The sequence below is a fragment of the Erythrolamprus reginae genome, chromosome 10 (genome assembly GCF_031021105.1).
Source record: "Erythrolamprus reginae isolate rEryReg1 chromosome 10, rEryReg1.hap1, whole genome shotgun sequence".
Classification (NCBI taxonomy): domain Eukaryota; kingdom Metazoa; phylum Chordata; class Lepidosauria; order Squamata; family Dipsadidae; genus Erythrolamprus; species Erythrolamprus reginae.
Window position 1 is genome coordinate 42505644 of NC_091959.1, and position 72089 is coordinate 42577732.

Here is a 72089-nt window from a genome sequence, read left to right on the forward strand (position 1 = left end):
ATTTTTTTTCCATTATTCTAAAAGAGGCGGATGAGAAGGAAGAATGGGAATATAGGGAAACATAGTTATGATCTTAACTAATTCTAACCCCATAAAACCATGGGAATTTTTTCCCCCCAAAACACCCAATGTTTAAGACCAACGAAATGAACAAAGGAGAGTCCAGTTGTAGGCAGTTTGAGAGGGACTGAAGATGCTGAAAGATACAGAATGGGAGAAAATATTGACCGAATGGGAGAAATGATTGGAGGTTTTAAAGAGTCTCTTATTTTGCTCATATTTCTACTGATCCCAGGAGTTGCATTAAATCGCCTATATTGCCACTCATTTTGTTACAACAAATCCCAACTGTTTTTCTGTAGGATGCAGAAAGAGCAGGGGGAAGATTAAGGACAACCTGGATTGAAAGATCTGAAAGGGAGCAAAGAGAAAATTTCAGTCAAAGTGGTGTCAATCCAAAGGGGAGAGAAACATTAGATATGAAAGAGAAGAGTGGAGGACACCAAGGAAGCTTCTCCGATCAGAATTTATCAATAAGAACCAAAAAGGGAGCGTTCCAGATCAGAAGGGTTGATCTTAGAAAATCAAAACTTTTCCATCACTATTGAGATAAACAGAGAAGGAAAGGATGTGGCTATGTTGTAGTTGTAATGTGGGATAAACATCCACAATATGTCTGTTGTCTCCAAACAACTATTATCAGAAATGATCTGGGTGAATCTTTGTATTAAACTATTCATATCCATAATTCAATTGATCCCTTTCATTCCATCCACCATGAAATCCCAGACCGATTCTAACACCCTTCTGGAATTGAGATATCATCACATCCCTAAGAGTATAAGTAGGTGTGAGAACTGGAAGGAAGCACCTGAGATTTTTACAAGGCTAAGAGGAACCAAGAACAAGATGTCACACATTGGCTAGTCATCCTTGTCGGTAAGTCAGATGCTACAAGGTTTTTGTTCAGCTCTTTAGTGGGATTGTACCATTGTGCACTTGCCACCACCTACATAATACAGGCAATGATAATCAGCTTCATCGTCTGCCTGAAGATTGGAGATGGTTAACACAGCAGATGTTTTTGAGTTTTCAATAGAACCGGAGAATCTTTCTGGGATTTCAGAGGGTCTGCTTCTATCCCCATATATCAGGAGTTTGGGGGCATTTCCAGGCTTCTGTTGATACCAGGAGGAATCCCCTGTGTCAAGTGTCCCACTGTTTTTAGAACAAGTGATTCGGATTGATCCTCCAAGAGACCCATTCACAGATTCTGGTTGAGTCAAGACAACTTGTGAAAAAGTCCCTGTAAGACAAGGAAGATGAAAGACTGTATCAGCACAATCCACATTTCAATCCAAAAAATTGTGGTAGGAACAGAAATTAGGAAATTGATTTCTTAATTATCAGTAGAGAGAGGAAGGCTATAATCACAGCAATTTTTAGTAGAAATCCCAAGACATAAATTACCCATAAAAGAGGAAGAGATGAGAAGAAGTGGCAGCCAAGCCATGTTGAGATAAGGTCAGAAGTGAATTGTCTGCAGATCCTGTTGTCCTCTCTGTCTTAAGCCTTTTATCAAGGGAGAGTTCAAATTCATGCAAATGATCTTCCTGCTCATTGAATCTTCCTCACATATCGCAGCCTGTTGCAGCTACAAGGAAGGGCCTTCCCTTGGAAGTCCCTGCATGTCTGAACAGGGGGTTGGACCAGAAGACCTCCAAGGTAGAAAGCGTGCCTGAGAATTGTCCTCCCTTGATCTTCTTCATCCTTCCTTGTTCAGGCGGAGAAAGATCCCTCTCCGCTTTCAGGGAAATTTTGACTTATTCCATGGATTCTAGGAATGACAGTTGTCTATGTTGTGTTACAATATGAGTCCAAGACTAGACAAAAATTCAGTTCAGAGCCCATATGAACTACTAAGATTGAAGCTAGTGTCCCGCCATAATATAATGCTTTTTTCCTCAAACCTAACGTAACCATTTCCCTTAACGTCTCCTTATCCTGGTTTTATCATCACTCTCTTCTCTTTTTCAGTTATCTTAGTCTCTGACATTCATCAGGCATTGCTAGGCTCATCCCCATTATCTCCAAATGACCAAACGTAACAAGAACACAAAGATTATTGTTTTCCTGGGTTCCCAATTTCACTAAGTAACTGTGGAGTATGGGGAGAGATAGGGAGGGAGGGAGAAAGAAAGAGAGAGAGAGAAGGAGGGAGTGAGAGAGACAAGGACGGAGGGAGAGAGAGTGATTGGGGGAGAGGGGGAAGTATAGAGAGGGAGAGAGAGAGCGAGTAAGGAGGGAGGGAGGGAGGGAGAAACTTTCACCCTCACTCTCTGCTTTCCTCCCTTTCCCCCCTTCCTTCTCTCTGAGAGACAGAGAGGGAGGGATACAGGGAGGGAGGGAGAGGGAGGGAAAGAGATGGAAGGAGGGAGAGAGAGAGAGAGAGAAGGAGAGGGAAAGAGAGAGAAGGAGGGAGAGGGAGAGATGAAGGGAGGGAGAGAGGGAGAGTAAAGAACATTTTGGACCAAGGAGGTACAATTTCAAAGTTAGATCTGAAAGGGAAGAGTGAGGGAGACTCAGAAGAAGATAACCCGAACAGAAATGTTCAATAAGAACACAAAAGTGCAGATGAGATGTTTGATAATACGAAGAGGAGAGAGGACCCCTAGCTGGAATACAGGATAAAGATGGACAATATGTCTATAAATGGTCCATTACATGAACTACTCCCAGTGACTCTGTAGGCTAAATGAGATGCAGTCACAGGTCAACTGATCCCTCACCATCCACCAACACCCCATAAAGTCCCAGTCCAATTGCAGCATTTTTCTAAAACTCAGATGTCGTCATATCCCCCAAAGTCTAAAGTAGAGTGACAGAAGTGAGGAAACACCTGACAGTTTGAGAAGACTAGGAGGAACCAAGAACAATGTGTCACATATTTGCAAGTCAGGGATATTGGAGGTTTTTGTTCAGCTCTTCAGTGAGATTGTACCATTGTGCGCTTGCCACTACTTAAATAACTCAGGCAATAATAATCAGCTTCATCCTCTGCCTGAAGATTGGAGATGGTTAACACGGCAGTTTTTCTAGAGTTTTCAACAGCTCCAGAGAATTGTGCTGGGATTTCAGAGAATCTGCCGGTATCAGCATATATCAGGAGTTTGGGGGAAGTGCCAGGGGTCTGTTGGTACCAGGAAGAATACCCTGTTCCAATTGTTCCCCCACTCATAGTACTAGTGAGTCGGATTGACCCTCCAAGAGATCCAGACAAAGAAGCCGGTTGAGTCAAGACAACTTGGGAGAAAGTCCCTGAAAGACAACAAAGATGATAGGAAGGACTCTGTCAGCATAATGGTCATTTCAATGAGAAGAAATGTGTGGTAGGATCAGAAATTAGAAAATGGGTCACTGAATTATCAGTAGGCAGAGGGAGGCTTTAGTCACAATAGTTTTAGAGTAGAAATCCAAGGACATAAATTACCCATCCAGGAAGATGAGAGGACAACTAAGATAACAGGCAGCCGGACCATGGTGGATGATGGGGTCAGGAGTGGATTGTCTGCAGATCCAGCTGTGCTCTTGTCTCTTAAGCCTGTTGTCAGTGGGGGATTCAAATACATGCAAATGGTCTGGCTGCTCCTTGAATCTTGCTCAGATATCAAAGCCTTATTCAGCCACAGGGAAAGGCCTTCCCTTGAAAGTTCCTCCCTGCCTGAGTAAGGGTTGGACTAGAAGACCTCCAAGGTCCCTTCCAACTCTGTTATTCTCTTATACTCCTTGAGGATTGTGATTTGGTGATGCAGCTTTTGGAAGGGATCATCCTGCTTGGCTGAGAGAGAACGTTTTGGAAAGACATCAGTTCACCTGTGGTGTAAAAATCATGCATGAGAATTGTCCTCACTTTATGTCCTCCATCCTCCCTTGTTCAGGCTGAGACGGATCCTTCAAGGCTCTCTGGAAAATTGTGACTTATTTCAGGGATGTTTGGAATGAAAACCACCAATGTTGACTCACAGGTTCCTGATTTCCTGAAATATCATTGTGCTCATCCCAAGGGAACTCCAAGAGTAGACACAAATTCAGTCCAGAGGCCAAATGGACTACTAAGATGGGAGCTGTTGTCCCACCACAATATAAAAAGGAAGCTCAATCCATTTATTTGTTTCTTTTGATTGATTAATATTCATAATCTATCCCATTCATTCCATTAGAATTTGATTTTTATCTGTTTCCTGCCCATTGTGCCCATTGAGAAGGGAAATAACTGACAGCCTGAACAACAAAACTCTTTAAACTAGAACTGGGCAGATTAAAGTTTCAAAAAAAGTTTTGAAAACATGCCAATCCTGACCTCTACTGGTTATGTCACCGAAGCCTCAAGATACTTTTTTGGGACTGGACAATGTAGATGCCAAAGTTCAATTTGTCAGAATAAAGAAGAAGCATAGTGACTTACATCCTATGTAAACAGCATGTTGCATTTCATTTCTTCATTAACCCAAAGGAGGTGGTTGAGAAGGAACAATAGGAATATAGGGGAACATAGTTATGACTTTAACCCTAATTCTAACTCAATAAAAACATGAGATATTTTCAAAAAACACCTAATGTTTAAGACCAATGAAATCAGCGAAGGAGAGTCTAGTCTAGTACGGAATTTTAGAGAGACTGAAGATGCTCAAGGAAACAGAATTGGAGAAACTATTGACAGAGCCAGGAAAATGAGTGGAGGTTTTAAAGAGTCTCTTATTTTGTTCAAGTTCCTGTTGAGTGCACTGCTGATTCCAGGAGTTTCATTCAATCTCCAATATTGCCACTCATTTTGTTACAATAAATCCCAACTGTTTTTCCGTAGGATGCTAAAAGAGCAGGGGGAAGATTAAGGACAACAAGGATCGAAAGATCTGAAAGGAAGCAAAGAGAAAATTTCAGTCAAAGTGGTGTCATTCCAAAGGGGAGAGAAACATTAGATATGAAAGAGGAGAGTGGAGGACTCCAAAGAAGCTTCTCCGATGAGAATTGATCAATAAGAACCAAAACAGGATCGTTCCAGATCAGAAGGGTTGATCTTAGAAAATCAAAACTTTTCCATCACTATTGAGATAAACAGAGAAGAAAAGGAAGTGGTTACGTTGTAGTTGGAATGTGCAATAAACATCCACAATATGTCTGTTGTCTCCAAACAACTATTATCAGAAATGATCTGGGTGAATCTTTATATTAAACTATTCATAATCCATAATTCAACTGATCCCTTTCATTCCATCCACCATGAAATCCCCGCCCGATTCTAACACCCTTCTGGAATTGAGATATCATCACATCATTAAGAGTATAAGTGGGTGTGAGAACTGGAAGGAAGCACCTGAGAATGTTACAAGGCTAAGAGGAACCAAGAACAAGATGTCACACATTGCCTAGTCATCCTTGTCGGTAGGTCAGATGCTACAAGGTTTTTGTTCAGCTCTTCAGTTAGATTATACCATTGTGCACTCATCAGCACTTACAACATATAGGCAATAATAGTCAGCTTCATCCTCTGCCTGAAGATTGGAGATGGTTAAGACAGCAGATGTTTCAGAGTTTTCAATAGAACCGGAGAATCGTTCTTGGATTCCAGAGGCTAAGCTGCTATCAGAATATATCAGGAGTTTGGGGGCATTTCCAGGCTTCTGTTGATACCAGGAGGAATCCCCTGTGTCAAGTGTCCCACTGTTTTTAGAACAAGTGATTCGGATTGATCCTCCAAGAGACCCATTCACAGATTCTGGTTGATTCAAGACAACTTGGGAGAAAGTCCCTGTAAGACAAGGAAGATGAAAGACTGTATCAGCACAATCCACATTTCAATCCAAAAAATTGTGGTAGGAACAGAAATTAAGAAATTGATTTCTGAATTATCAGTAGAGAGAGGAAGGCTATAATCACAGCATTTGTTAGCAGAAATCCCAAGACATAAATTACCCATAAAAGAGGAGGAAAAGATGAAAAGAAGTGGCAGCCAAGCCATGTTGAGATAAGGTCAGAAGTGAATTGTCTGCAGATCCTGTTGTCCTCTCTGCCTTAAGCCTTTTATCAGTGGAGAGATCAAATTCATGCAAATGATCTTCCTGCTCATTGAATCTTCCTCAGATATCACAGCCTGCTTCAGCTACATGGAAGGGCCTTCCCTTGAAAGTCCCTGCATGTATGAGCAGGGGGTTGGGCCAGAAGACCTCCAAGGTAGAAAGCGTGCAAGAGAATTGTCCTCACTTGATCTTCTTCATCCTTCCTTGTTCAGGCTGAGACAGATCCCTCTCAGCTTTCAGGGAAATTTCAACTTATTCCATGGATTCTAGGAATGACAGTTGTCTATGTTGAGTCACAAGTTGAGTCCAAGAGTAGACAAAAAATCAGTTCAGAGCCCATGTGAACTACTAAGATTGGAGATGGTGTCCCGCCATAATATAAGGCTTTTTTCCTCAAACCTAATGAACCCATTTCCCTTAACGTCTCCTTATGCTGGTTTTATCATCACTCTCTTCTCTTTTTCAGTTATCTTAGTCTCTGACATTCATCAGGCATTGCTAGGCTCATCTCCACTATCTCCAAATGACCAAACGTAACAAGAACAGAAAGATTATTTTTTTCCTGGGTTCCCAATTTCACTAAGTAACTGTGGAGTATGGGGAGAGATAGGGAGGGAGGGAGAAAGAAAGAGAGAGAGAGAAAGAGGGAGTGAGAGAGACAAGGACGGAGGGAGAGAGAGTGATTGGGGGAGAGGGGGAAATATAGAGAGGGAGAGAGAGAGAGAGCAAGGGAGGGAGAGGGGGAAGTAGAGAGGGAGGGAGAGAGAGGGAGGGAGGGAGAGGGGGAGGGAGGGAGAGAAGGGGAGGGAGATGGATGGAGGGAGACAGACAGAGGGAGGGAGGGAGAGAGAGGAAATGAGAGAGAGAAAAGGAGGGAGACGTAGAGAGAAAGGTAGGGAGAGACTGAGGGAGAGAGAGAGTCAAGGATTTTTTTCACCAAGGAGGGTGAAATTTTTTTTCAAAGGGGATAGAATGTTTGATATGAAAGGAAAGAGTGATGTACTCAGAAGAAGCTTCCCCGAATAGAAATGACCAATAAGAACCAAAATGTGTTCATGCAGATGAGATGTTTGATAAGATGAGGGGGAGAGAAGGCCCATAGTTGGAATACAGGATGAAGATGGACAATATGTCTACAAAAGGGCCATTACATGAAGTCCTCCCAGTGACTCTGTCTGCTAAATGAGATGCAAAAATTGATCAACTGATCCCCTGCCATCCACCACCACTCCATTAAGTCCCAGTCCAATGGCAGCATCCTTCTAGAACTCAGACGTCATCATATCCCCAAGAGTCTAAAAAAGGGTGACAGAAGTGAGGAAACACCTGACAGTTTGAGGAGGTTAAGAGGAACCAAGAACAATGTGTCACACATTCACAAGTCAGGCATATCGGAGATCACCTACTACAAGGTTTTTGTTCAGCTCTTCAATGGAATTGTAGCACTGTGCACTTGGCACTTGCATAGTTCATGCAATAATAATCAGCTTCATCTTCTGCCTGGAGATTGGAGATGGTTAACACAGCAGTTTTCCTAGAGTTTTCAACAGAACCGGAGAATCGTTCTGAGATTCCAGAGGCTCTGCTGCTATCAGCATATATCAGGAGTTTGGGGGCAGTGCCAGGATTCTGTTGATACCAGGAAGACTCCGATGACCCAATTGTTCCACTATTTACAGTACAAATGATATGGATTGACCCTCCAGGAGGTCCAGACACAGAAGCCGGTTGAGTCATGACAACTTGGGAGAAAGTCCCTGAAAGACAACAAAGATGATAGGAAGGACTCTGTCAGCATAATGGTCATTTCAATGAGAAGAAATGTGTGGTAGGATCAGAAATTAGGAAATGGATCACTGAATTATCAGTAGGCAGAGGAAGGCTTTAGTCACAACAGTTTTAGAGTAGAAATCCCAAGATATAAATTACCCATCAGCGAAGATGAGAGGAGAACGAAGATAAGAGGCAGCTGAGCCATGGTGGATGATGGGGTCAGGAGTGAATTGTCTGCAACTCCAGCTGTGCTCTTGGCTCTTAAGCCTTTTGTCAGTGGGGGATTCAAATACATGCAAATGGTCTGGATGCTCCTTGAATCTTCCTCAGATATCAAAGCCTGATTCAGCCACAGGGAAAGGCCTTCCCTTGAAAGTCCATCCCTCTCTGAGTAGGGGTTGGACTAGAAGACCTCCAAGGTCCCTTCCAACTCTGTTATTCTCTTATACTCTTTGAGGATTGTGATTTGGTGCTGCAGCTTTTGTAAGGGATCATCCTGCTTGGCTGAGAGAGAACATTTTGGAAAGACGTCAGTTCACCTGTGGTGTAAAAACCATGCATGAGAATTGTCCTCACTTTATAAAATTGAACGGGTCCAAAGACGTGATACAAAAATGGTGGAAGGTCTTAAGCATAAAACTTACCAGGAAAGACTTCATGAACTCCATCTGTATAGTCTGGAGGACAGAAAGGAAAAGGGAGGAATGATCGAAACATTTAAATATGTTAAAGGGTTCAATAAGGTTCAGGAGGGAAGTGTTTTTAATAGGAAAGTGAACACAAGAACAAGGGGGCACAATCTGAGGTTAGCTGGGGCAAAGATTAGAACGTGAGAAAATATTATTTTACTGAAAGAATAGTAGATGCTTGGAACAAACTTCCAGCAGACGTGATTGGTAAATCCACATTAACTGAATTTAAAAAGGAAGGATGAAGACATAAAAATAGAAACATAGAAGATTGACAGAAGAAAAAGACCTCCTGGTCCATCTAGTATGCCCTTATACTATTTCTTGTATTTTATCTTAGGATGAATATATGTTTATCCCAGACATGTTTAAGGCTGAGACAGATCCTGCGAGGCTTTCAGGGAAATTGTGACTTATTTCAGGGATATTAAGAATGAAAACCACTAATGTTGGCTCACAGGTTCATGTTTTCCTGAAAAAATATTGTGGTCATCCCAAGGGAACTACAAGAGTAGACAAAAATTCAGTCCAGAGTCCAAATGGACTACGAAGATGGGAATTGGTATCCCACCACAATATAAAAAGGAAGCTCAATCCATTTATTTATTTATTTAGATTGATTTATATTCATATTTCCCATGTATTCCATTATAATTTGATTTTTATCTGTTTCCTGCCCATTGTGCCCATTGAGAAAGGAAATAACTGACAAACCTCTTTAAACTAGAACTGTGCAGATTAAAGTTTCAGAGAAAGTTTTGAAAACATGGCAATCCTGACCTCTACTGGTTATGTTACCCAAGCCTCAAGATAATTTTTGGTTGTTGGGCAAAGTAGACGCCAAAGTTCTCTTTGTCAAATTAAAGATGAAGCATCATATGTAAATAGCATGTTGAATTTTATTTTTTTTCATTATTCTAAAAGAGGTGGATGAGAAAGAAGAATGGGAATATAGGGAAACATAGTTATGATCTTAACTAATTCTAACCCCATAAAACCATAGGAATTTTTCCCCCAAAAAACACCCAATGTTTAAGACCAACGAAATCAACAAAGGAGAGTCCAGTTGTAGGCAGTTTGAGAGGGACTGAAGATGCTGAAAGAGACAGAATGGGAGAAAATATTGACCGAATGGGAGAAATGATTGGAGGTTTTAAAGAGTCTCTTATTTTGCTCATATTTCTACTGATCCCAGGAGTTGCATTAAATCTCCAATATTGCTACTCATTTTGTTACAACCAATCCCGATTGTTTATCTGTAGGATGCTGAAAGAGAAGGGGGAGGATTAAGGACAACCTGGATCAAAAGATCTGAAAGGGAGCAAAGAGAAAATTTCAGTCAAAGTGGTGTCATTCCAAACGGGAGAGAAACATTAGATATGAAAGAGAAGAGTGGAGGACTTCAAAGAAGCTTCTCCAATCAAAATTGATCAATAAGAACCAAAAGGGGAGCGTTCCAGATCAGAAGGGTTGATCTTAGAAAATCAAAACTTTTCCATCACTATTGAGATAGACGGAGGAGAAAAGGACGTGGCTATGTTGTAGCTGGAATGTGGGATAAACATCCACAATATGTCTGTTCTCTCCAAACAACTATTATCAGAAATGATCTGGGTGAATCTTTGTATTAAACTCTTCATATCCATAATTCAATTGATCCCTTTCATTCCATCCACCATGAAATCCCAGACCGATTCTAACACCCTTCTGGAATTGAGATATCATCACATCATTAAGAGTATAAGTGGGTGTGAGAACTGGAAGGAAGCACCTGAGAATGTTACAAGGCTAAGAGGAACCAAGAACAAGATGTCACACGTTGGCTAGTCATCCTTATCGGTAGGTCAGATGCTACAAGATTTTTGTTCAGCTCTTCAGTGGGATTGTACCATTGTGTACCCATCACTACCTATATAATACAGGCAATAATAATCAGCTTCATCCTCTGCCTGAAGATTGGAGATGGTTAACACAGCAGATGTTTCAGAGTTTTCAATAGAACCGGAGAATCGTTCTTGGATTCCAGAGGCTAAGCTGCTATCTTCATATATCAGGAGTTTGGGGGCATTTCCAGGCTTCTGTTGGTACCAGGAGGAATCCGCTGTGTCAAGTGTCCCACTGTTTATAGAACAAGCGATTCGGATTGATCCTCCAAGAGACCCATTCACAGATTCTGGTTGAGTCAAGACAACTTGTGAAAAAGTCCCTGAAAGACAAGGAAGATGAAAGACTGTATCAGCACAATCCACATTTCAATCCAAAAAATTGTGGTAGGAACAGAAATTAGGAAATTGATTTCTTAATTATCAGTAGAGAGAGGAAGGCTATAATCACAGCAATTTTTAGTAGAAATCCCAAGACATAAATTACCCATAAAAGATGAGGAAAAGATGAGAAGAAGTGGCAGCCAAGCCATGTTGAGATAAGGTCAGAAGTGAATTGTCTGCAGATCCTGTTGTCCTCTCTGTCTTAAGCCTTTTATCAGTGGAGAGATCAAATTCATGCAAATGATCTTCCTGCTCATTGAATCTTCCTCACATATCACAGCCTGTTGCAGCTACAAGGAAAAGGGCCTTCCCTTGGAGGTTCCTGCATGTCTGAACAGGGAGTTGGACCAGAAGACCTCCAAGGTAGAAAGCGTGCGTGAGAATTGTCCTCACTTGATCATCTTCATCCTTCCTTGTTCAGGCGGAGAAAGATCCCTCTCCACTTTCAGGGAAATTTTGACTTATTCCATGGATTCTAGGAATGACAGTTGTCTATGTTGTGTTACAATATGAGTCCAAGACTAGACAAAAATTCAGTTCAGAGCCCATGTGAACTACTAAGATTGGAGCTGGTGTCCTGCCATAATATAATGCTTTTTTCCTCAAACCTAACGTAACCATTTCCCTTAACGTCTCCTTATGCTGGTTTTATCATCACTCTCTTCTCTTTTTCAGTTATCTTAGTCTCTGACATTCATCAGGCATTGCTAGGCTCATCTCCATTATCTCCAAATGACCAAACGTAACAAGAACAGAAAGATTATATTTTTCCTGGGTTCCCAATTTCACTAAGTAACTGTGGAGTATGGGGAGAGATAGGGAGGGAGGGAGAAAGAAAGAGAGAGAGAGAGAGAGGGAGTGAGAGAGACAAGGACGGAGGGAGAGAGAGTGATTGGGGGAGAGGGGGAAATATAGAGAGGGAGAGAGAGAGAGAGCAAGGGAGGGAGAGGGGGAAGTAGAGATGGAGGGAGAGAGAGGGAGGGAGGGAGGGAGAGGGGGAGGGAGGGAGAGAAGGGGAGGGAGATGGATGGAGGGAGACAGACAGAGGGAGGGAGGGAGAGAGAGGAAATGAGAGAGAGAAAAGGAGGGAGACTTAGAGAGAAAGGTAGGGAGAGACTGAGGGAGAGAGAGAGTCAAGGATTTTTTTCACCAAGGAGGGTGAAATTTTTTTTCAAAGGGGATAGAATGTTTTATATGAAAGGAAAGAGTGATGTACTCAGAAGAAGCTTCCCCAAATAGAAATGACCAATAAGAACCAAAATGTGTTCATGCAGATGAGATGTTTGATAAGATGAGGGGGAGAGAAGGCCCATAGTTGGAATACAGGATGAAGATGGACAATATGTCTACAAAAGGGCCATTACATGAAGTACTCCCAGTGACTCTGTCTGCTAAATGAGATGCAAAAATTGATCAACTGATCCCCTGCCATCCACCACCACTCCATAAAGTCCCAGTCCAATGGCAGCATCCTTCTAGAACTCAGACGGCATCATATCCCCAAGAGTCTAAAAAAGGGTGACAGAAGTGAGGAAACACCTGACAGTTTGAGGAGGTTAAGAGGAACCAAGAACAATGTGTCACACATTCACAAGTCAGGCATATCGGAGATCACCTACTACAAGGTTTTTGTTCAGCTCTTCAATGGAATTGTAGCACTGTGCACTTGGCACTTGCATAGTTCATGCAATAATAATCAGCTTCATCTTCTGCCTGGAGATTGGAGATGGTTAACACAGCAGTTTTCCTAGAGTTTTCAACAGAACCGGAGAATCGTTCTGAGATTCCAGAGGGTCTGTTGCTATCATAATATATCAGGAGTTTGGGGGAAGTGCCAGGTTTCTGTTGATACCAGGAAGAATCCGATGACCCAATTGTTCCACTATTTACAGTACAAGTGAGTCGGATTGACCCTCCAGGAGATCCAGAGACAAAATCTGGTTGAGTCATGACAACTTGGGAGAAAGTCCCTGAAAGACAACAAAGATGATAGGAAGGACTCTGTCAGCATAATGGTCATTTCAATGGGAAGAAATGTGTGGTAGGATCAGAAATTAGGAAATGGATCAATGAATTATCAGTAGGCAGAACAAGGCTTTAGTCACAACAGTTTTAGAGTACAAATCCCAGGACATAAATTACCCATCAAGGAAGATGAGAGGACAGCCAAGATAAGAGGCAGCCGAGCCATGGTGGATGATGGGGTCAGGAGTGAATTGTCTGCAGATCCAGCTGTGCTCTTGGCTCTTAAGCCTTTTGTCAGTGGGGGATTCAAATACATGCAAATGGTCTGGCTGCTTCTTGAATCTTCCTAGGATATCAAAGCCTGATTCAGCCACAGGGAAAGGCCTTCCCTTGAAAGATCCTCCCTGTCTGAGCAGGGGTTGGACTAGAAGACCTCCAAGGTCCCTTCCAACTCTGTTATTCTGTTATAGTCTTTCAAGATTGTGATTTGGTGATGCAGCTTTTGGAAGGGACCATCCTGCTTGGCTGAGAGAGAACATTTTGGAAAGACATCAGTTCACCTGCTGTATAAAAAGTGTGAATGAGAATTGTCCTCACTTTATAAAATTGAACGGGTCCAAAGACAGGATACAGAAATGGTGGGAGGTCTAAAGCATAAAACTTATCAGGAAAGACTTCATGAACTCCATCTGTATAGTCTGGAGGACAGTAGGGAAAAGATGGACATGATCAAAACATTTAAATATTTTCAAGGGTTCAATAAGGTTCAGGAGGGAAGTGTTTTTAATAGGAAAGTGAACAAAAGAACAAGGGGGCACTATCTGAGGTTAGCTGGGGCAAAGATTAGAACGTGAGAAAATATTACTTTATTGAAAGAATAGTAGATGCTTGGAACAAACTTCCAGCAGACATGATTGCTAAATCCACAGTAACTGAATTCAACAAGGAAGGATGAAGGACATAAACATAGAAACATGGAAGATTGACAGAAGAAATAGGCCTCATGGTCCATCTAGTCTGCCCTTATACTATTTCTTGTATTTATTTTAGGATGGATCTATGTTTATCCCAGGCATGTTTAAGCCTGAGACAGATCCTGCGAGGCTTTCAGGGAAATTGTCACTTAATTCAGGGATGTTAGGAATGAAAACCACCAATGTTGGGTCACAGGTCCCTGTTTTCGTGAAAAATCACTATGCTGATCCCAAGGGAACTCCAAGAGTAGACAAAAATTAAGTCCAGAGGCCAAATGGACTACTAAGATGGGAGCTGGTGTCCCATCACAATATAAAAAGGAAGCTCAATCCATTTCTTTCTTTCTTTAGATTGATTAATATTCATACTCTTTCCCATGCATTCCATTATAATTTGATTTTTATCTGTTTCCTGCCCATTGTGCCCATTGAGAAGGGAAATAACTGACAAACCTCTTTAAACTAGAATGGTGCAGATTAAAGTTTCAGAGAAAGTTTTGAAAACATGGCAATCCTGACCTCTACTGGTTATGTCACCGAAGCCTCAAGATAATTTTTTGGTGTTGGGCAAAGTAGACACCAAAGTTCTCTTTGTCAAATTAAAGATGAAGCATCATATGTAAATAGCATGTTGAATTTTATTTTTTTCCATTATTCTAAAAGAGGTGGATGAGAAGAAAGAATGGGAATATAGGGAAACATAGTTATGATCTTAACTAATTCTAACCCCATAAAACCATGGGAATTTTTTTTCCCCAAAACACCCAATGTTTAAGACCAACGAAATGAACAAAGGAGAGTCCAGTTGTAGGCAGTTTGAGAGGGACTGAAGATGCTGAAAGATACAGAATGGGAGAAAATATTGACAGAATGTGAGAAATGATTGGAGGTTTTAAAGAGTCTCTTATTTTGCTCATATTTCTACTGATCCCAGGAGTTGCATTAAATCTCCAATATTGCTACTCATTTTGTTACAACCAATCCCGACTGTTTATCTGTAGGATGCTGAAAGAGAAGGGGGAAGATTAAGGACAACCTGGATCAAAAGATCTGAAAGGGAGCAAAGAGAAAATTTCAGTCAAAGTGGTGTCATCCCAAAGGGGAGAGAAACATTACATATGAAAGAGGAGAGTGGAGGACTCCAATGAACCTTCTCTGATCAGAATTGATCAATAAGAACCAAAATGGGAGCGTTCCAGATCAGAAGGGTTGATCTTAGAAAATCCATCACTATTGAGATAAACAGAGAAGAAAAGGACGTAGCTAGGTTGTAGTTGGAATGTGGGATAAACATCCACAATATGTCTGTTCTCTCCATACAACTATTATCAGAAATGATCTGGGTGAATCTCTGTATTAAATTTTTCATAATCCATTATTCAATTGATCCCTTTCATTCCATCCCCCATGAAATCCCAGACCGATTATAACACCCTTCTGGAATTCAGATATCATTACATCCCTAAGAGTATAAGTGGGTGTGAGAACTGAAAGGAAGCATCTGAGAATGTTACAAGGCTAAGAGGAACCAAGAACAAGATGTCACACATTGGCTAGTCATCCTTGTCGGTAGGTCAGATGCTACAAGGTTTTTGTTCAGCTCTTCAGTGGGATTGTACCATTGTGCACTTGCCACCACCTATATAATACAGGCAATGATAATCAGCTTCATCCTCTGCCTGAAGATTGGAGATGGTTAACACAGCAGATGTTTTCGAGTTTTCAATAGAACCGGAGAATCGTTCTTGGATCCCAGAGGCTAAGCTGCTATCACCATATATCAGGAGTTTGGGGGCATTTCCAGTCTTCTGTTGATACCAGGAGGAATCCCCTGTGTCAAGTGTCCCACTGTTTATAGAATAAGTGATTCAGATTGATCCTCCAAGAGACCCATTCACAGATTCTGGTTGAGTCAAGACAACTTGGGTGAAAGTCCCTGAAAGACAAGGAAGATGAAAGACTGTATCAGCATAGCCATAATTTCAATGAGAATAAATGTGTGGTAGGATCAGAAATTGGAAAATGCATCACTGAATTATCAGCAGGTTGAGTCAAGACAACATGTGAAAAAGTTCATGAAGGACAACAAAGATGAAAGAATGTATCAGCAAAATCCACATTTCAATCCAAAAAATTGTGGTAGGAACAGAAATTAAGAAATTGATTTCTGAATTATCAGTAGAGAGAGGTAGGCTATAATCACAGCATTTGTTAGTAGAAATCCCAAGACATAAATTACCCATAAAAGAGGAGGAAAAGATGAGAAGAAGTGGCAGCCAAGCCATGGTTGGAGATGAGGTCAGAAGTGAATTGTCTGCAGATCCTTTTGTCCTCTCTGCCTTAAGCCTTTTATCAGTGGAGAGATCAAATTTATGCAAATGATCTTCCTGCTCATTGAATCTTCCTCATATATCACAGCCTGCTTCAGCTACAAGGAATGGCCTTCCCTTGAAAGTCCCTGCATGTCTGAACAGGGGGTTGGGCCAGAAGACCTCCAAGGTAGGAAGCGTGCGTCCTTCCTTGTTCAGGTGGAGAAAGATCCCTCTCAGCTTTCAGGGAAATTTGGACTTATTCCATGGATTCTAGGAATGACAGTTGTCTATGTTGAGTCACAAGTTGAGTCCAAGAGTACATAAAAATTCAGTTCAGAGCCCACATGAACTACTAAGATTGGAGCTAGTGTCCCACCATAATAAGGTTTTTTTTCTCAAACCTAACATACCCATTTCACTTTATGTCTCTTTATGATGGTTTTATCATTGTTCTCTTCTCTTTTTCTGTTACCTTATTGTCTGATGTTCTTCGGGCATTGCTAGGGTCATCTGCATTCTCTCCACTTGACCAAAAATAACAAAAACCAAAGGTTTTATTTCCTGGGTTCCCAATTTCACTTATGGAGGGAGAGAGAGAGAGAGAAGGAGGGAGAGAGAGAGAGAAAGAGGGAGAGAGAGAGCAATGGAGGGAGGGAGAGAGAGGAGGGAGGGAGAGATAGAAAGGGAGGGAGGGGGAGAGAGAGACAGACGGAGGGGGAGAGAGGGAGGGAGGGAGGCAGGAAGGGGGGAGGGAGAAACTCTCACCCTCCCTCTCTGCCTTCCTCCCTTTCACCCATTCTATGTCTCTGAGAGATAGAGAGGGAGGGATGCAGGGAGGGAGGGAGAGGGAGGGAAAGAGACGGAAGGAGGGAGACAGAGAGAGAGAAGGAGAGGGAAAGAGATAGAAGGGGGGAGAGGTAGAGATGAAGGGAGGGAGAGAGGGAGAGTAAAGAACATTTTGGACCAAGGAGGTACAATTTCAAAAGGGACAGAAAAGTTAGATCTGAAAGGGAAAAGTGGGGGAGACTCGGAAGAAGATTCCCTGAGCAGAAATGTTCAATAAGAACACAAAGGTGCAGGTGAGATGTTTCATAAGATGAAGAGGAGAGAGGACCCATAGTTGGAATACAGGATAAAGATGGACAATATGTCTATAAATGGTCCATAACATGAAGTACTCCCAGTGACTCTGTAGGCTAAATGAGATGCAAAAACAGATCAACTGATCCCCTGCCATCCACCACCACCCCATAAAGTCCCAGTCCAATGGCAGCATCCTTCTAGAACTCAGACGTCATCATATCCCCAAGAGTCTAAAACAGAGTGACAGGTGGGAGGAAACACCGGGCAGTTTGAGGAGGTTAAGAGGAACCAAGAACAATGTGTCACACATTCACAAGTCAGGCATATCGGAGGTCACCTGCTACAAGGTTTTTGTTCAGCTCTTCAATGGAATTGTACCATTGTGCACTTGGCACTTGCATAGTTCATGCAATAATAATCAGCTTCATCCTCTGCCTGGAGATTGGAGATGGTTAACACGGCAGTTTTTCTAGAGTTTTCAACAGCTCCAGAGAATCGTTCTGAGATTCCAGAGGGTCTGTAGCTATCAGCATATATCAGGAGTTTGGGGGAAGTACCAGGTTTCTGTTGATACCAGGAAGAATCCGATGACCCAATTGTTCCACTATTTACAGTACAAGTGATTCGGATTGACCCTCCAGGAGATCCGGACACAGAAGCCGGTTGAGTCATGACAACTTGGGAGAAAGTCCCTGAAAGACAACAAGGATGATAGGAAGGACTCTGTCAGCATAATGGTTATTTCAATGAGAAGAAATGTGTGGTAGGATCAGAAATTAGGAAATGGATCACTGAATTATCAGTAGGCAGAGGAAGGCTTTAGTCACAACAGTTTTAGAGTAGAAATCCCAAGATATAAATTACCCATCAGCGAAGATGAGAGGAGAACCAAGATAAGAGGCAGCTGAGCCATGGTGGATGATGGGGTCAGGAGTGAATTGTCTGCAACTCCAGCTGTGCTCTTGGCTCTTAAGCCTTTTGTCAGTGGGGGATTCAAATACATGCAAATGGTCTGGCTGCTCCTTGAATCTTGCTCAGATATCAAAGCCTGATTCAGCCACAGGGAAAGGCCTTCGCTTGAAAGATCTTCCCTGTCTGAGCAGGGGGTTGGACTAGAAGACCTCCAAGGTCCCTTCCAACTCTGTTATTCTGTTATAGTCTTTCAAGGTTGTGATTTGGTGATGCAGATTTTGGAAGGGACCACCCTGCTTGGCTGAGAGAGAACATTTTGGAAAGACGTCAGTTCACCCGTAGTGTAAAAACCATGCATGAGAATTGTCCTCGCTTTATGTCTTCTATGTTTCCTGGTTGAGGCTGAGACAGATCCTTCAAGGCTTTCAGGAGAATTGTGACTTATTACAGGGATATTAAGAATGAAAATCCTGAAAAAATATTGTGCTCATCCCAAGGGAACTCCAGGAGTAGATAAAAATTCAGTCCAGAGGCCAAATGGACTATGAAGATGGGAGCTGGCATCCCACCACAATGTAAAAAGGAAGCTCAATCCATTTATTTATTTATTTAGTTTGATTAAGATTCAAACTTTTTCCTATGCATTTTGTTTTCTACATATAAAAACAGTCAAAACAAACAAAAATTACAAAGAAAAAAAGAAAGAAATAGACAGACAAATCAGCTTAGAGCATATAAAACTCAATAGTAAAGACATAATTTGTCAATCATATTTATTTATTTATTTATTAGATTTGTATGCAGCCCCTCTCTTGACTATCTTTATTTATTTATTGAATTTATAGGTCGCCCATCTCTGCACTATCACTATCCAGTGTCCTGATATTAGGTATTTATGTCTAATATGTGGAATTGTATATTTTCTTGACTTCCGTATACTATGTTTGTATTCATTGTGGGTATTTCTGAGGAAGGTACGAGTTTGTTTTTAGGGGTTTCATGTTCCATCGATTTATGGTGCAGTGTTTGTATAATTTCTATATATCTTTGGGTAAGAAAGGAAGAAGTCTCTAGTTTTACTTTTCCTTTAGGATTTTTATGTATTTTTTCTGTTTGAACCATTTTTTCTGTTTGAGCGCATTCTGTTGTAATATTATTTTCACCTGTTTTCTGCCATTTGATAAGGAAAATAAATGACAGAGTTAATAACAAGCCACTATAAACTAGACCTTTGTGGACTAAAGTTTCAGAGAAAGTTTGGAAAACATGGCAATCCTGACCTCTACTGGTTATGTCACCGAAGCCTCAAGATACTTTTTTGGGGGCTGGGCAATGTAGATGCCAAAGTTCATTTTGTCAGAATAAAGAAGAAGCATAGTGACTTACATCCTATGTAAACTGCATGTTGCATTTTATTTCTTCATTATCCCAAAGGAGGTGGATGAGAAGGAACAATAGGAATATAGGGGGACATAGTTATGACTTTAACCCTCATTCTAACTCAATACAAACATGAGATATTTTCAAAAAGCACCTAATGTTTAAGACCAATGAAATCTTCAAAGGAGAGTCTAGTCTAGTAGGCAATTTTAGAGAGGAAGGAAACAGAATTGGAGAAACTATTGACAGAGCCAGGAAAATGAGTAGAGGTTTTAAAGAGTCTCTTAATTTGGTCATGTTTCTGATGATGGCACTGCTGACCCCAGGAGTTTAATTAAATCTCCAATATTACCACTCATTTGTAACAACAAACCCAGACTCTTCCTCTGTAGGATGTTGAAAGAGAAGGGGGAGGATTAAGGACAACTTGGACCAAACAATCTGAAAAGTATCAAAGTTTCAGCCAAAAATATTTAATTTCAAAGGGGAGAGAAACATTAGATGTGAAAGGGAAGAGTGAAGGATTCAAAAGTTGCTTCCCTGAGCTCCTAAGATTGGAGCAATTGTCCCACCATAATATAAGGCTTTCACTCCTCAAACATAATGTACCAATTTCTCTTAAAGTCTCTTTATAGTAGTTTAATCATCATTACCATTCTCTTATCTTTTTAAGTTACCTTATTTTCTGACATTACTCAGGCATTGCTACGCTCATCTCCATTATCTCCATTTGACCAAACTGGGTTCCTAATTTCACTTAGTAACTGTTGTGCATGGAGAGATAGAGTTAGAGTTTGAGAGAGAGGGGGGGAGGGAGAGAGAGATGGGAGGGAGAGGAATGGAGGGAGGGATAGAGAGAGGAAAGGAGGGAGAGAGGGGGAGGAGGGCGGGAGGGGGAGGAGTGAGTGAGTGAGAGGAAGGTAGAGAGATGGAGGGGGAGAGAGAAAGAGGAAGGGAGGGAGAGAGAGAGAAGGAGGGAGAGATAGAGAGAAAGGGAGGGAGAGACAGAGGGGGAGAGAGAGAGAGAGTAAAGTACATATTCCACCAAGGAGGTGTAATTTCAAAGGAGATAGAAAAGTTAGATCTGGAAGGGAACTCAAGTGATGGACTCTAAAGAAGCTTCCCGGAGCAAAAATGATTAATAAGAATGAAAAAATGGACATGACACATTTGATAATATGAAGAGGAGAGACGGCCCACAATTGGAATACAGGATAAAGATGGACAATATGTCTCCAAATGGGCCATTACATGAAGTGACTCTGTAGGCTAAATGAGATGCAGTTATAGGTCAACTGATCCCACACCATCCACCACCACCCCATAAAGTCCCAGTCCAATTGCAGCATTTTTCTAAAACTCAGATGTCATCATATCCCCCAAAGTCTAAAACAGAGTGACAGAAGTGAGGAAACACCTGACAGTTTGAGAAGACTAGGAGGAACCAAGAACAATGTGTCACATATTTTCAAGTCAGGCATATCGGAGGTTTTTGTTCAGCTCTTCAGTAGGATTGTACCACTGTGCACTTGCCACCACTTATATAACTCAGGCAATAATAATCAGCTTCATCATCTGCCTCAATATTGTTGATGGTTAACATGGCAGTTTTTCTAGAGTCTTCAACAGCTCCAGAGAATCGTTCTGGGATTCCAGAGGCTCTGCTGCTATCAGCATATATCAGGGGTTTGGGGCGAGTGCCAGGCGTCTGTTGATACCAGGAAGAATACCGTGATCCAATTGTTCCCCCACTCATATCACAACTGAGTCGGATTGTCTCTCCAGGAGATCCAGACACAGAAGCCGGTTGAGTCAAGACAACTTGGGAGAAAGTCCTTGAAAGACAACAAAGATGATAGGAAGGACTCTGTCAGCATAATGGTCATTTCAATGGGAAGAAATGTGTGGTAGGATCAGAAATTAGGAAATGGATCACTGCATTATCAGTAGGCAGAGGAAGGCTTTAGTCACAACAGTTTTACGGTAGAAATACCAGGACATAAATTACCCATCAGGGAAGATGAGAGGACAGCCAAGATAAAAAGCAGCTGAGCCATAGTGGATGATGGCGTCTGGAGTGAATTGTCTGCAATTCCAGCTGTGCTCTTGGCTCTTAAGCCTTTTGTCAGTGGGGGATTCAAATACATGCAAATGGTCTGGCTGCCCTTGAATCTTGCTCAGATATCAAAGCCTGATTCAACCACAGGGAAAGGCCTTCCCTTGAAAGTTCTTCCTGTCTGAGTAGGGGTTGGACTACAAGACCTCCAAGGTCCCTTCCAACTCTGTTTTTCTCTTATACTCTTTGAGGATTGTGATTTGGTGATGCAGCTTTTAGAAGGGACCAACCTGCTTGGCTGAGAGAGAACATTTTGGAAACACCTCCGTTCACTGTTGGTATAAAAATGTGCATAAGGATTGTCCTCGCTTTATCTCCTCCATCCTTCCTTGTTCAGGCTGAGACAGATCCTTCAAGGCTTTCAGGGAAATTGTGACTTATTTCAGGGATATTTAGAATGAAAACCACCAATGTTGGGTCACAGGTTCATGTTTTCCTGAAATATCCTTGTGCTCATCCCAAGGGAACTCCGAGAGTAGATAAAAATTCAGCCCAGAGGCCCAATGGACTACGAAGATGGGAGCTGGTCTCCCACCACAATAGAAAAAGGAAGCTCAATCCATTTATTTATTTGTTTAGTTTGATTAAGATTCAAACTTTTTCCCATGCATTCTGTTTTCTACATATAAAAACAGTCAAAACAAACAAAACATACAAAGAAAAAAAGAAAGAAATAGACAGACAAATCAGCTTAGAGCATATAAAATGCTCAGTTTCAATAGTAAAGACACAATTTGTCAATCTCAGAGGTCATCATATCCCCAAGAGTCTAAAACAGAGTGACAGGAGGGAGGAAACACCGGGCAGTTTGAGGAGGTTAAGAGGAACCAAGAACAATGTGTCACACATTCACAACTCATGCATATCGGAGGTCACCTGCTACAAGGTTTTTGTTCAGCTCTTCAATGGAATTGTACCACTGTGCACTTGGCACTTGCATAGTTCAGGCAATAATAATCAGCTTCATCCTCTGCCTGAAGATTGGAGATGGTTAAGACGGCAGTTTTTCTAGAGTTTTCAACAGAACCGGAGAATCGTTCTGAGATTCCAGAGGGTCTGCTGCTATCACGATATATCAGGAGTTTGGGGGAAGTGCCAGGTTTCTGTTGATACCAGAAAGAATCCGATGACCCAATTGTTCCACTATTTACAGTACAAGTGAGTCGGATTGACCCTCCAGGAGATCCAGAGACAAAATCTGGTTGAGTCATGACAACTTGGGAGAAAGTCCCTGAAAGACAACAAAGATGATAGGAAGGACTCTGTCAGCATAATGGTCATTTCAATGGGAAGAAATGTGTGGTAGGATCAGAAATTAGGAAATGGATCAATGAATTATCAATAGGCAGAGGGAGGCTTTAGTCACAACAGTTTTAGAATAGAAATCCCAGGACATAAATTACCCATCAAGGAAGATGAGAGGACAGCCAAGATAAGAGGCAGCCGAGCCATGGTGGATGATGGGGTCAGGAGTGAATTGTCTGCAGATCCAGCTGTGCTCTTGGCTCTTAAGCCTTTTGTCAGTGGGGGATTCAAATACATGCAAATGGTCTGGCTGCTCCTTGAATCTTGCTCAGATATCAAAGCCTGATTCAGCCACAGGGAAAGGGCTTCCCTTGAAAGTCCCTCCCTGTCTGAGTAGGGGTTGGACTAGAAGACCTCCAAGGTCCCTTCCAACTCTGTTTTTCTCTTATACTCTTTGAGGATTGTGATTTGGTGATGCAGCTTTTGGAAGGGACCATCCTGCTTGGCTGAGAGAGAACGTTTTGGAAAGACCTCCGTTCACCTGTGGTCTACAAACCATGCATGAGAATTATCCTCGCTTTATGTCCTTCATCCTTCCTTGTTGACGCTGAGACAGATCCTTCAAGGCTTTCAGGGAAATTGTGATTTATTTCAGGGATGTTAGATTGTGATTTGATGATGCAGCTTTTGGAAGGGGCCATCCTGCTTGGCGGAGTGAGAACATTTTGGAAAGACCTCCATTCACCTTTGGTATAAAAATGTGCATGAGAATTGTCCTCGCTTTATCTCCTCTATCCTTCCTTGTACAGGCTGAGACAGATCCTTCAAGGCTCCCAGAAAAATTGTGACTTATTTCAGGGATATTTAGAATGAAAACCACCAATGTTGGGTCACAGGTTCATGTTTTCTTGAAAAAGCATTGTGCTCATCCCAAGGGAACTCCAAGAGTTGGCAAAAATTCAGTCCAGAGGCCAAATGGACTACTAAGATGGGAGCTGGTATCCCACCACAATATAAAAAGGAAGCTCAATCCATTTATTTATTTCTTTAGATTGATTAATATTCATAACATTATCCCATTCATTCCATTATAATTTGTTTTTTATCTGTTTCCTGACCATTGTGCCTGTTAAGTCTGTATATAACCAATGTAAAATTCTCTAAAAGAAAAGACCTTGTAAATACTGTTTAAACTATGAATAAACCTTGGCCGCTTCTGATTGGCTAAGACGCACGGCCGTTTCTTTTAGGCGCGAGCCTTAAACGTATAAAAAGGGCTGTTCTGACACTGACAGCTCAGATGCGTTCCTTGCTGAAGTCACTTCGAGAGAGCTGAATAAACGGAACCATCTTGTACTCCTTGTCTGAGTCTCATTCATTTCACTGGCGACGAGAGAACGAAGAATCCACGAGTCAAGCATGAATCACCTCCAGATCGGCCGGGCTCCCGACTACTTCGACCCCGAGAAGTTGTCTTGGGACGCCTACATGGCGAAATTTGAAATCTTCCTAGAAGCGGCAGGAATGGGAGAAGCTGAAGACGACAGGAAGCGGGCGATCTTCTTGAACTATTGCGGGACTGAGATTTTTGACCTCGTCCAAACGCTCACCGACCCGCTTCCAGCTAAATCCGTTCCGTGGGACGACCTCCAAGCAAGACTTGCAAACCACTTCAAACCAACGAAGCCTGCCGTAGTCTACAGACATCAATTTTCCAGGATGACCCAGCGTGAGTCTGAGACAATCAATCAATTCGCCACGAGACTTCGCACGGTACTGTCAAACTGCAAATTTGACAGCCCAGAAGCTCGCCTCACAGACGCTCTGATCTTTGGGATGAAGAATGCGATGGTCCGAAACAAAATCCTGACAGAGGACGACCCAACGCTTCAGTCAGTCATCAAGCTGGCTCAAACAGCCGAAGTAGCTGACGCGGCCGCCAAAGAACTCAAGGAACACGAAAAGAAGGAGACCGTCTCCAAAATCTCCGTTGCTGTTTCCCGCGCCGAAACCACAGATGACCTCAGCCCAGCTGCCACGGACGACGACACCTGTCTCCTGCTGCCATCCGAGCAAGCCAGACAACCCAGATACCAACGTCCCTCCAACCCATGCCCCGGTTGCCGAGGAAATCACCCACGACAGCGTTGCCCCTTCAGGGACGCCATTTGCCGCCGCTGCAATCGACGCGGGCACATCGCCGAGGCTTGCAGAGCGCCCCTTCCAGAGGAGTCCTTCTCTACACCCCGCCAACAACGTTTCAACAACCAGGCACAACAACCGCGAGACAACAAATTTTCCAGAGGCTTCAATCGCAGAAACGACTCTACCGCTAACCGTGACTACGCACGAGGTAAAGCACAAACTTACGTAAATTGCGCAACTGCTAAAGGAGGGAACAAGATTATCATCTCGCTACTTTTAAATAACAAACCCTGTAACCTAGAATTAGACACAGGCTCTAAGCATTCTATTATGCCTTGGGACAAATTCAAAATGTATATGCCAAATTTTCTTAAAACTGACTTTGTTAACTCAACTTTAATAATAAGGGATTTTCAAGGTAATATTATACCTGTTTTGGGGAAAGTAGATGTGCCTGTAAAATTTAAAAATTGTGAATATTTTCTTCCTCTGATTGTGGTTGAGGGAGCCAAACACTCCCTCCTGGGGTTAACATGGATGTCTCCTTTGGGTATTGAAATACTGGGTCTTTGTCATGTAAATGCTGAACCTGATATTCCTAACTTTATCCAAGAATTTCCTGAGGTTTTCAGCCCTACTTTGGGCACCTATAATGGGGCCCCTATCTCCTTCTCTCTAGATCCCAAGGTACCCCCAGTCAGACTTAAGCCTCGCAGGGTACCCCTACCACTATTGCCTAAACTAGACATCCAATTGGACAAATTGATTGCCCAGGGCATCTTAGTCCCTGTAGAACAAGCGCCATGGGAAACCCCCATAGTCACCCCAGTTAAACCTGATGGCTCCTTAAGGGTCTGTGCAGACTACAAAGCCACTATCAATAAAGCCCTTCAACACCATCCATACCCGATCCCAGTAGTCCAACAATTGCTACATTCCTTGGGGGAAGGGAGAGTATTTTCAAAAATCGACCTGGCGCAAGCGTACCAACAGCTTCCGGTCGATGAGGCCACATCCCTGGCCCAGACCATAGTGACCCATAGGGGTGCTTTCAGGTGCACCCGCCTGCAATTCGGGGTCAGTACCGCCCCAGGTATTTTCCAAAGTTTCATGGAACGATTATTGGCAGGTATAAAAGGAACCTCCCCATATTTTGACGATATATTTATATCAGGAAAAAACCAAGCAGAATTAAACATGCGCATCAGAGAAGTGTTGGCTAGACTGCAAGCTAAGGGGTTAAAAGTAAAACCAGACAAATGTGTGTGGGGAGCCAATAGCATAGAATTTCTGGGCTATAGAATAGACAGTGAGGGAATACACCCCACAGCAGATAAATTAGAGGCCATAACCAAAGCACCCGAGCCAAATAATAAGACAGAACTCCAAGCATTTCTGGGCCTCCTTAATTTTTATTCTGTCTTCCTGAAACAGAAGGCAACGGCAGCAGAACCGCTACACCGACTGCTGCAGAAGGGAGTTCCCTGGACCTGGGGCACAATGGAGCGCGAAGCTTTTCATAAAATAAAACAGTTATTGACCTCTAAAAGCGTAGTGGTTCAATATAGCTCAACTTTGCCAATAAGGCTCACGTGCGATGCTTCGGCGTATGGGGTTGGCGGGGTATTAGCTCACATAATGCCAAACAATACAGAGGCCCCCATCGCCTTCTTTTCTAAAACATTGTCCATGGCAGAAAGAAATTACAGCCAATTAGACAAAGAGGCATTGGCCCTAGTCTCTAGCGTTAAGAAATTCCATTACTATCTCTGTGGGAGGAGCTTTGAACTAATAACAGATCACAAACCCCTGCTTGGTCTTCTAGCTGCCAATAAACCAACTCCTCCCTTCATGTCCCCTAGATTAATAAGATGGGCTCTATTCCTGTCAGGATACCAATACCATCTAACACATAAGGGGGGAAAATCAATAAACCATGCTGACGGCTTAAGTAGATGCCCCATGCCCGAGTTAGTCTCAGATCCAACCCCCACAGAGGATGTTTTACTAATTGACCTTGAGGAAAACTGCCTGACCACTGCCAAAGAGGTGGCTGAGCACACTAAGAAGGATTCACTATTGTTAAAAGTAATCAATTGTATTCAAAAAGGATGGTTGGGAGACTCTGAGGAAACTGGGCTGTCAGAATTTAAATCTAAAAGGTTGGAATTATCCTACTTGAAGGGATGCATGTTATGGGGTGACAGGGTGGTCATTCCCAATACCTTAAAACAGAAGGTACTAAGTATGTTGCATGCAGGCCACCCAGGCATTGTCAGAATGAAGGGGTTGGCCAGGGGTTACTTGTGGTGGCCAGGTTTAGATAGGGACATTGAGCAATGGGTAGCAAACTGTGACCCTTGCCAGGAGTCACGACCCAATCCCCCGAAAACAACACCTCTGGAATGGGAAAGACCCACTGGGCCATGGTCCCGCATTCATATTGACTTCGCAGGGCCTATTGGAACTCAAAACTTTTTAATTGTGGTAGACGCGTTCTCCAGATGGGTGGAAATCATTGCTATGCAAAACATTACTACTTGTGCCACCATTAAGGCATTATACCATTTGTTTGCCACACATGGGTGCCCAGACATCCTAGTTTCAGATAACGGGCCACAATTGACTGCCAGACAATTTGAGTGTTTTTTAAGCAACTTAGGGGTCAGACACGCACTCACATCCCCTTACTCGCCATGGGTTAATGGCCTTGCAGAACGTTATGTACGTGTGGCCAAAGAAGCCTTGCGCAGGGCAGGCCCAGGGGAAATACAACACAAATTAGATCAATTTTTACTAATGCAGCATATCACCCCAAATTCCATCACAAACAAAAGCCCAGCAGAGATTTTAATGGGTCGAAAAATAAGGTCCCCCCTGGACAGGTTGCACCCTCGTTATTGTACTCAAAATGTAAATAATGAAACATGTATAGCACCTGAAAGAAATATGTACCTAGGGCAACTTGTTTTTGCTAGAAATTTTGATGGGGGGTTGAGTTGGCTGAAAGGAAAAATAATGCAACAAACAGCCCCAAAATCTTATGTGGTACAATTGGAAGATGGCCGCACATGGAGGCGGCACATCGATCATTTAAGGGGGCGCATAACACCAAATGAAGAGCCGGCCGCTAACGGAAATTCTTCCCCCCAAGCAGACATTAATTCGCAACTCGAACTTTTGGAATTACAAAAGGACTTACCACGGCCAGATGCATCCTCCAGCGACGCCGAGCCTTCCTCCTCTTCTGGGCACGGTGCGCCATCAGCATACTTGTCTCCGCAGGCCAGAGCCCCAACTTGGGCCCAGCCGCGGACAGGAGACAACGACGAGCCAACCTCCACCATAGACATACCAGCCGGTAATGATCTGCGCAGGTCTGAGCGCACGTCACGCCGGCCCAATCGATTGGAGGACTACGTCACTTGGCTCACTGATTGACAGTTTGACTCAACTAATGAGGGAGGGGTGTTAAGTCTGTATATAACCAATGTAAAATTCTGTAAAAGAAAAGACCTTGTAAATACTGTTTAAACTATGAATAAACCTTGGCCGCGTCTGATTGGCTAAGACGCACGGCCGTTTCTTTTAGGCGCGAGCCTTAAACGTATAAAAAGGGCTGTTCTGACACTGACAGCTCAGATGCGTTCCTTGCTGAAGTCACTTCGAGAGAGCTGAATAAACGGAACCATCTTGTACTCCTTGTCTGAGTCTCATTCATTTCAGTGCCCATTGAGAAAGGAAATAACTGACAGCCTGAACAACAAAACTCTTTAAACTAGAACTGTTCAGATTAAAGTTTCAAACTAAGTTTTGAAAACATGCCAATCCTGACCTCTACTGGTTATGTCACCGAAGCCTCAAGATACTTTTTTGGGGTTGGGCAATGTAGATGCCAAAGTTCAATTTGTCAGAATAAAGAAGAAGCATAGTGACTTACATCCTATGTAGGCAGCATGTTGCATTTCATTTCTTCATTATCCCAAAGGAGATGGATGAGAAGGAACAATAGGAATATAGGGGAACATAGTTATGACTTTAACCCTAATTCTAACTCAATACAAACCTGAGTTATTTTCAAAAAAACACCTAATGTTTAAGACCAATGAAATCCACAAAGGAGAGTCTAGTCTAGTAGGCAATTTTAGAGAGACTGAAGATGCTCAAGGAAACAGAATCGGAGAAACTATTGACAGAGCCAGAAAAATGAGTGGAGGTTTTAAAGAGTCTCTTAATTTGGTCATGTTTCTGATGATGGCACTGCTGACCCCAGGAGTTTAATTAAATCTCCAATATTGCCACTCCTTTTGTTACAACAGATCCTGACTCTTCCTCTGTAGGATGTTGAAAGAGAAGGGTGAGGTTTAAGGACAACTTGGACCAACCGATCTGAAAAGCAGCAAAGTTTCAGCCCAAACTATTTAATTTCAAAGGGGAGAGAAACATTGGATGTGAAAGGGAAGAGTGAAGGATTCCAAAGTTGCTTCCCTGAACTCCTAAGATTGGAGCTGTTGTCCCCCCATAATATAAGGCTTTCACCCCTCAAACATAACGTACCAATTTCTCTTAAAGTCTCTTTATAGTAGTTTAATCATCATTACACTTCTCTTATCTTTTTCAGTTACCTTATTTTCTGACATTCCTCAGGCATTGCTACACTCATCTGCATTATCTCCATTTGACCAAACTGGCTTCCTAATTTCACTTAGTAACTGTTGTGTATGGAGAGATAGAGTTAGAGTTAGAGAGAGGGGGGGAGAGGGAGAGGGAGAGGGAGATGGGAGGGAGAGGAAGGGAGGGATAGAGAGAGGAAAGGAGAGAGGGGGGAGGAGGGAGGGAGAGAGAGGCAGGGAGAGAGATGGAGGGGGAGAGAAAGAGAGAGGAAGGGAGGGAGAGAGAGAGAGAGAAGGAGGGAGAGATAGAGAGAAAGGGCGGGAGAGACAGAGGGGGGGAGAGAGAGAGAGTAAAGTACATATTCCACCAAGGAGGTGTAATTTCAAAGGAGATAGAAAAGTTAGATCTGAAAAGGAACTCAAGTGACGGACTCTAAAGAAGCTTCCCTGAGCAAAAATGATTAATAAGAATGAAAAAATGCACATCACACATTTGATAATATGAAGAGGAGAGATAGCCCACAATTGGAATACAGGATAAAGATGGACAATATGTCTCCAAAACGGCCATTACATGAAGTGACTCTGTGTGTTAAATGAGATGCCGTCATGGGTCAACTGATCCTACACCATCCACCACCCCCATAAAGTCCCAGTCCAATTGCAGAATTTTTCTAAAACTCAGATGTCGTCATATTCCCCAAAGTCTAAAACAGAGTGACAGAAGTGAGGAAACACCTGACAGTTTGAGAAGACTAGGAGGAACCAAGAACAATGTGTCACATATTTGCCAGTCAGGCATATCGGAGGTTTTTGTTCAGCTCTTCAGTGGGATTGTACCACTGTGCACTTGCCACCACTTATATAACTATGGCAATAATAAACAGCTTCATCATCTGCCTCAAGATTGGAGATGGTTAACATGGCAGTTTTTCTAGAGACTTCAACAGCCCCAGAGAATCGTTCTGGGATTCCAGAGGCTCTGCTGCTATCAGCATACATCAGGAGTTTGGGGCGAGTGCCAGGCATCTGTTGATACCAGGAAGAATCCGCTGTTCCAATTGTTCCCCCACTCATAGTACAACTGAGTCGGGTTGTCCCTCCAAGAGATCCAGACACAGAAGCCGGTTGAGTCATGACAACTTGGGAGAAAGTCCCTGAAAGACAACAAAGATGATAGGAAGGACTCTGTCAGCATAATGGTCATTTCAATGAGAAGAAATGTGTGGTAGGATCAGAAATTAGGAAATGGGTCACTGAATTATCGCTAGGCAGAGGAAGGCTATAGTCACAACAGTTTTAGAGTACAAATCCCAGGACATAAATTACCCATCATGGAAGATGAGAGGACAACCAAGATAAGAAGCAGCTGAGCCATGGTGGATGATGGTGTCTGGAGTGAATTGTCTGCAGATCCAGCTGTGCTCTTGGCTCTGAAGCCTTTTGTCAGTGGGGGATTCAAATACATGCAAATGGTCTGGCTGCTACTTGAATCTTGCTCAGATATCAAAGCCTGATTCAGCCACAGGGAAAGGCCTTCCCTTGAAAGATCCTCCCTGTCTGAGTAGGGGGTTGGACTAGAAGACCTTCAAGGTCCCTTCCAACTCTGTTTTCTCTTATACTCTTTGAGGATTGGGATTTGGTGATGCAGCTTTTGAAGGGACCATCCTGCTTGGTTGAGTGAGAACATTTTGGAAAGACGTCAATTGATCTGTAGTGTAAAAAGTGTGCATGGGAATTGTCCTCATTTTATGTCCTCTATGTTTCCTGGTTCAGGCTGAGACAGGTCCTTCAAGGCTTTCAGGGAAATTGTGACTTATTACAGGGATATTAAGTATGAAAACCACCAATGTTGGGTCACAGGTTCATGTTTTCCTGAAATATCATTGTGCTCATCCCAAGGGAACTCCAAGAGTAGACAAATGTTTAATTCAGAGGTCAAATGGACAACTAAAATGGGAGCTTGTATCCCACCACAATATAAAAAGGAAGCTCAATCCATTCATTTATTCCTTTAGATTGATTAATATTTGAACTCTTTCCCATGCATTCTGTTACAGGTTGATTTTTTTCTGTTTTGTGCCATTGGAGAAGTGTAATAACTGACAGCCTGAATAACAAGCCTATTTAAACTAGAACTGTGTGGACTAAACTTTCAGAGAAAGTTTTTAAAACATGGCAATCCTGACCTCTACTGGTTATGTCAACCAAGCATCAAGATACTTTTGAGGGGTTGAACAATGTAGATGCCAAAATTCTGTTTGTCAAAATAAAGATCTTGGTGAATCTCTGTATTAAATTCATAATCCATAATTCAATGAATCGCTTTCATTCCATTCACCATGAAATCCTGTCTGAGCAGGGGGTTGGACTAGAGGACCTCCAAGGTCCCTTCCAACTCTGTTATTCAGTTATAGTCTTTCAAGATTGTGATTTGGTGATGCAGCTTTTGAAGGGGCCATCCTGCTTGGCTGAGTGAGAACATTTTAGAAAGACATCAGTTCACCTGCTGTATAAAAAGTGTGCATGAGAATTGTCCTCACTATATAAAATTGAACGGGTCCAAAGACGGGATACTAAAAATAGTGGAAGGTCTTAAGCATCAAACCTATCAGGAAAGACTTCATGAATCTTCCTCAGATATCAAAGCCTGCTTCAGATAAAAGAAAAGACCTTCCATTCCTTCTTGAGCAAGAGTTGGACTAGAAGACCTCCGATGATGATGATGATGATGATGATGATGATGATGATGATGATAACAGTCATATCCTTGCCTCCAACAATCTGGCTCCTCATTTTGACCTATCTTGCAATAATGGGAGGTTGTGTCAACCTCGAGCCTGGAGAGATTTGACCTGCCAAATTGCAGTCAGCAGTCAGTCAGCGGAATTTATTTTATTTATTTATTTAGTCCAATACATAATACACATTGAAGAGAATAGCTATTTAGTAATATAACTAAAGAAACATGTTCTGTCGGGCTCTCTGGTAGAATCCTCCCAAAAATTCACAGGTACAAATTTCAGACACACACACGTTTGAAAATTCAAAACAATGTTCTTTATAATGAAAATTCACTTAAACTAAGCCCTCTTTTGGTATAGCAAAGAGCACTCATCTCCAAACAAACCGGCAATTTATACAAGTCCCTTATCAGTTCTGTGATACTTAGCTTGCAGTTGTGAGGCAATTCACAGTCCTTCTTCTTTCACAAAGTGAAACACACTTTGCTCTGGTTTAGTTTCAAAGCGGGGAAAAATCAGCACACAAAAGGTCAAAGTCAGTAAAGCAGTCACGAAACACAACAAACGATCAGATAATCCTCCACAATGGCCAAACCCACAGGCTGCTATTTATAGCAGCCTTATTACCACAGCCCCACCCAACCACAGGTGGCCTCATTTTCTTTGATAATAATCTCTCAGTTGTTGTTGCCTATGCATCGCTCTCCGCATGCGTGGCTGTATCATTAACTCTTGTTCTGAATCCAAGGAGGAGCTAGAGAATTGATCTCCTTCTGAGCTGTCTGCCACACTCTCCTCCTCCCTGTCACTCATGTCTTCTTGGTCAGAGGAGCCTTCATCATCAGATTCCACTGGGGGCAAAACAGGCCTGCAGTATGTGGATGTCTCCCCCACATCCACAGTCCTTGGGGCAGGAGCTGGGCCAGAGCTAACCACAACAGAAACGAATAGAAAAAAAGATATAAAAGTATAGGTGAACAAATTTGAAAGGAAGAAAAGATAAATAAGATAAGGAAAGACAATTGGACAGGGGACGGAAGGCACAGAGGTGCACTTATGCACACCCCTTACTGACCTCTAAGGAACCTGGAGAGGTCAATCGTGGATAGTCTAAGGGGAAAATGTTGGGGGTTAGGGGTTGACACTACTGAGTTAGGTAATGAGTTCCATGCTTCGATAACTCGGTTGCTGAAGTCATATTTTTTTACAGTCAAGTTTGGAGCGGTTAATATTAAGTTTGAATCTGTTGCGTGCTCTTGTGTTGTTGCAATTGAAGCAATAATTTGCCTGCAGGACTGCACTCTAAGCACAGTGCACAAACCATGTTTGGCATTCGTCCTTGTTTCTCAGATCCGCTTGATGTTACAAAGAGATCGTTATGTTTGAAGAAGAGAGAAGATATAGTCATGCTGTTTCTTAGTGGATTTCAGGTCTTCTTTATTAGCAGGGAAAGCAAAGCAATCGAGACGGTTCACTTCCTTTCAAGGGTTTTGGTCTCACTTCTCTATCTGAATCAAACACTGATCCAAACTAAACAGTAATACGTGGCCTCATCTTCCACCAAGGCCCCCGTGATGGTCAGGGACATGGTATTTCCTGACCTGGAGCCAGAGAAACGGGCCGGGACACCTGAGCGCCTGGTATCGATGCTGTGTATCAAGAGTTTTGGGCTCTCCTCTGCCTTCTGCTGGATCCATCGAGGGTAATTGAAGTTGGTGATGGTCCCTCCATCGTATCTACAGGACATGATGACAGTCCCTCCTGGAGCTACAGAATCTGCATTTTTCAAGTTCTGCAGCTGCTGGACACTGGCTCCTGGAAGAGGATGTGGGAGTTGGGGAACGAGAGAGAACATGGAATTAAGGAACGTAAGGTGAATTTATTTATTTATTTATTATTTATTATTTGGATTTGTATGCCGCCCCTCTCCGAAGACTCCAAAGACTCTACGCTTGCATTCCACATGGAGACCATCCAAAGGATTTTCCCTTCTATAAACATAGAAACATAGAAGACTGACGGCAGAAAAAGACCTCATGGTCCATCTAATCTGCCCTTATACTATTTTCTGTATTTTACCTTAGGATGGATATAAGTTTATCCCAGGCATGTTTACATTCAATTACTGTGGATTTATCTACCACGTCTGCTGGAAGTTTGTTCCAAGGATCTACTACTCTTTCAGTAAAATAATATTTTCTCATGTTGCTTTTGATCTTTCCCCCAACTAACTTCACATTGTGTCCCCTTGTTCTTGTGTTCACTTTCCTATTAAAAACACTTCCCTCCTGGACCTTATTTAACCCTTTAAGATATTTAAATATTTCAATCATGTCCCCCCTTTCCCTTCTATCCTCCAGACTATACAGATGGAGTTCATTCAGTCTTTCCTGATACGTTTTATGCTTAAGACCTTCCACCATTCTTGTAGCCCGTCTTTGGACCCGTTCAATTTTGTCAATATCTTTTTGTAGGTGAGGTCTCCAGAACTGAACACAGTATTCTAATTGTGGTCTCACCAGCGCTCTATATAGCGGGATCATAATCTCCCTCTTCCTGCTTGTTATACCTCTATCTATGCAGCCAAGTATCCTACTTACTTTCCCTAACGCCTGACTACACTGTTCACCCATTCTATCCTCTGCTTCTCATGGTCTCACCTAAGGAAGAGATAAAGGTGATGAGCAGAAGAACCCAAGCCATGGTGGACAATTAGACGATCTTCCTCAACGAATCCATCAGTCATTGGCTTCAACCTGGCCGCTCTTAAATCCCTAAAGGGGAGGAATACAACTAGCATGCAAATGAGGTGCTTCTTAAGACCACGATGATTCCTATTTTTTAACCAATCAGGAGGAGTGTACAGTTAGCAAAAGGGGCAGACTGTAGCTCATTGATTATCATATGACGTGTATCATACGTGAGCTTAGAGATGGGTAGATAAATTAGTTGAATAGCAGAAAGTGGAAAATACTAGGATGAAATCTCAACTTCACCCTTAAGATTTTTGGGTTCTCTCTCTCTCTCTCTCATCTATATCTATCTATCTATCTAATCTCTATCTATCTATCTATCTATCTATCTATCTATCTATCTATCTATCTATCATCTATCTATCTTTCTATCTATCTATCTATCTATCTATCTATCTATCTATCTATCATCTATCTTTCTATCTATCTATCTATCTGTCTGTCTGTCTATCTATCTAATCTATATCTATCTATCTATCTAATCTATATCTATCTATCTATCTATCTATCTATTATCTATCTTTCTATCTATCTATCTATCTATCTATCTATATCTATCTACCTATCTATCTTCGTCTGTCTGTCTGTCTGTCTGTCTGTCTGTCTATCTATCTTCGTCTGTCTGTCTGTCTGTCTGTCTATCTATCTATCTTCGTCTGTCTGTCTGTCTGTCTATCTATCTATCTTCGTCTGTCTGTCTGTCTATCTATCTATCTATCTATCTATCTATCTTCGTCTGTCTGTCTGTCTGTCTATCTATCTATCTATCTATCTTCGTCTGTCTGTCTGTCTGTCTGTCTATCTTCGTCTGTCTGTCTGTCTGTCTATCTATCTTCGTCTGTCTGTCTGTCTGTCTAGCTAGCTAGCTAGCTAGCTATGTAGCTATCTAGCTAGCTATCCATTCATTCATTATTTGTATTTATATGCCTCTCACCCCAAAAAGGACTCAGAGCGCCTAACAATAACCATAAATACAAAGCAATAAAAATACAGCGATAAAATGAACAGTACAATGAAAAAAAAATATCCTTTTTAAAAAAAACATATGGATGACTGAGAATCTCCATAGACTTCAAGATATCTAGCAGGAAAGACAATATATCAGCGTAAGAAATAATCCCAAGATTCTTATTCAGGATCCAGTAGATCCCACACATTTGAAGCATTACATTTGTTTGCTGGATTAAATTTATTAATATTACAGCTCTTTCCGATGAATTCTGTTATGTTTTGGGTTTTACCTAGTTTGGGCTAGCTGTGTTTCTTGAAAAGAGAAATAAGATGTTAATTGTAGGCAGGGAATAAATTCCATATTTGCTTCTCCACCTGAAAGAATTCAAGGTGAATTCAAGAAGTAAACTCCTTAGCCTAGTTGATTGTCATCCTTTGTTTTTCCCTTTTGTGTTTCTATTCTATGCTATGAGCCACCATTGCAATTAGACCAACATATGGATAGTACTAGCCTTATCTAGAAGGGAAAACCTGTTTTCTCACTGCTACCGTCAACCTGAATATCCAGCATCTATAAACCGGAACTCCTTCTTTGACTTCAATGTCAGATTGAGTTTGGAAAACATGACAATTCTGACCTCTACTGGTTCTGTCACTATAACTTCAAGGTAATTTTGGTGTTGGAAAGGCAGGTGGAGCAGAAACTATAAATTAACCATAGCTACATCCTACAAAGAAAATTTAGTTAAAATGTTTTACAGGTGGCACATTACCCCGATAAAACTAACAAAAATAAATAATAAACTTTCACCATATTGCTGGAAATGCCATCAAGAACTAGGTACCTATTTCCACCTATGGTAGCAGTGTATAAAAGCACAGAATTATTGGAATATAATTGGACTCTGGATTGATGAAATACTAAGTTTGAAAATAGAAAAAAAACCGGAATGCTTCCTTAGACAAAACCTGCCTAAAACCCAAATACACCTAATCATCCATCTAACTACAGCAGCCAGATTAACATTTGCGCAGTGGTGGAAAAACGAAGACATACCTCCTAAAGACGCAATAATTTAAAAAATTAAATATTGCGCAGAGATGACTAAATTAACCATGCTAGTCAGAAATGAAACTGTGTCCTCATTTAATAATTGTTGGGATCCCTTTTACAGATGGCTAAAAAAAGAGAGAGAACATTACGTCGTAATATTGAAATGATTGATATAAACTTGACCAGACACAAATCCGGTTTACAGTTCTTTTTTATTCCTTTAATAGCAATAAGAGATTTTAGATATATAAAGATAGAATATTTACTTCTATTTTCAAAATCTCTATACTTTGATTAACTCAACGCTTGCATTTACATATCTGTATGACCAATCCGAACCAAGGTAATGAGCTAACAAATCAGAAATTAGTTCTCGTTTTCAACACAGCTTCACCGTACACTCGCCCACCCCTTTATCTTCTCTCTTTCCTTTCTTTCTTTCTTTCTTTTGTTTTCCTATCTCTTCCCTCCTCCTTTCCCACTCTTTCCCTATCTATTCTTTATCCCTCTTCTAGCCCCTCTCTCTATAAGTCTATATGTTTATAAACTGTTATATATTATATTATACTAAGATTTAAATGTTACCTGTTTTGATTACTCTTTTTATGTTTTTTATATTTGTAAATAAAATTTATATATATATATATATATATATATATATATATATATATATATATATATATATATATATATATATATATATAAAAGGCAGGTGCCAAGATTCTCTTTTGGTAAAACAAAAAAGAAGCGTAAAAACTAATCTCAAACGATATGGCACGTTTACATCTATTTTTTCATGAGTCTAAAATGGTGGGTAAGTCTTGTGATTCAGTCTGAGGCTCCTCAGGGAACGGCTGGAACTCTGCCGGCTCCATGCTCAGAGGGGGAGGACGAGGAACAGGAGGAGGAGGAGGACCAGGCAGACGGGGAAGAGGAATGTCAGGACGAGGAGGAGGGAGAACAGCCTGAGACCCCCGGGGGGGGAGCTCTCCCCAGCGAGTAGCCTGGAATCATTAGATGAGAATGCACAAGCCATCATAGATATGAGGCAGAGAAGGGCAGCACAACGAAGGGGACAATTAGCCAGGTATTTGCATCCCTAATAGGCAACAGCTGGGTTTGGGTGTGGTTCTCCCCAGAAAGGTTGAAAAGGCAGGCCCGCCCTTCCTGTATTGTGGAGAGTTATCTTTTGGGAGTCCTGTGACCTTGCTTCGATCCTTGGTGTCTCTGATTCCGGCTTGTGGCCTTGAAGGCTGAAAACTTGGGGGAGGCGTGGGTTTTATTATCTACAGTGGTGTGTGTGCCAGCAAGAAGCCTGTTGTATTGTCTGGCCGTCATGACTCTTCTGGGAAGCTTCATAGCATTCCAGTTTGTAAGAACAGTTTTTGTTATCTGTGTTTGTTTTCAAAGATATAAAATGACTTTGCTTTTTACCAGCGTGTCTGGATACTCTTTTTAGTTGGTGTTGACGTCTGGGGGAACCTAGACAGAACAGTAAGAAAGAGGAATGGGAAGGGAAACACAGTTTTGATTCAGGAAAAACTTAGAATTTTTTTTAAATCTAAAGTGGAAGACAAATCCATAAAAGTTTTGTAAGCAATGTGAGAATGTTTGGAGAACAGGGAACACTGTACTACGGTTTTTCAAAAAATATTAATTAAAAAATACTTTGCATTTTTTTTCCTATACCACGGTTTTTCCCGCCCGATGACATCATACGTCATCGCCAAACTAATAATTTTTGCGAATAAATAACAAAAAAACAATTATTGTTAATAAATAGTTATGTTTATAAATATCAGGATCACTGCCTTATTCAATGGTGAGTACCAGTAATAATGGTGAGTAAATGATTGGAAATTGCAATTTAGGGGTTTAAAGTGTTAAGGGAAGGCTTGTGATATTGTTCATAGCTAAAAATGGTGTATTTATTTTTGCATCTCTACTTCGCGGAAATTTGACATTCACGGGCGGTCTCGGAACACGTCCCCTGCAAAAATCGAGGGAACCCTGTATATGAACTGAGGCACGTAGGCCCAGTAGGACTACCAGGCGTCCTGCATACTTGCACTCAGTATTGGGTTGCTACCGGTACGGATGAAGAAGGTGCAACTATGTAGCAAAAGTTGCACTGTGTGCGCAGCTTCATTTTTCCTCCATGCGCACGCCTGAGCATATTTTTCCGTCTGCACATGCACAGGAAACAAAATCTTAGGAGGAGACATGTGCGAGCACAAGATTTTGGCAATTTTTTTGCTTCTGCACATGCGTGGAAGCAAAAAAAAAAACCCACCGAAATCTCACACGTGCACAGAAGCAAAAACAGGTTGGGACGCACCCAGGAACCCGCCATAGAAGCAAAGTGGCGCACGTAGCGCAGAGTAGCAGCAGGAATGGGAATCCGCCGCTGTTTATGGGACTATGTTACTTACGTCCATTCCGGATTGGATGTTCCAGGGACTGACAGGGGAGGGGTGTTACCTACTAACATACGGAGTAACATACGGAGTAAATTTGCATAGCCGCCACTGATTTATTTTATTTTATATTATATTTTTTATTTTGTTACGTTACGTTACATTACATTACATTATATTATATCCTATTATATCTTATTATATCTTGTTATATCTTGTTATTTCTTCATATATTATATTATACTGTGTATCTTATTATATTATAACTTATTTTATTTTATTTTATAGAAACATAGAAACATAGAAGATTGACGGCAGAAAAAGACCTCATGGTCCATCTAGTCTGCCCTTATACTATTTCCTGTATTTTATCTTAGGATGGATATATGTTTATCCCAGGCATGTTTAAATTCAGTTACTGTGGATTTACCAATCACGTCTGCTGGAAGTTTGTTCCAAGGATCTACTACTCTTTCAGTGAAATAACTTTTCCTCACGTTGCTTTTGATCTTTCCCCCAACTAACTTCAGATTGTGTCCCCTTGTTCTTGTGTTCACTTTCCTATTAAAAACACTTCCCTCTTGAACCTTATTTAACCCTTTAAAATATTTAAATGTTTTGATCATGTCCCCACTTTCCCTTCTGTCCTCCAGACTATACAGATTGAGTTCATGAAGTCTTTCCTGATACGTTTTATGCTTCAGACCTTCCACCATTCTTGTAGCCCGTCTTTGGACCCGTTCAATTTTGTCAATATCTTTTTGTAGGTGAGGTCTCCAGAACTGGACACAGTATTCCAAATGTGGTCTCACCAGCGCTCTATATAAGGGGATCACAATCTCCCTCTTCCTGCTTGTTATACCTCTAGCTATGCAGCCAAGCATCCTACTTGCTTTTCCTACTGCCCGACCACACTGCTCATTTTATCTTATTTTATCTTATTTTATCTTATTTTATCTTATTTTATCTTATTTTATCTTATTTTATCTTATTTTATCTTATTTTATCTTATTTTATCTTATTTTATCTTATTTTATCTTATTTTATTATTTTACATTATATTTTATTTTATTTTTTGATTGGTCGATCAATTGATTGATTGATTCATTGATTGATTGATAGGATTTCTATGCTGCCCCTCTCCAAAGACTCAGGGCGGCTTACAACATATAAAAAAACCCCAATATAATTCAATGGCAAATCCAATTAACTAACTAAATAACTAACCTAAAATCCCCTATATTTTACAAATCAATCGTACACATTCAGACCTCAGCCACACATAACATTCATCGGCCAGGGGGCTTAAGATCTAATTGCCCCAAGCCTGGAGGCATAGATGAGTCTTCAGAATCCTAAAGAAGGCGAGGAGGGTGGGGGCAGTGCGAACCTGATTCCAGAGGGCCAGGGCCACCACAGAGGAGGCTCTTCCCTTTGGCCCTGCTAAGCAACATTGTCCGGAGAAGGCCGACTCTGTGGGACCTAAGTAGTCGCTGAGATTCACATGGCAGAAGGCGGTCCTGCAAATAATCCGGCCCAATGCCATGTAGGCAGGGGTGGACATCAGGCAGGACAGGGTGGAACACAGTTCCACCGGCAGAAATGAAGATGCATCTCGTCTTTCATTCCTGTGCTAATCTAACAACATCGCTAAGTGCCTAAGTGAGTGTGAAAGCAGGAAGGAAGCACCTGGGAATTTGAGAAGGCTAAGAGGAAACGAGAAGAGGATGTCACCCATTGTCTAGTCATGCGAATTGCCGTTCATCTGCCACAGGGTTTTTGTTCTGCTCTTCAGTGGGATTGTATCACTGTATACAAGCCTCTTTCTTCAAAATTCAGGCAGTAATAATCAGCTTCATCTTCCGCCTCAACATTGGAGATGGTTAAAAAGGCAGTTTTTCTAGAGCTTCCAACAGCACCGGAGAATCGTCCTGGGATTCCAGAGGGTCTGTTGCCATCACCATATATCAGGAGTTTGGGGGCATTTCCAGGCTTCTGTTGATACCAAGAGGAATGCCCTGGTCCAATTCTTCCACTGCTTGTAACACAAGAGATTTGGACTCTCTCTCGAAGGGATCCGGAGATGGAAGGTGGCTGATTCAGGCCAAGCTGGGAAAAACTCCCTGGAATAAAAATTTAAAAGAGCAAAGATGGTAGGAGGATTTAATCAGAATGACTTCATTAACCAAGTTGTCGAAGCGTGGAACTCATTACCGGACTCCATAGTGTCATCCCCAAAGCCCCAACACTTTACCCTTAGATTATCTACGGTTGACCTCTCCAGATTCCTAAGAGGTCAGTAAGGGGCGAGTACAAGTGCACTAGAGTGCCTTCCGTCCCCTGTCCTATTGCTCTCCTATATCTCCTATTCCTTTCTTCAATTCCTATATCTCTTCTTCTATTCTTTCATTGATAGGTTCTATTCCTATATCTTCTTTTCTATTCTTTCATAGATATATTTTAATATGAGTATCTCCTCTATAACCTTCATTATGTATTTTACTATGTGTATATATATATATTTTACAACTTCAGCCTGATGATGGTGAATGTGATTTCACCGAAAAGTCGCATAGACACTCAAAATATTACACGGGGCAAACCCCGAACTCAGAACAATATATATATATATATATATATATATATATATATATATATATATATATATATTTGTTTTCGTAAATTTTCACGGGTATATGTAGATTGTTCTGAGTTCGGGTTTTGCCCTGTGTAATATTTCGCGTGTCTATGCGACGTTTCAGTGAAATCACATTCACCATCATCAGGCTGAAGTTTCAAGCTTCGTGCTGTTGTAAAATCCACCGAAACGTCGCATAGACATGCAAAATATTACACAGGGCAAAACCCGAACTCAGAACAATCTACATATATATATATATATATATATATATATATATATATATATATATATATATATACACACACACACACACACATACATACATACACACACACACACACACACATACATACATACATACCCACTAAAACTCTCATTGTATATTGGACAAAATAAAGAAATACATAAATAAAATAAATAAATAAAAAGAGGATCAATCCTAGCCTTTTTTAAGTAAATATAAAATACCAATCAAGGAAGAGGAGAGGATGAGAAGAGGTAGCCAAGTCATGGTGGATGATGGGTTCAGGATTGAATTCTCTGCAGCTCCAGCTGTGCTGTCTACTCTTATTCCTTTTGTCAGTGGGGGATTCAAATGCATGGAAATGTTCTGGCCGCTCATTGGATCTTTCTCAGATATCAAAGCCTGCTTCAGCCACAAGGAAATAATTTCCTTTCTCTCTACATGGGGCTACCTTTGAAAAAGTGTTTGGAAACTTCAGATCATGCAGAATGCAGCCGCGCCAGCAATTGTGGGCCTCCCTAGGTATGCCCACATCTCATCAACACTCCGTGGCTTACATTGGTTGCCGATTAGTTTCCAATCGCAAATCAAAGTGTTGATCTGGAGGCTGTTAGGGTCTGGATGGGTGTCAACAGACTCAAACTCAACCCGGATAAGAGGGAGTGGCTGTGGGTTTTGCCTCCCAAAGACAATTCCATCTGTCCATCCATTACTCTGGGGGGGGGAAGTATTGACCCCCTCAGAGAGGGTCCGCAACTTGGGTGTCTTCCTCGATCCACAGCTCACATTAGAGAAACATCTTTCAGCTGTGGCGAGGGGGGCGTTTACCCAGGTTCGCCTGGTGCATCAGTTGCGGCCCTAATTGGACCGGGAGTCACTGCTCACAGTCACTCATGCCCTCATCACCTCGAGGCTCGACTACTGCAATGCTCTCTACATGGGGCTACCTCTGAAAAGTGTTCGGAAACTTCAGATAGTGCAGAATGCAGCTGCGAGAGCAATCATGGGCTTTCCCAAGTATGCCCATGTTTCACCAACACTCTGCAGTCTGCATTGGTTGCCAATCAGTTTCCAGTCACAATTCAAAGTGTTGGTTATGACCTTTAAAGCCCTTCATGGCATCGGACCAGAATATCTCCAGGACCACCTTCTGCCGCATGAATCCCAGCGACCGGTTAGGTCCCACCGAGTTGGTCCCGTCGACTAAACAATGTCATTTGGCGGGACCCAGGAGAAAAATCTTCTTTGTGGCGGCCCCGGCCCTCTGGAACCAACTCCCCCCAGGGATCAGAATTGCCCCCACCCTCCTTGCCTTTCGTAAACTTCTCAAATCCCACCTCTGCTGTCAGGCATGGGGGAACTGAAATATCTTCCCCAGGCCTATATAATTTATGTATGGTGTGTTGTGTGCATGTTTTTTAAATTATGGGTTTTTAAGTTCGTATTATTAGATTTGTATTGTACATTGTTTCTATCACTGCTGTGAGCCACCCCGAGTCTACGGAGAAGGGCGACATACAAATTAAATAAATGATAAATAAATAAACAAACAAACAAACAAACAAACAAACAAACAAACAAAGCCCTACATGGCATCAGACCAGAACACTTACAGGACCGCCTCCTGCCGCACAAATCAGTGGCCGATTAGGTCCCACAGAGTTGGCCTTCTCCGGGTCGGGTCAACAAAACAATGTCATCTGGCTGGACCTAGGGGAAGAGCCTTCTCTGTGGCGGCCCCGACTCTCTGGAACCAGCTCCACCTAGAGATTCGGATTGCCCCCACCCTCCTTGCCTTCCACAAGATGTTGAAGACCCATTTATGCCACCAGGCCTAGGGGGACTAACTCTCTTCCCCCACCCACTGACTTAGCATCTGAGAATGGTGTGATTGTGTAGAATTGATTGGTTTTTTTTAGTGGAAATGGGTTTTAATTTAGTTTTCTTTTAATATTGGATTTGTATTACATTTTATTATTATTTATGTTGTGAGTCACTCCGAGTCGTCGCAGGGGGGTGGCATACAAATTTAATAAATAATAATAATAATAACAACAACAACAATAACAATGAAAATAATAACAACAACAATGATAATAATAATAACAATAATAGTTATTAGTATTGTTATTGTTGTTGTTGTGGTTGTTGTGGTTGTTGTTGTTGTTGTTGTTGTTATTATTATTATTATTATTATTATTATTATTATTATTCCCTTCCTTCCTGCCTGCCTGGGTTGGACTAGAGGACCTCCAAAGTCCTTCCAACTCGGCTATTCATTTAAACATTTAAATATGCTAAAGGGTTAAATAAGGTCCAGGAGGGAAGTGTTTTTAATAGGAAAGTGAACCCAAGAACAAGGGGCCACAACCTGAGGTTAGTTGAGGAAAAGATCAGAAGCACCGTGAGAAAATATTATTTGACTGAAAGAGCAGTAGATGCTTGGAACAAACTTCCAGCAGACGTAGTTGGTCAATCCACAGGAACGGAATTGAAACATGCCTGGGATAAACATAGATCCATCCTAAGATAAAATACAGGAAATAGTATAAGGGCAGACTAGATGGACCATGAAGTCTTTTTCTGCCGTCAATCTTCTATGTTTCTATGGCCGCCAGTTCTGTTTTGCTTAGCTTTATTTTCTACAATAAAGGGGCTGAACTGCTCTACATCTCCTCTTTCATTCCTGTGCTAATCTAACAACATCGCTAAGTGCCTAAGTGAGTGTGAAAGCAGGAAGGAAGCACCTGGGAATTTGAGAAGGCTAAGAGGAAACGAGATGAGGATGTCACCCATTGTCTAGTCATGCGAATTGCCGTTCATCTGCCACAGGGTTTTTGTGCTGCTCTTCAGTGGGATTGTATCACTGTGTACAAGCCTCTTTCTTCAAAATTCAGGCAGTAATAATCAGCTTCATCGTCCGCCTCAACATTGAAGATGGTTAAAATGGCACTTTTTCTAGAGCTTCCAACAGCACCGGAGAATCGTCCTGGGATTCCAGAGGGTCTGTTGCCATCACCATATATCAGGAGTTTGGGGGCATTTCCAGGTTTCTGTTGATACCAAGAGGAATGCCCTGGTCCAATTCTTCCACTGCTTGTAATACAAGAGATTTGGACTGTCTCTCGAAGGGATCCGGAGATGGAGGGTGGCTGATTCAGGCCAAGCTGGGAAAAACTCCCTGGAATAAAAAATTTAAAAAAGCAAACATGGTAGGAGGATTTAATCAGAATGATGTTTATTGATCGTGGGAGAAATGTGTGGTAGGAATAAAAATCAGAGCAGTAGAGAAGAAACCCCTTCTCTGAATTTTTAGGTGATGGAGGAACCACAACAACACAAGAGCACACAACAGATTTAAACTTAATATTAACCGCTCCAAACTTGGTTGTAAAAAATATGACTTCAGTTGTCGAAGCGTGGAACTCATTACCGGACTCCATAGTGTCATCCCCAAACCCCCAACACTTTACCCTTAGATTATCTACGGTTGACCTCTCCAGGTTCCTAAGAGGTCAGTAAGGGGCGAGTACAAGTGCATTAGAGTGCCTTCCATCCCCTGTCCTATTGCTCTCCTATATCTCCTCTACCTTTCTTCTATTCCTATATCTCTTCTTCTATTCTTTCATTGATAGGTTCTATTCCTATATCTTCTTTTCTATTCTTTCTTTGATATATTTTACTAGGAGTATCTCCTCTATAACCTCCATCATGTATTTTACTATGTGTATATAGTCCCAGTGGGTATGGCTAGCTGATGAGGCCAAAATAAGGCCGAAATAGATCTATCCTAGTCTCCCTTAATTTTCAAATTCAGCTTAAACATGTGACATATATATATATATATACCCACTAAAACTCTCATTGTGTATTGGACTAACTAACTAAGTAACTAACTAACTAACTAACTAAATAAATAAATAACTAACTAACTAAATAAATAACCAAATAACTAACTAACTAACTAACTAACTAACTAACTAACTAACTAACTAACTAACTAAATAAATAAATAAATAAAATAAATTAAATAAATAAATAAATAAATAAATAAATAAATAAATAAATAAATAAATAAATAAATAATAGAGAATAAATCCTAGCCTTTTTTAAGTAAATATAAAATACCCATCAAGGAAGAGGAGAGGATGAGAAGAGGTAGCCAAGTCATGGTGAAAGATGAGGTCAGGAGTGAATTGTCTGCACTTCCAGCTGTGCTATCTACTCTTATTCCTTTTGTCAGTTGGGGATTCAAATTGATGCAAATGGTCTGGCTGCTCATCGAATCTTTCTCAGATATCAAAGCCTGCTTCAGCCACAAGGAAATAAATTTCCCTTTCTTCCTGCCTGTCTGGGTTGGACTAGAAGACTTCCGAAGTCCTTCCAACTCTGTTATCCATTGAAACATTTAAATATGTGAATGGGTTAAATAAGGCTCAGGAGGGAAGTGTTTTTAATAGGAAAGTGAACCCAAGAACAAGGGGACACAATCTGGAGATAGTTGAGGAAGAGATCAGAAGCCACGTGAGAAAATGTTATTTGACTGAAAGAGCAGTAGATGCTTGGAACAAACTTCCAGCAGACGTAGTTGGTCAATCCCCAGTCAATGAATTTAAACATGCCTGGAATAAACATAGATCCATCATCAGCTAAAATACAGTACAAGGGCTGACTAGATGGACCATGAGGTCTTTTTTCTGTCGTCAATCTTCTATGTTTCTATGTTTCTATTCTGTTATTATCTTTGAAGATCAAGATTTGTTGATGCAGCTTTTGAGGAGTCTACCCTGTTTTGGCTGATTGGGAACATTTGAGAAGACCTTCAGATCACCTGCGATGCAAGAATTGTCCCTACTTTATGTCAAAGTGTGACAAAAACGATTAGGGGATGAACATATGAAGAAGGGTCGCAAGAACTGGGCATATAGAAACATAGAAACGTAGAAGACTGACGGCAGAAAAAGACCTCATGGTCCATCTAGTCTGCCCTTATACTATTTTGTGTATTTTTTCTTAGGATGGATATATGTTTATCCCAGGCATGTTTAAATTCAGTTACTGTGGATTTGCCAGCCACGTCTGCTGGAAGTTTGTTCCAAGGATCTACTACTCTTTCAGTAAAATAATATTTTCTCACTTTGCTTTTGATCTTTCCCCTAACTAACGTCAGATTGTGTCCCCTTGTTCTTGTGTTAACTTTCCTATTAAAAACACCCCTCCTGGACCTTATTTAACCCTTTAACATATTTAAATGTTTCAATCATGTCCCCCCTTTTCCTTCTGTCCTGCAGACTATACAGATTGAGTTCATGAAGTCTTTCCTGATACGTTTTATGCTTAAGACCTTCCACCTGCTTGGCATGGCTAGTTTAATGAAAAGAAGGACCAGGGGAGACAGGATAGCAGTCTTCCAATATCTCAAGGGTTGCCACAAAGAAGAAGGAGTCAAACTATTCTCCAAAGCACCTGAGGGCAGGACAAGAAGCAATGGGTGGAAACTAAACAAGGAGAGAAGCAACTTGGAACTAAGGAGAAATTTCCTGACAGTGAGAACAATGAATCAGTGGAACAGCTTGCCTCCAGAAGTTGTGAATACTCCAACCCTGAAAGTTCTTAACCCTGCTGTTCTGTTCGGGTCGTATGCGACCCGAAGCCAAGTTTGAGTCCCTGTAAAAAATTTTCCCTGCATATCTGAAACTTGAAATCTCATGGCTTTTCATCATTTCAGGGGTTCTCTCTATGAGAATTTTTTTTGGGGGTTGGGGGGCTTAGTTTTTGCTGGGCAAAAAAAGTTACAAATCTTCTGTTCCCGGGTCACCCTGACCCGGACCGAAAACTCTTCATTTGCAGTGCTTATGTTTGGTCTTTTTGAAAGCTTTTTTCACTTGGAAAGTAGTCTGAACATTTCTGCACACAATGATATGAAAATTGAAATGAAAAAAGTAAATCTTATTGGTTTATTTTGCGGATATAATGCACGCCCCCCCCCATTTTTGTGAATTTTCTTTTCAATTTATGGATAGTTTTGCTTGCAAAATGCATTCTATTTTACTAAAGTTGGTGTGGGATTGGTAGCTTGAACATTTATGAATATAAGAAAAATATAAAGGAACTGAAAAAAATGATTCTTATTGGTTTTTTAATATCAGAAATAAGGCCTCCCCCCCCCCTCGGCTGCTTGCAACCATTTTCACTTTTTATTTTTTTATGCTCCAAATCCGAAATATTCTTTAAAATCTTAGGCATTCATTTACTCAATTTAACAATGCTGATCATCAAAAAATATTTTTGGGGTGGTGGCTAATTGTTTTCTGGGCAAAAAAAAATCATAACTTCGAGTCTGTTTCTGTTCGTATATGACCGGACCAAAAATAATTTTTTTAGGTACTTGAATTTGATCTTTTTGAAAACTTTTTCAACTGGAAAACTAGTTTGAACATTTATGAACATAATGATATGAAAATTGAACTGGAAAAATTGAGACTTATATTTTTATTTTTATCAAAAAGCCCCTCCCCCCATCCTTTTTTAATTTCGTGTCAATTTCTATTTTTTAAGGCTACAAATCCCTAAGGAATTTTCCCCCAAAAGGTTTGATATACTAAATTGAACATTTCTGAATATAAGAAAAATATAAATGAACTGAAAAAAATGGTTCTTATTGGTTTATTTTTGCCACAAAAGGGCCACCCCCCACCCCCCCCGGCCTTGCTATGTGCCATTATTGTCACTCTTTATACATATTTGTCTAGAAATATTTGGAATATCCTTTTGAAAATCAACCACATTGTAGCCAGAGAACTAATTTTATGAAACAAATCCATTTTACTAAAAAAAAGTATGTAAGTTTGAAATTAACAGCATAATTTTTATATAAATTGAAATAATTGAACACGGGGGGAGGCATACATTTATGTGCAAAATAAACCAATATGCATCAATTTTTCCAGTTCAATTTTCATATCATTATGTTCAGAAATGTTCAAGCTACCAATCCCACACCAACTTTAGTAAAATAGAATGTATTTTGCTAGCAAAACTATCCATAAAGTGAAGACTATTTTTAAAAAACGGGGGGGCGTGCATTTCATCAACAAAATAAACCAATATGCATCAATTTTTCCAGTTCAATTTTCATATCATTATGTTCAGAAATGTTCAAGCTACCAATCCCATACCAACTTTAGTAAAATAGAATGTATTTTGCAGGCATAATTATCAATAAACCTAAAGAAAATTCACAAAAACGGGGGGGAGGCATATTTATGTGCAAAATAAACCAATAAGGATTAATTTCTTCAGTTCAATTTTCATATCATTGTGTGCAGAAATGTTCAGACTACTTTCCAAGTGAAAAAAGTATTCAAATTGACCAAACATAAGCACTGCAAATGAAGAGTTTTCGGTCCGGGTCAGGGTGACCCGGGAACAGAAGACTTGTTACTTTTCTTAAACAGAACAGCATTAAGCAGATATTGGATAACCATCTGTCTGCAGTAGTGTAGGGTTTCCTCCCTAAGCAGGGGGTTGGACTAGAAGACCTCCAAGGTCCCTTCCAACTCTGTTGTTATATTATTATAAGGGATGTTAGGAATGAAAACTGCCTACGATGGGTCACAACTACATGTTTTCCTGAAAAATCATTGTGCTCATCTCAGGGCATCTTCAAGAGTAACCAACAATTCAGTTCAGAGCCCACATGATTTCAGTGGGACCCATGTTCTGTCGAGCTCTCTGGTAGGATCCTCCCAAAAATGCACAGATACAATTTCAGACACACACACGTTTGAAAATTCAAAACAATGTTCTTTACACCGAAAATGCAAATAAACAGAGCACTCTTTTTGTATAGCAAAGAGCACTTGTCTCCAAACAAATTGGTAATTTGTACAAGTTCCTTATCAGTTCTGTGGTACTTAGCTTGCAGCTCTGAGGCAATTCACAGCCCTTCTTCTTTCACAAAGTGAAACACACTTTGCTCTGGGTTAGTTTCAAAGCGGGGAAAAATCAGCACACAAAGATAAAAGTCAGCAAAGCAGTCACCAAACACAACGATCAGATAATCCTCCACAATGGCCAAACCCACAGGCTGCTATTTATAGCAGCCTCACTAATGACCACAGCCCCACCCAACCTCAGGTGGCCTCATTTTCTTTGATAATAATCTCTCAGCTGTTGTTGCCTATGCATCGCTCTCCTCATGCGTGGCTGTATCATTAACTCTTGTTCTGAATCCAAGGAGGAGCTAGATAATTGATCTCTTTCTGGGCTGTCTGCCACACTCTCCTCCTCCCGGTCACTCATGTCTTCTTGGTCAGAGGAGCCTTCGTCAGCAGATTCCACTGGGTGCAAAACAGGCCTGCAGCATGTGGATGTCTCCTCCACATCCACAGTCCTTGGAGCAGGAGCAGGGCCAGAGCTAACCACAACACACCATAATATAAAAAGGAAGCTCCATCTATCTATCTATCTATCTATCTATCTATCTATCTATCTATCTATCTATCTATCTATCTATCTATCTATTTATTTGAATTGATTGTTTTTGAAACTTATTCCCATGCCTTTTCTTGTATTTTGATTTTGTTTGTTTGTCCAATTGATTTCTATGCCGCCCTTCTCCTGAGATGCAGGGCGGCTCACAACATGTAGAAATCTAAATAAAATTTACAGATTAAAATCCCCATAATTAAAAGTTAACAACACATTCATACATTATACATCACACATTCATTCATTGGGTGGAGCAAAGTAATTTCAATAGCCCCAGGCCTGCCGGCAGAGGAGCAAGGAGAGCGGGGGCAGTATGGATCTCCAAGGGGAGCTCATTCCAGAGGCCTGGGGCCACCACAGAGAAGGTTCTTCCCCTAGTTCCTGCCAGATGACATTTTTAATCAGTTTTCTGACATTTATGACTCCTGAGAAGGGAAATATAATATTTTCTCATTGCTACTGGCAGCCTGAACAACAAGCCTCCTTAAACTAGAACTCTATGGACTAAAATTTCAGAGTAAGTTTTGAAAACATGGCAATCCTGACTTCTACTGGTTATGTCACCCGAGCGTCAAGATACTTTTTGGGGGGAGTTGGGCAAACTAGTTGTCAAGATTCTCTTTGTCAAAATTAAGAAGGAGCCCAGTGAGGGGAGAGAAACATTAAAATGAAAGGGTTGATCTTAGAAAATAAAAAATAATAATAATTCATCACTATTGCAGTAGACAGAGAGTAAGAGGTAGAGACATTGTTAGGTTATAGTTGGAATGTGGGATAAAGATCCACAATGTGGCTCTTGTCTCCAAATAGCTGATCTGGGTAAATCTGTGTTAAATGAATAGAATAGAATAGAATAGAGCAGAATAGAATAGAGCAGAATAGAATAGAGCAGAATAGAATAGAATAGAATAGAATAGAATAGAATTCTTTATTGGCTAAGTGTGAACGGACACACAAGGAATTTGTCTTTGGTGCAGATGCTTTCAGTGTACATAAAAGAAAATGTACATTTGTCAAAAATCATGAGGTACAACACTTAATGATTGACATAGGGGTCAAATAAGCAATGAGGAAACAATCATTAATAAAAATCTTAAGGATACAAGCAACAAGTTACTGTCATGCAGTCCTAAGTGGGAGGAGATGGGTGACAGGAATGATGAGAAAAAACTAGTAGTAATAGTAGTGCAGACTTAATCAATAGTTTGACAGTGCTGAGGGAATTATTTGTTTAGCAGAGTGATGGCATTCAAGAAAAAAGCTGTTCCTGTGTCGAGTTGTCATGGTGTGCAGTGTAGGGACGTTTTGAGGGTAGGAATTGAAACAGTTTATGTTTCATAATAACGTGAATAAATAAATTCAGAATAAATGATTCACAATCCATAATTCAGCGGATCCCTTTCTGTTCTGCCGGCGTGTCTCAACAGGGTAATTAGTCCAGGAAGACACACACCACCCAATAAAAGGAAAACCCAAAAGTTTTTATAAACAGAGAAACAGAAACAGCTCCCTCCCCCCCTTTTTTAAATGTCAAAGGGATTTTCTGGTACACACAAGGCACAGGTTAAATGCAATCTAATTGCTCACCCAATAACTGGGAAATTGAGTCCAATTCTAAAGTCCAGAGAGTCCACACACAATCCTGAAGAGCAAAAACCACGATCTTGACGAAATAATGAATCAGATAAACTGCCATGAGGCTAAAACACCAGGCTGCACTTTTATCTGTAGCACTAATTACAGCAGCCCCACCCAACCACAGGTGGCCTCATTTATCTCTTGTAATAATCCTTCAGTTGTTGTCTCCTATACATCACTCTACGCATGTGTGGATGTGTCATAACTTCTTGTTCGGAATCCAAGGATGATACAGATGATTGATCTCCTCCTGGGCTTTCTGCCAAATTCCCCTCTTCCCTGTCACTCACGCTTCCTTGGTCAGAGGAGACTTCGTCAGCAGATTCTGTTGGGAGCAAAACAGGCTTGTGGCATGTGGATGTTTCCCCCACATCCACCTCCACATTCCTTGGGGCAGGAACTGGGCCAGAGCTAACCACAACACCTTTCATTCCATCCACCATGAAATACAGTGTTCCCTTCGATTTTCGCGGGGGATGCATTCCGAGACCGCCCGCGAAAGTCGAATTTCCGCGAAGTAGAGATGCGGAAGTAAATACACTATTTTTGGCTATGAACAGTATCCCAAGCCTTCCCTTAACACTTTAAACCCCTAAATTACCATTTCCCATTCCCTTAGCAACCATTTAGATTATTACTCACCATGTTTATTTATTAAAGTTTATTAAAAAAATATTTATTAAAGGCAGATGAAAGTTTGGCGATGACATATGACGTCATCGGGTGGGAAAAACTGTGGTATAGGGAAAAAACCCGCAAAGTATTTTTTAATTAATATTTTTGGAAAACCGTGGTATAGACTTTCCGCGAAGTTTGAACCCGCGAAAATCGAGGGGACACTGTACTAGACTAATTATAGCATCCTTCGGGAACTGAAATACCATCACTTCCCTCAGAGTCTACGTGGATGTGAAAGCAGGAAGGAAGCACCTGAGAATCTGAGAAGACACCAAGGAGAAGATGTCACACATTGGCTAGTCATGCATGTTGTGTTCACCAGCTGAAGGTTTCTGTTCAGCCCTTCAAGGCGATTGTATCATTGTGTACGTGCCACGGCCTGTATAACTCAGGCAATAATAATCAGCTTCATCTTCTGCCTCAAGATTGGAGATGGTTAACACGGCAGATGTTTTAGCATTTTCAACAGCACCAGAAAACCGTTCTGGGATTCCAGAGGCTCTGTTGCTATCAAGATAGATAAGGAGTTTAGGGGCACTGTCAGGTTTCTGTTGGTACCAAGAGGAATACCCTGATCCAATGGTTCCACTGCTTTTAGTACAAGTGATTCGGATCGTCCCTCCTGCAGATCCTGAGACAGAAGCTGGCTGGTTCAGGACAAACTGGGAAAAACTCCCTGGGAAAAAAAAAAGCAAAGATGACAGGAGGATTAAATCAGCATGATGTACATTGAACATAGGAAAAATGTGTGGTAGGAACTGAAATCGGAAGTCAAATAACCCCTTTTCTGAATTATTAGATGATGGAGGAAGAGTCCCAGCTTTTTAAAAATAAATATAAAATAAAATAAAAATAAATATCCCAAGTTATCAATTACCCAAAAAGGAAGAGGAGAGGATGAGAAGAAGAGGCAGCCAAGCCATGGTGGACGATGGGATCAGGAATAAATTGTCTGCATATCCAGCTGGGCTCTGTACTCATAAGCCTTTTGCCAGTGGGGGATTCAAATTTATGCAAATGCTCTGCCTACTCATCAATTCTTCTTCAGATGCAAGAGCCTGCTTGAGATAAAAGGAAACCTCATCCTTAGAAATTTTGACTCTTCAAGCATTAGGAGGAGCTGGTGGAGCTTTTGGGGACACTAAGTAAAATAATTTTTGGAAAGGAAGTCAGAGCAATTTGCAGAGGACAAAACGTGTACGAGAAATATCCCCTTGATCCTTCTTTGTTCAGGCTGGAAAACATTCCACTCAACAACCTAGGGAAATTGTGGCCCATTTGGGGGGAGAATCATTGACCCCCTCAGAGAGGGTCCGCAACTTGGGCGTCCTCCTCGATCCACAGCTCACATTAGAGAAACATATTTCAGCTGTGGCGAGGGGGGGCGTTTGCCCAGGTTCGCCTGGTGCACCAGTTGCGGCCCTACTTGGACCGGGAGTCACTGCTCACAGTCACTCATGCCCTCATCACCTCGAGGTTCGACTACTGTAACGCTCTCTACATGGGGCTACCTTTGAAAAGTGTTCGGAAACTTCAGATCGTGCAGAATGCAGCTGCGAGAGCAATCATGGGCTTTCCTAAATATGCCCATGTCACACCAACACTCTGCAGTCTGCGTTGGTTGCCGATCAGTTTCCGGTCACAATTCAAAGTGTTGGTTATGACCTATAAAGCCCTTCATAGCACCGGACTACATTATCTCAGGGACTGCCTTCTGCCGCACGAATCCCAGCGGCCAGTTAGGTCCCACGGAGTGGGTCTTCTCCGGGTCCCGTCAACTAAACAATGCCACTTGGCGGGACCCAGGAGAAGAGCCTTCTCTGTGACGGCCCCGGCCCTCTGGAACCAACTCCCCACAGAGATTAGAATTGCCCCCACCCTCCTTGCCTTTCGTAAGCTACTTAAAACCCACCTCTGCCGCCAGGCATGGGGGAATTAAGACTTCTTCTCCCCCTAGGCCGTTACAATTGTATGCATGGTATGTTTGTTTGTATGTATGTTCGGTTTTATATATTAAGGGGTTTTAATTTGCTTTTAGTATTGGATTATTATTGTATATTGTTCATGATTGTTGATAGCCGCCCCAAGTTTTCGGAGAGGGGCGGCATATAAATCCAATAAAACTTGAAGCTTCAAACATTTTAGAAATATCAGGAGCGACAAATATAAGGAGCAACACCCATCCATTGTTTCTTTTTTACGTATGGTATGCATGTGTTGCATGGTTTATGATGGGGTTTTTTAGATGCTTTTTAAAATACAGTGATACCTCGTCTTACAAACGCCTCGTCATACAAACTTTTCGAGATAAAAACCCGGGGTTTAAGATTTTTTTGCCTCTTCTTACAAACTATTTTCACCTTACAAACCCACCGCTGCCACTGGGATGCTCCGCCCACGGACTTCCGTTGCCAGCGAAGCACCCGTTTTTGCACTGCTGGGATTCCCCTGAGGCTCCCCTCCATGGGAAACCCCACCACCAGACTTCTGTGTTTTTGCAATGCTGCAGGGGAATCCCAGCAGGGGAACCCCAGCATCGCGAAAACGAGCACTTCGTTGGCAATGGAGGTTCAGAGGTGGGGTTTCGAGGACTTCGGTGTTTTTGCAATGCTGCGATTTCACTGATGCTCCCTTTGCTGGGAAACCCCACCTCCGGACTTCCATTGCCAGCAAAGTGCTCGTTTTTGCGATGCTCGTTTTTGCGACACAGAAGTCCAGAGGTGGGGTTTCCTATGGAGGGGAACCTCAGGGGAATCCCAGCAGCACAAAATCGGGCGCTTCGGCTGGCAAAAGGGGTGAATTTTGGGCTTGCACACATTAATTGCTTTTCCATTGATTCCTATGGGAAACATTGTTTCATCTTACAAACTTTTCACCTTAAGAACCTCATCCCAGAACCAGTTAAGTTTGTAAGATAAGGTATCCCTGTATTATGTTTGTTTACATTGTCGCACTGTTTTATTATTGTTGTGAGCCGCCCCGAATCTTCAGAGAGGGGTGCCATACAAATCTAATAAATTATTATTATTATTATTATTATTATTATTATTATTATTATTATTATATTAGATTTAATGGATTTATATGCCGCCCCTCTCCGCAGACTCGGGGCGGCTCATAACAATGGTAAAAACAGTACATAGTAACAAATCTAATATTTAGCAATCTAAATTACAGTTTTAGGTTAAAAGGTCCACAAAAGAAACCCCAATATATAAAAAACAAGCACACAATCAATCATACACCAAAACTACATGGGCAAGGGGGAGATGTTTCAATTCCCCCATGCCTGACGGCAGAGGTGGGTTTTAAGGAGTTTACGAAAGACAAGGAGGGTGGGGGCAATCCTAATCTCTGGGGGGAGCAGGTTCCAGAGGGTCAGAGCCACCACAGAGAAGGCTCTTCCCCTGGGTCCCGCCAGACGACATTGTTTAGTCGACGGGACCCGGAGACAGCCAACTCTGTGGGACCTAACCGGTCGCTGGGATTATTGTTATTATTAAGTAAACAAGGAAAGAAGCAACTTAGAATTAAGGAGAAATTTCCTGACAGTCAGAACGGTTGATCAGTGGAACAGCATGCCTCCAGAAGTTGTGAATAACACTGGAAGTTCTTAAGCAGATGTTGGATAACCAGATGTCTGAAGTAGTGTAGGGTTTCCTCCCGAAGCAGGGGGTTGGACTAGAAGACCTTCAAGATCCCTTCCAACTCTGTTGCTCTACTCTACTCTAAAGATCTTTATATTGCGACAGCCTTGGTCTAGTATGAGAGTTTTGGTTTCACTTCTCTATCTGAATCAAGCACTGTGTACTCACTCCCAGTCCAGATAGAACAGTAATAAGTAGCCTCATCTTCACCCAAGGTTCCTGAGATGGTCAGGGACATGATATTCTCAGACGTGGTCCCAGTGAAACGGGCTGGGACATCAGATGGCCTGGAATTGCTGGTAGTAACTAAGAGCCTTATAACTTTCCCAGGTTTCTGCTGGAGCCATCGACGGTAATTGTTGTCAGTGATGACTCCACCACTATAGACACAAGACATGGTGACAGTGCCACCTATAGCCACAGATTCTGAATTCTTCAGGCTCTGCAACTGCTGGATACTGGCCCCTGAAAGAGAATAAGGGTGTTCTTTAAATAACAGCAACAGTTCTACAGCGAGGTATATACCGTAATTTTTGGAGTATAAGGCGCAGCTTAGTTTTGGGGCAGAAAATAGGGAAAAGAATATGCTTAACAGATATTCAGCTGGCTAGCGTCCTTAGTCTGGTCAACTTCAGCACATTATTTTATCCCCTGGTTAGGGCTATTAAAAAAACCTTATTCAGAGAGAGTAACAATGAAAGAGCTTGCAAGCCGGCAAGGGATGGGAAAATCACTAACACCTGGTTAGGGCTGGAAAGAAACATTCAGAGTAATGAAAAAAAAAGACAGCAAAGACTTAGGGCTTTGGAAACATTCTTTGCAAAGAGTAACAATGATAGAGCTTGCAAGCTGGTAAGAGCTGGGAACATTGTTAGCACCTGGTTAGGGCTGGAAAGAAACATTCGAGGAAGTAGAGCAATAAAAAAAACCTATAAAGACTTAGGGTTTGGAAAACATTCTTGATAGAGAGTAACACTGAAAGAGCTTGCAAGTGGGTAAGAGCTGGGAACATTGTTAGCACCTGGTTGGGGCTGGAAAGAAACATTAAGAGCAATGGGAAAAAAGCCTGCAAGGACTCAGGGCTTGAAAACATTCTTCACAAAGAGTAACAATGAAAGAACCTGCAAGGTAAGAGCTGGGAAGATCGTTAGCACCTAGTAAGGGTTGGGGGGGGGGAAAGCTTTGGAAAAAAGCTACGTTCTGAGTATAAGATACACCTGAATTTTCAGCCTGTTTTAGGGAGAAAAAAGGTGGAAAAGGTGCATTGTATACTCCAAAAAATATGGTAATAGCATGACAACCAGAATTTTCCTGCATTGCACTTCCAATGAAAACCCATCAAAAGAATTCTCTCTTCATTCCCCTGGATCTCACCAAAGGAGGACATAACGGTGAAGAGCAGAAGCAACCAAGCCATGGTGGATGTTGAGGTCTCCTGAACGTAAGGATCACTATTTGTCTTCTGTTGGGTCTCTCTTAAAACCCTAGAGGCGAGGAAGGCCACCAGCATGCAAATCGGCTGTTTGTTTAAACAAATTAACCTCCACCTTGTTGATCAAGATGTGGTGTTTGTGACAAAGAGGCACACTGCTCAAATAAGAGTTCAGAGAAGGAACTGGAAGTTACTAGGAGGAAGCCCCAACTCCATCCTTAAGATCATTGAGTTGTCTTCAACCATGGTTTTACACACCGAGCCTATTTCATTGCTTTCAATCATTGTGAAAAGAGACACTATCAACATGTCCAAAGATACTTCACCAGAAGAGCCCTTCACTCCTCCACTCGAAACAGAATGCCCTACGAAAGCAGGCTATCAATCCTAGGTCAGTAGTGTCAACCCCTAACCCCCAACATTTCTCCCTTAGACTATCCACGATTGACCTCTCCAGGTTCCTAAGAGGTCAGTAAGGGGCGTACATAACTGCACTAGCCTGCCTTTCGTCCCCTGTCCAATTGTCTCTCCTTATCTCATATATCATATATATTTTCTTCCTTTCATATATCTTCTCCCCTACTTTTATATCTTTTCTTTATATATAATACTTCATGTCTATCCTCTTCAATATGTATTGTGTATTGGACAAAATAAATAAATAAAGGACCAAGGGAGACATGATAGCAGTGTTCTAATATCACAGGAATGGCCACAAAGAAGAAGGAGTCAACCTATTCTCCAAGGCACCTGAGTGTAGAACAAGAAGCAATGGGTGGAAAGTAAACAAGGAGAGAAGCAACTTAGAATTAAGGAGAAATTTCCTGACAGTCAGAACGGTTGATCAGTGGAACAGCTTGCCTCCAGAAGTTGTGAATACTCTAACACTGGAAGTGCCACCTATAGCTATGGATTCTGAATTCTTCAGGCTCTGCAACTGCTGGATACTGGCCACTGAAAGAGAATATGGATGTTCTTTAAATAACAGCAACAGTTCTACAGCGAGGTATATACCGTAATTTTTGGAGTACAAGACGCAGCTTAGTTTTGGGGGCAGAAAATAGGGAAAAGAATCTGCTTAACAGATATTCAGCTGGCTAGCGTCCTTAGTGTGGTCAACTTCAGCACATTATTTTATCCCCTGGTTAGGGCTATTAAAAAAACCTTATTCAGAGAGAGTAACAATGAAAGAGCTTGCAAGCCGGCAAGGGATGGGAAAATCACTAACACCTGGTTAGGGCTGGAAAGAAACATTCAGAGCAATGAAAAAAAGCCTGCAAAGATTTAGGGCTTGGGAAACATTCTTAGCAAGGAGTAACAATGAAAGAGCTTGCAAGCTGGTAAAAGCTGGGGACATTGTTAGCACCTGGTTAGGGCTGGAAAGAAACATTCGAGGAAGTAGAGCAATTAAAAAAACCTACAAAGACTTAGGGTTTGGAAAACATTCTTGATAGAGAGTAACAATGAAAGAGCTTGCAAGTGGGTAAGAGCTGGGAACATTGTTAGCTCCTGGTTAGGGCTGGAAAAAATCATTTGGAGCAAGTTAGAGCAATAGAAAAAAACCTGCAAAGACTTAGGGCTTGGAAAACATTCTTCACAAAGAGTAACAATGAAAGAACCTGCAAGGTAAGAGCTGGGAAGATCGTTAGTACCTAGTTAGGGTTGGGGGGGGGGAAAGCTTTGGAAAAAAGCTACATTCAGAGTATAAGATACACCTGAATTTTCAGCCTCTTTTAGGGAGGAAAAAGATGGAAAAGGTGCATTGTATACTCCAAAAAATATGGTAATAGCATGACAACCAGAATTTTCCTGCATTGCGCTTCCAATGAAAACCCATCAAAAGAATTCTCTCTTCATTCCCCTGGATCTCACCAAAGGAGGACATGATGGTGAAGAGCAGAAGAATCCAAGCCATGGTGGATGTTGAGGTCTTCTTCCTGAACATAAGGATCACTATTTGTCTTCTGTTGGGTCTCTCTTAAAACCCTAGAGGTGAGAAAGGCCATTAGCATGCAAATGGGTGTTTGTTTAAACAAATTAACCTCTACCTTGTTGATCAAGATGTGGTGTTTGTGACAAAGAGGCACACTGCTCAAATAAGAGTTCAGAGCAGGAACTGGAAGATCTTAGGAGGAAGTCCCAACTCCATCCTTAAGATCATTGAGTTGTCTTCAACCATGGTTTTACCGCACCCAGCCTATTTCACTGCTTTCAATTATTGTGAAAATAGACACCATCAACATGTCCAAAGATACTTCACCAGAAGAGCCCTTCACTCCTCCACTCGAAACAGAATGCCCTACGAGAGCAGACTATCAATTTTAGGTCTACAAAGCTTAGAACTACGATGCCTAAAACACGATCTAAGTATTGCCCACAAAATCATATGCTGCAAAGTCCTGCCTGTCAATGGCTACTTTAGCTTCAACCGCAACAACACAAATTCAAACTTAATATTAATCGCTCCAAGCTTGACTGATAAAAATATGACTTTAGCAATCGAGTTGTCGAAGCGTGGAAGTCGTTACCGGACTCAGTAGTGTCAACCCCTAACCCCCAACATTTCTCCCTTAGACTATCCATGATTGTGCTCTCCAGGTTCCTAAGAGGCCAGTAAGGGGCATACATAAGTGCACTGGTGTGCCTTTCGTCCCCTGTCCAATTGTCTCTCCTTATCTCATACATCATATATCTTTTCTTCCTTTCATATATCTTCTCCCCTACTTTCATATCTGTTCTGTCTGGGTTCCCCCAGACCTCAACACCAACTGGAAAAAACAGCCAGACACTCTGGTAAAAGCCAAAAGTATTTTATAACTGGAAAAAATAAGCACAGAGGAAAACCTGTTCTTTCCAACAGACAGGATATAATATGGTACAGCAGGGTCCTGATGTCCAGACAATACAGCAAGCTTCTTGCTGGCACCCCCCCCCCAAGGTTTCAATAGTCAAAGGCACAAACCAGGATTCCAAGACACCAAAGTTCACAGTCAGGTCCCACGACTCTCAAAGATAAAACTCCACAAGCCAGGAAGGGTGGGTCTGCCTTTTAGCCTTTCCCAAGAGCACCACACCCAAACCCAGCTGCTGCCACTTTAATGCTGAAAGTATTTAGCCAATTGACTCCGTCTCTGATTAGCTCTCCGTTGTCGCAGATCAATTATGGCTTGTGCACTTTCCTCTAAGGAATCCAGGCTGCTTGCTGAGGAGAGCTCCCCCTGGTGGGACTCTGGCTGTCCTCCCTCTTCTTCAGCTTGGGATTCCTCCTCGTCTGTCTGCACCTCCTGTTCCTCAGCCTCTCCCTCTGAGCTGGAAACCGACAGAAGGTCAGCCGTTCCCGGAGGGGCCTCAGACGGAACCACAACAATATCTTTTCTTTATATATAATACTTCATGTCTATCCTCTTCAATATGTATTGTGTATTGGACAAAATAAATAAATAGATAGGTAGGTAGGTAGGTAGGAAGGTAGGAAGGTAGGTAGGTAGGTAGGTAGGTAGATAGATAGATAGATAGATAGATAGATAGATAGATAGATAGATAGATAGATAGATAGATAGAGAAAGAAAGTGGCATTACGGACAGTAAAATAAGCCAATATTAAAAGCATCCTTTGAGCCTTGTTGGCCAGTGGAGGACAGTTCCTAAATTTAAGGATTGCAATTCTTTCCCTTGACATTCTAATATGTTTTGCCTTTCACTCAGTTTCTCAGGAAAAGGACTATCTTGTAGAAGGTAGCTCTTGAATAAATGCCTTGGTTTTCCCCTGCACCACAAAGTGTTGAAATATGATTTAGTAGTAAAGTTCATTTCCTGGTCTAGTTGATTTTCTCCTGTGTTAATTCCTTCCGGGCTTTGTTTTATGATGTATATCAGACATTTGCTATTAGCCTTATTTAGCAAGGACAATGTGTTACTATCTCCTTGCAACACTCAGCTTGAATAACCACCTTACTCAAAGCAAAACTCTTCTGTAGAATGAAACTGACAAAGTTTAGAAAATATGGCAATCCTGACCTCTATTGGTTACTCCAGGTAGTAAACTATTCCTGTCAGCCTTCCAAGTAATGCACCCATAGAAAGTAGAACTCCGAGGCAGGTAGATTCCTCAAAGAACAATTGATTGGGTACATCGCATTGGCACAACTGGTGGAAATCAAGTCTGAAAGTTCCCACGGTTTTCACCTTATTAAAAATGAAAGTAGTAGTAGTAGTAGTAGTAGTAGTAGTAGTAGTAGTAGTAGTAGTAGAGGCGGCACTTGGACATCCGTTTCAATAACCACCGATACACTTGGCATCCATGAATCTGTCTAATCCTGCCTTGAAGCTATACAGGCTGACAGCTGTCATGACCTCTTCTGGAAGTGAATTCCATAAACCAAGGACCCTCTGGGTGAAGAAATATTTCCCTTGATTTGCCCTCACTTTCTTACCTAGGAGCTTTAGGGAGTGCCCCCTCGTCCTAGTATTGTGTGATTGAGAAAATAAGTTTTCTCTATCCATCTTTTCTATCCCCTCCTCCAACTCCTCCTCTTCCTCTTCCTCCTCTTCCTTCTTCTCTTCCTCCTCCTTCTCCTCTTCCTCCTCCTTCTCCTCTTCCTCCTGCTCCTCCAGATTCTTCTCCTCCTCTTCCTCCTCCTCATTCTCCTCCAGCTCCTCCTCCTCCTCCAACTCCTAGTCTTCTTCTTTCTCCTCCTCTTCCTCTTCCAAGTCCTTCTCCTCCTCTTCCAATAAGAAGAATTCTCCCATTGCTGCTCTTTATTATAAAACCATGAAAGGCCATTCAAAGGATCTCATTTCCTGAGAGGTTTTTGTCTCACTTCTCTATCTGAACCAACCACTGTGTGCCCGCTTCCAGTCCAGACAAGACAGTAATACGTAGCCTCGTCTTCCACCCAGGCCCCCGTGATGGTCATGGACATGGTATTTCCCGACCTGGACCCAGAGAAACGGGCTGGGACACCTGAATGCCTGGAACTGGTGCTGTGTATCAAGAGCTTTGGGATCTGCTCTGACTTCTGTTGGACCCATGCTGGGTAATTGTTGTCGCCGATGATCCCTCCATCGTATCTACAAGACATGGTGATTGTCCCTCCTGGAGCTACCAATTCTGGATTCTTCAGGCTCTGAAGCTGCTGGATGGAGGCTCCTGAAAGAGAACAGAGAATTGGGGAAATGGAAATAAACGAAGCAGCGTTACACCACAGGAGGAGATCCACTGTTTGCCTGCAGCTGGGAGATTCTCAGAAGGGCTATTCCCTCCCTTCTATTTCTCTCACCAAACAAAGATAGGAGTAGGGAGAGATAAAGGATCCAAGCCATGATGGAGAATTGAGGCAAACCTCCGGAAGGAAAGACTCTTGAATTGGCATCCCTCAGGTCTCTCTTAAATCCCCAGGGGATGAAGAAGGCATCTCTATATGCAAATGGGCTTTTAATTTAAGAACAAGCATGGTTTGTTGGACGTGAAACCGAAGGTGTTTGTCTGCACTCTGTTGGCCTACAAAAGATATTGCTGAACTTGAGGAGTTGGATATAAGGGAGCTGGTCCTGTAACAACATAAAGTGGAACAGAGGATCCTAAGATGAAAAGATGGAATGGAGGTGACAGCATAGCAGTGTTCCAATATCTCAGAGGCTGCCACAGAGGAAAGAGGGTCAACCTGTTCCCCAAAGCACCTGAAGGCAGGACAAGAAGAATAGAACACAATAGAATGAGAATTACAGTAGAGTAGAAATTGAATTTGAATTTGAATTGGAATTGGAATTGGAATTAGAGTAGAATAGAATAGGAGTAGAGTAGAGTAGAATTAGAATTAGAATTAGAGTTAGAATTAGATTTAGAATTAGAGTAGAATAGAATAGAATAGAATAGAATATTTATTTATTTATTTATTTATTTATTTCCAATACACAATAATACACAATGAAGGTAAGAGAAGACACCTTCGAGAAAATAGAATTAGAGAAAGAATAGAAGAGAGAGTATAGGATAAAATAATCAGTGAGAGAATAGAAGAAAGATATAGGGATAGAAGAGAAGATATATGGGATATAGGAGTAGAGTAGAGTAGAATTCTTTAATGACCAAGTGTGATTGGGCACACAAGTAATTTGCCATGGGTGCATATACTCTCAGTGGGGTGAGGGGACTGAATGACAAAGAAGAAGATCAGGAAAGGGGAAGAAGCAATATTGTTTCAAAATACCTATACAGTATGTTCTTCTCCTCCTCATCCCTCTCCTTTAATATGAGTAGAATTCTCCTTTCTGTTCTCTATTATGAAATCATCATCTCCTTCTTCTTCTTCTTCTTCTTCTTCTTCTTCTTCTTCTTCTTCTTCTCCTCCTCCTCCTCCTCCTCCTCCTCCTCCTCTTCTCCTTCTTCTCCTTCTCCTTCTTCCTCTTCCTCTTCCTCCTCCTCCTCTTCTTCTTCTTCTTCTTCTTCTCCAACTCCTCCTCTTCCTCATCCAACTCCTCCTCCTCCTCTTCTTCCAAGCAAAATTCTCCCCTTGCTGTTCCCTATTTATAAAACCATGTAAGCATCCCGGGGCCATTCAAAGGACCTCATTTCCTGAAAGGTTTTTGTCTCACTTCTCTCCAACTCTGTGGGACCTAACTGGTCACTGGGATTCATGCGGCAGAAGACAGTCCTGGATATATTCTGGTCCGATGCCATGAAGGGCTTTATAGGTCATAACCAGTGCACATCTATTTAAATATGAGCCAGCAACATACAGCAACTGCAAAAAAAAGTTTATTACTAGTTTATGCAGTCCTAGGCTGCATAAACAGAGGGGTAGAAGCAAGATCACATGAAGTGTTAATACCACTTTATAAGGCCCTGGTAAGGCCACACTTGGAATATTGCATTCAGTTTTGGTCACCACGATGCAAAAAGGACGTTGAGTCTCTAGAAAAAGTGCAGAGAAGAGCAACAAAGAGGATTAGAGGACTGGAGGCTAAAACATATGAAGAACAGTTGCAGTAACTGGGCATGGCTAGTTTAATGAAAACAAGGACCAAGGGAGACATGATAGCAGTGTTCCAATATCTCGGGGATTGCCACAAAGAAGAAGGAGTCAACCTATTCTTCAAGGCACCTGAGGGTAGAACAAGAAGCAATAGTTGGAAACTAAACAAGGAGAGAAGCAACTTAGAATTAAGGAGAAATTTCCTAACAGAACGGTTGATCAGTGGAACAGCTTGCCTCCAGAAGTTGTGAATACTCTAACACTGGAAGTTCTTAAGCAGATGTTCGATAACTATCTGTCTGTAGTGTAGGGTTTCATCCCTAAGCAGGGGGTTGCAGTAGAAGACCTTCAAGATCCCTTCCAACTCTGTTGCTCTACTCTACTCTAAAGATCTTTACATGGTGACAGCCCTGGTCTAGTATGAGAGTTTTTGTTTCACTTCTCTATCTGAATCAAGCACTGTGTACCCGCTCCCAGTCCAGAGAGCACAGTAATCTTCACCCAAGGTTCCTGAGATGGTCAGGGACATGGTATTCGCAGAGGTGGTCCCAGTGAAACGGGCTGGGACACCAGATGGCCTGGAATTGCTGGGAGCAACTAAGACCCTTATAACTTTCCCAGGTTTCTCCTGGAGCCATCGAAGGTAATTGTTGTCAGTGATGACACCACTACTATAGACACAAGACATGGTGACAGTGCCACCTATAGCCACAGATTCTGAATTCTTCAGGCTCTGCAACTGCTGGATACTGGCCCCTGAAAGAGAATAAGGGTGTTTTTTAAATAACAGCAGCAGTTCTATAGCAAGGTATATACCGTAATTTTTGGAGTATAAGGCGCACCTTAGTTTTGGGGGAGGAAAATAGGGAAAAGAATCTGCTTAACAGATATTCATCCGGCTAGCGTCCTTAGTCTGGTCAACTTCAGCACATTAACAATGACTAACAATGAAAGAGCTTGCAAGCTGGTAAGGGATGGGAAAATCATTAACACCTGGTTAGGGCTGGAAAGAAACATTCAGAGCAATGAAAAAAAAGCCAGCAAAGACTTAGGGCTTGGGAAACATTCTTAGCAAAGAGTAACAATGAAAGAGCTTGCAAGCTGGTAAGAGCTGGGAACATTGTTAGCACCTGGTTAGGGCTGGAAAGAAAAATTCAGAGCAATGAAAAAAAAGCCAGCAAAGACTTAGGGCTTGGAAAACATTCTTTGTAAAGAGTAACAATGAAAGAGCTTGCAGAGCTGGTAAGAGCTGGGAACATTGTTAGCACCTGGTTAGGGCTGGAAAGAAAAATTCAGAGCAATGAAAAAAAAGCCAGCAAAGACTTAGGGCTTGGAAAACATTCTTAGCAAAGAGTAACAATGAAAGAGCTTGCAAGCTGGTAAGAGCTGTTGACATTGTTAGCATCTGGTTAGGGCTGGAAAGAAATATTCAGAGCAATGGAAAAAAAAACCTGCAAATACTTAGGGCTTGGGAAACATTCTTTGCAAAGAGTAACAATGAAAGAGCTGGGGACATTGTTAGCACCTGGTTAGGGCTGGAAAGAAACATTTGAGGAAGTAGAGCAATAAAATAACCCTACAAAGACAGGGTTTGGGAAACATTCTTGATAGAGAGTAACAATGAAAGAGGCTGCAAGTGGGTAAGAGCTGGGAACATTGTTAGCACCTGGTTAGAGTTGGGGGGGAAAAGCTTTGGAAAAAAGCTACATTCAGAGTATGAGTCTTCGGAGAGGGGCGGCATACAAGTCTAAGTAATAAATAAAATAAAATAAATAAATAAGATACACCCGAATTTTCAGCCTGTTTTAGGGAGGAAAAAGGTGGAAAAGGTGCATTGTATACTCCAAATAATATGCTAATAGCATTACAACCAGAATTTTCCTGCATTGCGCTTCCAATGAAAACCCATCAAAAGAATTCTCTCTTCATTCCCCTGGATCTCACCAAAGGAGGACATGATGGTGAAGAGCAGAAGAAGCCAAGCCATGGTGGATGTTGAGGTCATCTTCCTGAACGTAAGGGTCACTATTTGTCTTCTGTTGGGTCTCTCTTAAAACCCTAGAGGTGAGAAAGGCCATTAGCATGCAAATGGCTGCTGTTTAAACAAATTAGCCTCTACCTTGTTGATCAGGATGTGGTGTTTGTGACAAAGAGGCACACTGCTCAAATAAGAGTTCAGAGCAGGAACTGGAAGATCTTAGGAGGAAGTCCCACTCCATCCTTAAGATCATTGAGTTGTCTTTAACCATGGTTTTACACACCCAGCCTATTTCATTGCTTTCAATTATTGTGAAAATAGACACCATCAACATGTCCAAAGATACTTCACCAGAAGAGCCCTTCACTCCTCCACTCGAAACAGAATGCCCTACGAGAGCAGACTATCGATCCTAGGTCTAGAAAGCTTAGAACTACGACGCCTAAAACACGATCTAAGTATTGCCCACAAAATCATATGCTGCAACGTCCTGCCTGTCAATGGCTACTTCAGCTTCTACCGCAACAACACAAGAGCACGCAACGAATTCAAACTTAATATTAATCTCTCCAAGCTTGACTGTAAAAATATGACTTTAGCAATCGAGTTGTCGAAGCGTGGAACTCATTACCGGACTCAGTAGTGTCAACCCGTAACCTCCAACATTTCTCCCTTAGACTATCCACGATTGACCTCTCCAGGTTCCTAAGAGGTCAGTAAGGGGCGTACATAAGTGCAGTTGCCTGCCTTTCGTCCCTTGTCCAATTGTCTTTCCTTATCTCATATATCATATATATTTTCTTCCTTTCATATATCTTCTCCTCTACTTTTATATCTTTTCTTTATATATAATACTTCATGTCTATCCTCTTCAATATGTATTGTGTATTGGACAAAATAAATAAATAAATAAATAAATAAATAAATAAATAAATAAATAAATAAATAAATAAATAAATAAATAAATAAATAAATAAATAAATAAATAAATAAATAAATAAATAAATAAATAAATAAATAAATAAATAAAATGGCATTACGGACAGTAAAATAAGCCAATATTAAAAGCATCCTTTGAGCCTTGTTGGCCAGTGAAGGACAGTTCCTAAATTGAACGATTGCAATTCTTTCCCTTGACATTTTATTATGTTTTGCCTTTTACTCAGTTTCTCAGGAAAAGGACTATCTTGTGGAAGGTAGCTCTTGAATAAATGCCTTGGTTTTCCCCTGCACCATAAAGTGTTGAAATATGACTTAGTAGTAAAGTTCATTTCCTGCTCTAGTTGATTTTCTCCTGTGTTAATTCCTTCTGGGCTGAGTTTTATGATGTATATCAGACTTGCCATTGTTATGGTTCAGCCTGAGGCCGATCAGGGTCCAGCTGCGTCTTTGCTGGCTCCATGCCCGGAGGAGGATGACAGCGAAGAGGAGGGGGCTGAACAGTCGGACGGGGGAGAGGAAAGTCAGGAATGGGACGAAGGAGAACAGCATGAGAGCCCGGGGGGGGGGCTCTCCCCAGCCAGTAGCTTGGAGTCATTAGGTGATGACGCACAAGCCATCATTGACATGAGACAGAGACGTTCAGATCAAAGAAAGGAGCAATTAAAGAAGTATTATCAGCACTGAATTAGCAACAGCTGGGCTTCGGTGTGGTCCTCCTTAGCAGGGTTTAAAAGGAAGGCAAGCCCTTGAAGCCATGTGGAGTGTTATCAATTGGATTTATGGTGTCCTGCTTTGTTCTCGACGTCTCTGTTCCTGGGCTTGTGGCCTAGCAGTTTGGAAGACCCGTGGGAGTTGTAGGTCTGCTATCTACAGCCTCATCTTGGTAGCAAGAATCCTGTATTGCTGCATGGACTTTTGCCTTCATGGATATATCTGAAGATACAGTGTTTTCCTGTTTGTAAGGACATTTTCTGTTACCTGTTTTTTTCTTGAATTTGATAAACTGCCTTTGCCTTTTACCGGTGTGTCTGGATTCTCTTTTTGGGTTGGTCTTGGCTTCCGGAGTGACCCAACAGAACAGCTATTAGCCTTATTTAGCAATAACAATGTGTTATTATCTCCTTTCAACAGAGCTTGAATAACCACCTTACTCAAAACAAAACTCTTCTGTAGAATGAAAATGACAAAGTTTAGAAAATATGGCAATCCTGACCTCTATTGGTTACTCCAGGTAGTAAACTATTCCTGTCAGCCTTCCAAGTAATGCACCCATAGAAAGTAGAACTCCGAGGCAGGTAGATTCCTCAAAAAACAATTTATTGGATACATCGCATTGGCACAACTGGTGAAAATCGTGTCTGAAGGTTCCCACGGTTTTCACCTTATTAAAAATGAAAGGAGAAGTAGTAGTAGTAGTAGTAGTAGTAGTAGTTGAGGCGGCACTTGGACATCCGTTTCAATAACCACCGATACACTTGGCATCCATGAATCTGTCTAATCCTGCCTTGAAGCTATCCAGGCTGACAGCTGTCACAACCTCTTCTGGAAGGGAATTCCATAAACCAAGGACCCTCTGGGTGAAGAAATATTTCCCTTTATTTGTCCTCAGTTTCTTACCTATGAGCTTTAGGGAGTGCCCCACATCCTAGTATTGTGTGATGGAGAAAAGAAGTTTTCTCTATCCATCTTTTCTATCCCTCCTTCAACTCCTCCTCTTGCTCTTTCCTCCTCCTCTTCCTCCTCCTTCTCCTCTTCCCCCTCCTCCAGATTCTTCTCCTCATCTTCCTCACCTTCCTCCTCTTCCTTCTTCTCCAGATCCTCCTCCTCCAACTCCTAGTCTTCTTCCTTCTCCTCCTCCTCTTCCAAGTCCTTCTCCTCCTCTTCCAATAAGAAGAATTCTCCCCTTGCTGCTCTTTATAATAAAACCATGAAAGGCCAATCAAAGGACCTCATTTCCTGAGAGGTTTTTGTCTCACTTCTCTATCTGAACCAACCACTGTGCACCCGTTTCCAGTCCAGACAATACAGTAATACGTAGCCTCGTCTTCCACCAAGGCCCCCGTGATGGTCATGGACATGGTATTCCCTGACCTGGACCCAGAGAAACGGGCTGGGACACCTGAATGCCTGGAACTGGTGGTGTGGATCAAGAGCTTTGGGACCTGCTCTGACTTCTGTTGGATCCATCTAGGGTAATTGTTGTCACCGATGATCCCTCCATTGTATCTACAAGACATGGTGATGGTCCCTCCTGGAGCTACCAATTCTGGATTCTTCAGGCTCTGAAGCTGCTGGATGGTGACTCCTGAAAGAGAACAGAGAATTGGGGAAATGGAAATAAACGAAGCAGTGTTACACCACAGGAGGAGATCCACCGTTTGCCTGCAGCTGGGAGATACTCAGAAGGGCTATTCCCTCGCTTTTATTTCTCTCACCGAACAAAGATAGGAGTAGGGAGAGATAAAGGATCCAAGCCATGATGGAGAATTGAGGCAAACCTCTGAAGGAAAGACTCTTGAACTGGCATCCCTCAGGTCTCTCTTAAATCCCCAGGGGGTGAAGAAGGCATCTCCATATGCAAATGGGCTTTTAATTTAAGAACAAGCATGAAACTGAAGGTGTTTTTCTGCACCCTGTTGGCCTACAAAAGATATTACTGAACTTGGGGGGGGGGATATAAGGGAGCTGGTCCTGTGGAACAGAGGATCCTAAGATGAAAAGATGGAATAGAGGTGACGGGATAGCAGTGTTCCCATATCTCAGAGGCTGCCACAGAGGAAAGAGGGTCAACCTATTCTCCAAAGCACCTGAAGGCAGGACAAGAATAGAACAGAATAGAATGAGAATTAGAGTAGAATAGAATTAGAATTGGAATTGGAATTGGAATTAGAATTAGAGTAGAATAGAATATTTAATTATTTATTTATTTATTTATTTATTTATTTATTTATTTATTTATTTATTTATTTATTTCCAATACACAATAATACACAATGAAGGTAAGAGAGGACACCTTCGAGAAAATAGAATTAGAGAAAGAATAGAACAGAGAGTATAGAATAAAATAATCAATGAGAGAATAGAAGAAAGACATAGGGATAGAAGAGAAGATATATGGGATATAGGAGTAGAGTAGAGTAGAATTCTTTAATGACCAAGTGTGATTGGGCACACAAGGAACTTGCCATGGGTGCATATGCTCTCAGTGGGGTGAGGGGACTGAATGACAAATAAGAAGATCAGAAAAGGGGAAGAAGCAATATTGTTTTAAAATACCTATATGTTCTTCTCCTCCTCATCCCTCTCCTTTAATATGAGTAGAATTCTCCTTTCTGTTCTCTATTATAAAATCTTCTTCTTCTTCTTCTTCTTCTTCTTCTTCTTCTTCTTCTTCTTCTTCTTCTTCTTCTTCTTCCTTCTTCTCCTCCTCCTCCTCTTCTCCTTCTTCCTCTCCTCCTCCTCCTCCTCTTCTTCTTCTACTTTTTCTTCTCCAACTCCTCCTCTTCCTATTCCAACTCCTCCTCCTCCTCTTCTTCCAAGCAAAATTCTCCCCTTGCTGTTCCCTATTTATAAAACCATGTAAGCATCCCGAGGCCATTCAAAGGACCTCATTTCATGAAAGGTTTTTGTCTCATTTCTCTCCAGCTCTGTGCGACCTAACTGGTCGCTGGGATTCGTGCGACAGAAGACGGTCCTGGAGATATCCTGGTCCGATGCCATGAAGGGCTTTATAGGTCATAACCAGTGCACATCTATTTAAATATGAGCCAGCAACATACAGCAACTGCAAAAAAAAGTGTATTATTAGTTTATGCAGTCCTAGGCTGCATAAACAGAGGGGTAGAATCAAGATCACATGAAGTGTTAATACCACTTTATAAGGCCCTGGTAAGGCCACACTTGGAATATTGCATCCAGTTTTGGTCGCCACGATGCAAAAAGGACGTTGAGT

At 41.7% G+C, this 72089-nt stretch overlaps 1 protein-coding gene and 4 gene segments (V, D, J or C); all 5 read right to left on the reverse strand.

Annotated features, from left to right (window-relative positions):
• Positions 1–14786: 14786 nt before the first annotated feature.
• On the reverse strand, positions 14787–17827 carry LOC139172771 (immunoglobulin lambda variable 2-23-like). The segment is given in 3 exon segments: positions 14787–14795; positions 15365–15593; positions 17529–17827. Coding segments are annotated over 3 exon segments (522 nt in total).
• Positions 17828–20936: 3109 nt separating this feature from the next.
• Positions 20937–23020, reverse strand: LOC139172772 (immunoglobulin lambda variable 6-57-like). The segment is given in 3 exon segments: positions 20937–21267; positions 22476–22779; positions 22952–23020. Coding segments are annotated over 3 exon segments (684 nt in total).
• Positions 23021–33808: 10788 nt separating this feature from the next.
• On the reverse strand, positions 33809–41694 carry LOC139172773 (uncharacterized). The gene is made up of 3 exons (XM_070762000.1): positions 41685–41694; positions 41291–41593; positions 33809–34110 (listed from the first exon to the last, which is right to left on the reverse strand). Exons 1-3 carry the CDS (start codon positions 41692–41694, stop codon positions 33809–33811), a joined length of 615 nt encoding a protein of 204 aa, XP_070618101.1.
• Positions 41695–45204: 3510 nt separating this feature from the next.
• LOC139172774 (immunoglobulin lambda variable 1-40-like) lies at positions 45205–46637 on the reverse strand. The segment is given in 2 exon segments: positions 45205–45536; positions 46484–46637. Coding segments are annotated over 2 exon segments (486 nt in total).
• A 6871-nt stretch (positions 46638–53508) lies between these two features.
• Positions 53509–54087, reverse strand: LOC139172775 (immunoglobulin lambda variable 6-57-like). The segment is given in 2 exon segments: positions 53509–53840; positions 54042–54087. Coding segments are annotated over 2 exon segments (378 nt in total).
• Between the last annotated feature and the right edge of the window lie 18002 nt (positions 54088–72089).

Excerpts from the sequence above, each read along its gene's own strand:
- LOC139172773 (XM_070762000.1), bottom strand. Across the intron at positions 34,111-41,290 it reads CCTGAATTTTGAAGAAAGAG|GAGCCAGTGTCCAGCAGCTG; the intron begins GCTTGTATACAG and ends ATCCTCTTCCAG.